This window comes from Magnolia sinica, chromosome 1 (genome assembly GCF_029962835.1).
Source record: "Magnolia sinica isolate HGM2019 chromosome 1, MsV1, whole genome shotgun sequence".
NCBI classification, from domain to species: domain Eukaryota; kingdom Viridiplantae; phylum Streptophyta; class Magnoliopsida; order Magnoliales; family Magnoliaceae; genus Magnolia; species Magnolia sinica.
Genome location: NC_080573.1, coordinates 13,680,551 through 13,741,897, shown reverse-complemented (window position 1 = coordinate 13,741,897; position 61,347 = coordinate 13,680,551). Strand labels below are relative to the sequence as shown.

At 39.0% G+C, this 61,347-nt stretch overlaps 2 protein-coding genes across 2 annotated transcripts; one reads left to right on the top strand and one right to left on the bottom strand.

The window, feature by feature from the left end:
* The first annotated feature begins 27,299 nt into the window (after positions 1 to 27,299).
* On the top strand, positions 27,300 to 28,527 carry LOC131244045 (uncharacterized). The gene is made up of 2 exons (XM_058243715.1): positions 27,300 to 27,383; positions 28,195 to 28,527. Exons 1-2 carry the CDS (start codon positions 27,300 to 27,302, stop codon positions 28,525 to 28,527), a joined length of 417 nt encoding a protein of 138 aa, XP_058099698.1.
* Positions 28,528 to 34,890: 6,363 nt separating this feature from the next.
* LOC131240480 (tryptamine hydroxycinnamoyltransferase 2-like) lies at positions 34,891 to 36,573 on the bottom strand. The gene has a single exon (XM_058238740.1). It carries the CDS (start codon positions 36,540 to 36,542, stop codon positions 35,232 to 35,234), a length of 1,311 nt encoding a protein of 436 aa, XP_058094723.1. The 5' UTR covers positions 36,543 to 36,573; the 3' UTR covers positions 34,891 to 35,231.
* Positions 36,574 to 61,347: the final 24,774 nt, after the last annotated feature.

The following is a 61,347-nucleotide window of genomic DNA, read 5'->3' as shown; positions in this document are numbered from 1 at the left end:
TTTAGATTTTATGAACTAGAGATTTTAAGAGAAGGGATTTCTCTAAATTAGAGTTAAGAGGAGAGAGAGAGAGAGAGAGAGAGAGAGAGAGAGAGAGAGAGAGGTGTCTCAAACCAAATTTGTATACATATAATTTTATGCCTCCATCTAAGAGAAATTCTAATTAGAAACGGACTATAAATCTTTTATGTTATGCTGGTAATGAAGTGTATCGAATTATTACACTCCTATTAAGAAAATTCATTCCGTGTCCTTCAATTAGGTATATCCAATGTGAGAATTTGGGGACTAATTTTTTGTGTTGACATTATACCAAATCACGAGTGGACTATAAACAATTCATTTAATCTCCAATCACTTGTCTTAAATTATGGATTTGATCATACTTAATTCGACGTGTTTAATTTTATGTGCATGTGTATAATCTTAATTATTCGATTGTGAGGCATACTTATCTATTTTTTAGATTTAATTAATTTTATCTTTGCAAACTTAATCAATCAAAACCCGTTAAAAAATATTAATATACTAATATTTAAATACTTTTCAAAACAGTTTACAATAAAATTCAATCATCCATTTAATCTAGCTCCTTAAATCATTCTTCTTTACACCACCTCTACCATACGATCATCTACAACCTTCCTCTTACCCATCTTTGTGACCCAATCTTGATATGGCCTCTAGAATGCATGCCAAAGTAGCATTATTTCTTGCATCCTTATTCATGCCTTGGTGGTAGACTCGCAAGAGTTTCAACATGAAGTCATGGGTTCGAGTACCTATTGTGGTGAAATCCCACTGTGGTGTGAGTGTATGGGTGTGTGTGAGGGGTGTGAGTGTGTGTTAAAAAAAGTAGCATTATCTCATCGCAACCTTATTATAGTGTAGAGTAATAAGAATACACGAGTCATCCACGAGATTGACATACTCATATAACGACCGGAATAGAACTGATCCATTGCTTGTAAATAATTAATTTCATAACATGTGTGGTTCAATTCATACATTGTGAATGATCAAGTATTTATTGTTTATGCAATAACCACGCGAGATCCGTTCACTTAATCAATTATCTATTTTTGTTGCAATATATAGACTTTACGACTTAACTCGATACAGACACCTTGGCTAAAGCCATAATAATGAGGACAAGAGTGCCATTAACTCTCTCAAACCTTTAATTATCTCATTTCATAGTAATTGTTATTAGTGCACTGATTTGTGCATCTTATTTGTTAGTCTTGTGAATCTGTGTGTCATTTAGTCAGTTGAGCCCTTGGAAGTTAAATACTGAAGACATAAGAGGACATGAGCATCAAAGAACAAAGAACAGGTAAATAAGGTTCTCTTGTAACCCTAACTCTTGAACCAAAATAATACTTAAACCTCTAGATTATCTCGACCTTATAGGTAAACCTTATTGATAATCCATTAGCCTTAAAAGCCTAATTAGAATATGATTAGTAAGGTTAAAAGAAGTACAAATTAAGCTGGTGTGAAAATATATGCCCCAAATAACAGACTTTTGAGTGATGCTCGATCTCATCGAGCAAACCTTGAGGGGTTTTTAATGGTATCAAAGATTCCCTCGATGGAATTGAGTAGGTAATTCGGATATGTCTAGTGAGTTTTGATCTTTTTATCTAAGTTTCTCAATGGCATCGAGGACCCATTGAAGGGTCTCCTCGATAACATCAAAGACTACTTGATGACATCGAGTAGAAGAGTGTAAACTGTCCAGTAACAATTCAGCTAGAAATCTAATTTTCTCAATGCCATCGAAGCCATGCTCGATGCCATCAACATAGCCATTATCTGTCCATTTTTTTACTTGTATCATTAGAAAAAATCATGGGATTGGGCATAGAAAATCACTATTAATGAGGCCATTCATGTTTTCACTTTTTAGTAGTGAAGTAATTTGCATCTTCCATAATAAAAATTTAGAAGACGATAGTTTGAGAGAAACATAGTTGCAAACACTGACTGACAAGGATATGAAATAATAATCCACCATTAATAGGTTTATAATGATCATGTCTTCTAATAGGTTGGGCAACATGAACTCATTAAAGGGATTCACTTAATGCAATAATGAGGCACAACTTCTACCAATGGATATCACTACCTTTTTTCGTTGCAGAATTAGGATGCGCTTCAAAGGACCATCTCATTCGATTGTTGGCTCTAGTACCATAAAAACTTCTGAGACTTCAAGACAAGTCTTGGATGTTGAATATCTAAACAGCTAGAGAGGAGAATAGTTTTCCTAAACTTTATATTGATAGAATCAAAAGAAAGTTTAAAATGAAAACATGTTCGCAATAGATGTTTCGTAATAGAATTCTATTATTTATAGTTGTAGAAGATGAGGAGTTGTCCTTCTCTCCAATATTGTAGGGGGATCGAAAAAATGATGTCATAATTAGATCGTTATCAAAGCGGCAATTCAATTTCCTCTTGTGATCTTTGATCATATCTTGACTCTTAACTAATTGGTCATTGATTGTTTTGACACTTGGTAACTTTTAGAGGAGAAAAGGTGGGAAAATATTTAAATTTTTACTCTTGCCATTTTTTAAAATTTTCTATTTTGGAAAGCCACTATTTTTTACCAATGTGGAATTTGAATTTTCAACTTTTCTAAGTCGTCATTTTGGCCTTATTTGGAATTTGTATAACTTTAATAGGATCTGGGTCGATTCAAATGGATTAGGGGGTGATTTGGACATATTTATAGGGACTCAGATAGGGATGTATAATTTAGGGTTTCCCTATGAAAATTGATCCTTTTTTTTAATTATTATTAAACATGATCGATTATCCTCTTACGAATGGGGTGTCAATATGTATGGACCTCAACTGTATCTTAATGTAAGCACCCAACCATACTCATATATGAGCCACTGCATTAACTCTATGAAGATGGCCAAAGCACATCACATCAAGAACTTAAAATTTACATGTCCTTAAGTTTAAAAATTATTCAAATCTAGTACATACTTAAGTAGTTCCAGATCGGACATGTTGTGTCATTGATCTAAAGACTCGAAGCGATCCACCAATATAAGTATCCAAATGGTCTAATAATAAGATCTCATATCCATGAACATTTACACTCCCATATAGGGTAAGGCAGAGCATTAACTCATCGTTGGCCTGATTGAAAGAATTTTAAAGAAATTTCCTCTCTTTCTTTGATACAAAAGTTGTTGATATGATCTCATCTAAATAGGCTAAGATAAATTGTGTTTACATAGATGGGGTCGGAGGGATATACATTCAAATTCAAAATAATCTCTCTATTATTATATTTACACAATCATTAAAGAGTTTTTTTTTTTTAGATAAGCCTCTTTAGGGCCATCCTTTCAAGATTCACATCTTTATATTATGATGGAGGAGACCTTCCACACCCACACGCAGCTACTCCTCTTACCGAGTATGACCACTTACTACCATATGCTGCTTAGTCCTACTTGAATGACGATGGTCATTCTAAGTATTACATGGCTCACAACTTGTCTTCTACTCTCATGTATCTAAGGGCTTATTTGGCCGCATGGATTAAGAGGGATTAGGAGGGATGGGATCGTCATATCCCATCCGTCCATCCCGTGCATTTGATTGGGCTGGCATATATCCCACGGGATTTAATATTTTTTTGGTCATTTGGTCTTGCTGCTGAGGGATTGTGAAATCCCTCTTGGATTTGCTATCATCCCTCACTGTGTCCTCGAGCCCATCCCATGGAGTTTTCTCCCATCCAGTCGTACGGAGTGACGGGATGAAAGATTTCAGGTGGATGTGAAGGCACTGGAGATGGCGGGAGCAAAAATTTCTGGCGTGAATAGATATGTCTACAAATACCTAGGCCATCGTGGTCATCTTCCTCCCTGTGAGTTTGAACTGACCCATTTCGGTGGAGGTACGCCTCCCTCTCCATCTGAATTGAAGCTTCCTTGTATACTTCTTTGCTAATCTCATTTGTACTTCGTCAATTGATTTCACTGTTGATGCTTTCCTGATGGGTTGATTGCTTCCTGCATGTTGGTCTAACTACCAATTTCTACTAGAAATTGAGAGTTTTGCTTCCTGCATGTTGTGATCCCATGTTATGGAAATTAAAATGTTATCCGGACTTTTACTTTGAGGGATTTCATTATTGATGCTTTCCTAATGGGGGTTTTGCTCCCTGCATGTTCGTCCGACTACGGATTGATGCTAGAAATTAGGGGTTTTGCTTCCTGCATGTTGTGATCCCTTGTTTTGAAAATTACTAGGGAATTTGAAGTTTTTATTTGAGGGATTTCACTATTGATGCTACCCTAATGGTGGTTTTACTTTCCGCATGTTGGTCCGACTAGGGATTTATGCTATAATTTGGGGGTTGTGCTCTCTGCATGTTGTGATTATCATGTTCCGTTCATTATAATGCCTGATAGAGTTTTTTTTTTTTTTTTTGGAGGTATTTTTGGGGGTTCGACTACGGATTGATGCCACAAACTCGGGGATTTTAATTTTGAGATGGGGCCCTGCTTGTTATGATTCTTGGGCCTTTTGATTTATTTTTGAAATGATTTTTAAGCTTCTAATGTGTGAGCAATTTGTTAGGCCATTAAATGCTTATGGCTTGTTACATTTCATTAGGTATAGAAATAAGTTACTATTTATCAATCAATTTACTTGTTCACTTATATATGACAGCTATTATCTCTCTTGTTTTTTCCTACAACATACCTCACTTAAGGTAAGCTAGCCTGACTTTGTCTTTAGTTGGCCCTCTATGATGTTTCCTTGGTTGATTGTATTGATGTAAAGATCTCCACCATGTGATGCCGCCAATTGACTTGAATGTGTAGGTCTGTGTAAACAAAGAGCCCCACCTAGATGAAGGGATCAGAGAATAACCCAAGCTATTGAAAAATCAGGTGGCCCTAATCACTTAAATATTAAGTTCTTTGATGGTTGTACATTGCTCCCTTTTGTGCTTCTGTAACACCTCGTACTTTTTTGTACTCGGGTGTTACCATGAGAACCTATCTTAGTATAAATGTAATCTCAATTTATGTGAACATTCACACACTCTGGCATAAATCTAACCGTTAATGGTGATCTTCATCCGTAGGCCAACCTATCCATCTTTTAAATTCTCAAGATGAGTCATCAAGCCATTCTAAAACTGCACCACGTGTCACGAATCTGATATCTTAAGTCACACCATCCACCATTTGTTGCATCCTTATTAACCTAGAGGGTGAATCACACTTAGAACGTACAAGCTGACTAATCAACCCTTAAACCACCATCAAGTTCCCTATAGAATTAACTAGGAATCCATATGGAACTTGAATATCAAATCTAGAGATGATTTGATAGTTAAATCAGTAAAAATCCATCCATCATCCGCCTTAGAAATGGTCGTGGATGATACATGACTAGACTATAAGAATTAACCCTTAAATCTAACCGTCGTCTTTCAAGACGGACCATTACATCACATAGAGGACCGCATTGAACCTCATGAGGCTTAATTCTAGGAACCTAATTGGGATAAAACGTCAGACAATATCCTATTAGGTTGATTGAGATGTGGAAAATTAGTTTCAAGACTTAAGTCACAAGATTCATCATTCCTTAGGCTTATTACCAATATTTGTGCGATCGATCCCTACAAATCACCTCAATAGATAGATTAGACTGTCCACTGTCAATATCAACTCCAAGGAGTACTAAAGGTCAGGTTTGGAATCCATCAGACCGTCAGATGGATGGAAATCGTAGTTTGAACCAATTAATAATAATAATAAGAAATATTGTGCGACCCATTTGGTAAAATAATATCAGTTTGAAATAAATAGTGGCCCTGGGTGGCTCAGTAGTTAGATGAATGATTTTGATGGTGGGATTGGACCACAGATTGCCGTTGAATCAACGATGATTAGCATTCAAAGGACAAATTTCAGTTGAGATGGCCCATCTAAGTCTTGGATCTGCCTCATTCTTTGAAATAAGCCTAATATGGGCTGAAAAAACAGATGAACGGAGTGGATCTATCAATACCATCTCTGTGGGCCCCAACTTGATGCGTGTGCATGCAAAGTGCGTACACTCGTTGTGCATTAGTTTGAGAGACCCGGTCAAACCGGGTCTGACCTGATAGAAATGGCAAAACGGCAGAGCCTTTCCCGCTAGCGTCTGGACAAACGGACAACGTCCGTTTGGGAGGATCGTTGCACATCATCGTATCCCATATACATGATCCAAACCATCCACATTAAAGAGGACCAAAAAACCTACAATTTTTGACCATTTTACCCCACGGATCGCACACGTGTGACCACAAACACCAGTACAAACCGAGTTCATGCGGCTGGATTTTTTCGAAAATGGAAAGATTCGTTTTCCCTCCTTTCCACGTTGGCAATCCACGTGCGATAGCTCTTGTAACATCCCGACCCTCCATTGAGAGCCATCCTAGCCCTCCGTGCTAGGGCTTTCGGGAAGTGTGGCTTGGACTTTCTCCTGCCGCTGCCGCGTGTTGGAAAACCAAAACCGTTAACAGGACGTTAACGACTGCTCATTTGGTGGCCCCCATGATGATCAGGGGACCTATACACGCTGTCCATTCGCCTTTGATCATCAGATAAGCCATCCAACGATGACCAACCATTAATGGTCGGGTCATCTTCTCCGTTGGCTGAAATAACCCACCACCATTAAGTGGGGCCCATTCACTAATCTAAGCCGATCACTCGGTGGATGAGGACATAATAAGAACATCTGTAGTGATAGATTACATCCATGCAGCCATGTTCGTGGTTGGTTAGCGACAGGCATATGCATTTGTTCGGTTAGAATCGCAAAGCTGCGACTAATCCCAGGGATTAGTGGTCGATCCTCCTAGACAACTGTAAGGCTATAAGTAGCCATTTTATGAATAAGGAAAGTTGCAAAACCCTAGAAGTCAGGAGCAAAAGAAAGAGAGTGCTCGACTCGGTCCGTGCCGCATAAGTCAACTCTCCGAGTCTGGTACGTGCGCCTGGCTATTTGGATCGAGCCCGCCGTGTTTTTCAGAAAAAAAAAATAAAAATAAAAAAATCAGAGAAGCGAAAGAAGGGAGGAGGAACGAGAGAGGAATAGAGAGGGAGAGTGAGGATGCCGCCTCCTTGCTGTCTGTGGCCGCACTAGGCCACTGCCCGAGCCTTGGCTCGAGCTTGGAGGGTCTGGACCCGTCCCGAGTCTCTGTTGTCCAGGAAGAAAAGGAAAGGAGAAAAAGGACGAGAAGGAGAGGGAGATAGAGAGTAAGAGAAAGAAAACGAGAGAGGGAGAAAGAACCCAACCAGGTCGAGGGCGAATCAGTCGCTGCCTGGTCCAGGTTGCTGGACAGTGCAGTGGAGTGAAGAAGAAGGAAGGAAAAGGAAGAAGACGAGAGGGAAAAAAAGAGAGAAGGAGAGTTAGAGCTTGAGTCGGGGTGTTGTTGGGTCAAGTAGACTCGACCCATCTAATTGTAGATCCAAGTTTAGGGTCAAGTTTGGACTGTCCAGACCCATTGTTGGACGTCCCTGCATTAAGAGAAAGGAGAAGAGAAAGGAAGGAGAAAGGAAGAAGGAAAAGGGAAGAAAAGAGAGAGAGAGAGAGAGAGAGAGAGAGAGAGAGAGAGAGAGAGAGAGAGAAGGTTGTTGTTCGGTCAAAACCAAGTCGACTCGGTTGAAACTTAGTCTGACTGGGTCGAGTCAGGCCTAGTCCATCCGAGTTCAGCAAGAAAGAAGGTAAAAGAGAGGAGAGAGAGAGAGTGGGCCCGATGAGTATACTCGATTGAAGCTCGCCCAACCCAAATGGGTTGATCTAGGTTGAGGTGAGTCAACTTATCTTCTTGTAATGATTAATCCTGGTTTAATGCAATTAAATATTTAGTCAATTTCTTAGTTGTAAGAATGTGAATGATATTGGTACAGATCATTTTCGTGGAGAAGGATAGATCATTTTGAGTCGGACTAGATCTAAGTTGACTTGGATTTTGGTAAGCGGGCACCACTTTATCTAGAATGTTCATTATAGCTAATTAGTCTTAGGATTTGAGATTACACATTTTTCAGATTTAAATTACGCTTTAGTTTACCAAGTTGTGCCAATTTGAATCTAACCTGGATGCACATTGGGAACCTTAATCATTTGGGTACATCCAAACCTATTATATTGTAACCATTGACATGTGATATTTTAGGTTAATCGAGTATTTTGGGTCCTTTGATGATCTCCAAGAAATAAATCTACGCTCTAAGGTGAGGACTCACCCTTTGAGCTTCCCACTTAAATTCATTAACCATAGATGATGCCTTAAACCTTTCCATTTAGTATCTCCTAAGTTACTTGATTTTGTTGCTTAACTTATTATGTGAATATGTGAATATGATAATGTGTTGCGCACCTGATTCCTGTGGTAGATAATGAACATATCTCTTTAATTATAATGTGCATAAATGATTTGATGATAACATGCTACCTTTTGTTGTATATGTATTAATTAACTATATGTTACCACTCATGCTTAAATGATGAAATGACTGTAACCTATCTTGGACTTACTATCTTGCAGTCCACATTTGCCTTACACGGCTTGGATCGCATGTTTGCCTTACACAGCTTGGACTGCATATTTGCCATTGTGGTTTTCATAGGTTATTGGTACCCTTTTGTGGCTTATTGGTTATATTTGCATATCTTGTTAATTTTCGGATCATTATGTGGAGGTCGTTATGATTTTCGGGTGGAGCTGAAGTTCGCTTATCGATTTTCTAGTCATCTTGCGAAGTTCATACGATTTTCGAATGATGCCGAAGTTCCTATATTGATTCTCTCTTCGTCTTGCGGTGTTCAGTCATATAATGATTTTTGGGTGGAGCTGAAGTACGCTTATCGATTTTCTAGCCACCTTACAGAGTTCACATACAATATGATTTTTGGGTGAAGTAGAGGTTTAAAGGTTGATTTTTAATTCACCTTATAGATTTCGCTTGTACCATGATTTTCGGGTGGAGCTGAAGTTCGTTTATCAATTTTCTAGCTATCTTACGGAGTTCACGTACAATGTGATTTTGGGTGCAATAGAAAGTCGTATGATTGATTATTTGATTATCTGGACATAGTCTCTTATATTGCAATTGCTATTATATTTTACTTATGATGAGATTCTATTGATTGGCTTAATTTTTTAGTATATGAGTACGATTATGAAATGTCATATTTAATATATCAAATTTCATGACTTGCAATTTATATTTGATTATGAATGATGAGTGCACAATCTTAGAGGGTGCTGCTCATTGCGATAGTCATTGACGTTATCAAAACCGTAACAGTTGATGCAGGTGTAAGGCGAGCAGATGTTGTACACTGGGTTGCTAGAGTAGATCGGGTAGCTGAGGAGCTAGATAGGGTCCCTGTAGCCCATATTGAGCTCCACCACTAGTTGATAGACTCCTGTTTTCGCTTATATGAACTTTGCCATTTGGGATTGTATAAGTCCTGTATGGGTGCTACATTTGAATTTTTGTTATGGTTAAAATGCTTTAATACAATCCATGGTTTACTCTATCTTCGTTGCTGTTAACTCTGAGTAATGATAAGCGGTTCAAATTTACACTGAATTTTATAGGCTAACACTTGGGTTTTTGGAGAATGAGTCATATACTCGGGTTCCAAAAACTGGGGCGTTACAGCTTCCCACCTTAGTTATGGATTATGGTTTTTCCAACAATCTCTCTCTCTCTCTATTTTATTATCTGCATGTAAATGTGGTCCTTCTGTTATTGGTCGATGCCTTCTTTTTTATTAAAACATAATGTTCTGCTTGCTATCATTAATCCATCTGCATATAGATGTGGTGCTCTATGCAGATGGATTATCTATAATTATGTAGGTATATACAAGTAAATGAACTGTTTGTCCATTCCTTTCCTCTTTTCTATATGGACTATTGATTTTTAATTTTATTTTTTTGGACTAGCCTTGAGAATCAGGTTTTAGGTATTATTATTTATTATTTTGATCGCTCTTTTATTTGCATTGTGATTAGATATGTCCATGTTGTTTTGTTTCTTTTTTGCATTGGAAAGCAAGTTATGTAGTTAGAAATCCTGGGTTTCTTTGTTAAACACTTAAGTTAACTCTCTTTATACGGTTTTAGAAGCCTATTTGTAGGCCATATGTATGAAACAATGAGATGCTTATCTGTTTGAAGAGAAAATGCTTTATTTTTGAGTTCTCGAATGTGGGCTTGTTCTTTAGTGACTCTTTTAAACCCTAGTGGCAACACTCTCCTAACCTCCACATTTATCAATTATGCTTCACATTCCTCTATTTGTTTTGGTTGTTTCCTGTTGCAATCCTCATACTCTGGGTTTAGTGTATTGGGAAGTTATAGTACTCAAGAGTTCCTATATTCTGTTGTTAGAGGAATTCTACACTAAGTCTGAAACTCTTTCCTTGCGAATTCATTAATGAAGTTCAGTTTTCATATTGATTTTCTGCCAGGATGTAAGCTTTTATCTATGTTGTTATTCATGGAGTTACCCATGCTATTATCCATGCTGTTATCCATGGAGTTATCCATGCTGTACACGATGTTGTTATCCATACTGTTGTCCTTGCTATTATCCATGTTGCTATGAATGGAGTTATCCATGGTGTTATCATGCATATTGCTACACCGTTACACTATGGTGCATCAAGGGCCTGATTAGAATGGCCCATTGAACTGCTTTTTTCTTGTGTCCATGCTGTGAATGGAATTGCTGCTGTACATCTTGCTCATGTCCAAGGAATGGTATTGCTGCTATATAATCTTTAGTTGCCGATTGAGTGCTGTTGCAGCTGTGCACTTTTCATCCACAGGGAAGGTATTGTTGTTGTACAGTATGCTCATTTATATTTACATCCAGTGTTATCGGTATCTCTGATATGTGAATAAAAATAATATCGGAGATAATTTGAACATTGATGAGTGCTAGGCAGTAGGCACTGCTGTTGTTGACACTTTTCTGTGCGTGCCATTAATGGTTGCTTAAATCATAGCTAGGACTCACAACTAAGCATTGTAGCTTTTCTTCCGTGGGTAAATGGAACTTGATGCATTTTTTTTTTCCTTCTTTGTGTGTGTGCGCTACTGAACTTCATATTACTTATTTATCTTGTTCTGTATAACTAGTTTTCTTTTTTCTCTCTCTCTAACACTTGCCATTCAATCTAGCAGCATAATTTTTCTTAGCAATACATGGGTTGTTCTCAATCCCTATCTCCAATTCTCATCTTCAGCAAGCAACCAAGATATTTTGATTCTGCTAGTTTGCTAAGATGGAGAAAGAAAATCTTAATTATCCTCAATACCACCAACGAATTCCTGATGTGATGTTTTCTTGATTTGGCTCGCTGAGAATCCTCTTCACTCCACTTTAACCTTTTTCTTTCAAAGAAGCAAACCCCTAGTGAGCTTGCAGAATCATCTTGTGTACATTAACATGATAAAAAAGTCCTTGGAGACTTATCTATTATTTTGATTCCAACTACCAACATGCATATTTAGACCGTGGAGGGAAAATTTGAGTCCATCACTGTGGTTCTATTTACCAGTGTTCCATTGTTCAGCTAGGCTGGGAAAGCTTTAGAAAAAACCAATTTATGATGACCTAATATTAGACAATATCATTTGTGATTTGTTTTATTTTTATTGCTAAGTATTTCTGTTAAAATGTCATACATAATACAATTCTGGTCACATGGCTTTTTGGTGATACAATATGATCTCTATCAGTATTGCTTTCCTTGCTTCTCATCTCTTTTCCTGTTTATTGCTCTTTTCTTCTTTTGTTTTTCTAATAAATTGCCTAACCATTCAAAAATATCCATGGTTATTGCCTCATTCACAGATTGTTTTTTTTGAAAGACCACAATCATTTTATTAAAAGGAGAATGAGAAATCCTTACAAAAAGCTGGATAATACTCCCTAAAGCAATAAACAAAATGCTATAGTACATGCGTAAAGGCCTTTAAACTTAGGGCCCATGCTATGAGTCCAATCTTGGTCTCCTAAACACCTCATCTGGAAGCATATGTTGATTCTTGAAGCATCTATCATTCTGCTCTGCCCAATCGACTTGGCAATAATCGATAGCCTCTAAAGGATCTTCTCTGCTCACCGAAACTTGGCAATAAGCATGTGTTGTTTTGTCTTAACATTGACTTTACTAGAATTCTATTATTTACATAGTATTTGGTGATTTATTGTCCCTAGAATGTTTTATTCAACTTCTGCATCTTTTATCGCATAAGTTTCACTGAAAGGAAATGTAACTTCTATCTACAACTGAAGCTTCTACTTTGTTAATGCAATCCCTTCAAATTTTTATCCATTTGACTCAAATACTTAGGATGTCCTTTTCTTGAGTTTTTGAAATGTTGAGCGACCCATTTTTTAAACTTTAGATCTACTAGTTGTTTAGTATTGTGCATTGTCAATTGGGCATTTGGGCAAGAAAGCAAATATGTATGGATTTTATTTTCTAAAACATGATTATCCTATCATTTCCATGATTATCCTATTGTCTTTTATTTTCTACCCTCATTGGATATTGAGTAGTAAACAGAATTGCTAGCGTCTGGTGATTCTTTTGTGATATAGGGTGTTTTATATATCATGACCTACACATGTTTGTTGTTAGAAAAAATAATTCTGTTATATTTACATGTCATTGTAATCGGTTTCTTCCTAATTTTCTGTTATATTTCTACAAGTTTAGGTTAAGGGATTTAGTACTCTGTTTTTCAGAAATTCATCGTACACGGCCTATTTTCATCTGAAATTCAGGTATGTAACGCATGATAAGATCCGCTTTTCATTGGTAGATTTAACATATGCAGCAATTGCATGATTGTCTACATTATCTGAACGTCAATGAAATTAAGAGAGAGATATTGCATGAGAATCATGAGAATCACTTTCCGTACCCAAACACAATGTCTGGAATCATGAGAATCACTCTCATAATATTAAAACAGCTAATAGACAAATAGACAAAATTTCTTTCAAATAGAATTACTTCTACGAATCTCTCGGAGCCATACAACCCATTATGAGAAAATTTGGAACCCATTAAGATTAAAATAAAGATCCAATCACTTTACTTGTTGTCATTTCATTGACATAGTAACCTGTCTGGGCAGGGCTGTGTGGGCCCACCATGATGTAAGCGTTTCATCCGATCGTTGGATACACGTGTAGGTGCATAGTTTGATTTGGAATGGATAATGATGAGGAAGAAGAGATGGAACGGGCTGTTGTCATGCAAGCGATAATAGCTTGCATAGCAGCAGTACGGGAATACTGTCGCATATACATGTTTAGACAACTAGCACGACACGGAGATGATGAGCGGGCGAGGTTTATCAACTCTATCATTCAGACGACAGACGAGGATTGTGTAATTCAACTCAGGATGAGTTGAAATGTTTTCTTTGAGTTGTGTACTAAACTTCGCGAGAAGATACATCTACGCGATACTCGTAATGTGAGTTTAGAAGAACAAGCGGTTATGTTCCTCCACACCGTGGGCCACAATGTTTACAATCGGGTCATAGGGCACAGATTTATTCGATCAGGTAAAACCGTTAGCCGCCACTTTAACCGTGTATTAGATGTCATTATATCATTATACCCGGAGTTCGTTAAACAGCCAGGATCAGAAACACCCTCCGAGATCCAAACAAATATCGGTTGGGCTCCATACTTTCAAGTATCATTTTCATTGATAGCCAATATATATCTACATTGTTATTCCCATACCCTTACTAACAAGTCCGTCCCTAAAAGAAATTTGATGAAATGCATTTAGGATTGTGTCGGTGCAATTGACGAGACACACATACCTGCTCAGGTCCAAGCAACGGATCATGCGAGCTTCCGCAATCGGAAATGATTCCTCTCACAAAATGTACTCGCGGCATGTTCATTTGACATAAATTTTCTATACATATTAGCCGGTTGGGAGGGTTCAGCTTCGGATGCGAGGGCGCTACACAATGCTTTGACCCGAACAGATGATCCATTACATGTCCCACATGGTACTAATTAGATTTTCAAAGATTACCCATCTATTTAATACTTGTAAAATCTTCGAGTGTCCATTTAATGGAACATTGATTCAACTGTGTAGGGAAATATTATATTGTTAGCATTGGATACGCGCATTCACCAGATTTTTTGGCTCCATACTGGGGCGTGCGATGCCACTTATAGGAGTATCGAACCGGGAGAGCGCTTACGAATATGAAGGAGCTGTTTAATTACCAACATGCACAATTGCGCAATGCAATCGAGCGTTGTTTTGGTGTAATGAAAGACAGATTTTTCATATTGAAGACGGCCATTCAGTATGAGTTACACACACAAGTGAAAATTGTTATAGCGTGTTGTGTTACACAATTTCATACGAACCGGACATGAGTCTCGTCAAGACCTATATGACACTGACATATCTTTTGATAAAGGGGAGAGTAACCCAACACCACATGAGGTATCAATGAATGACGAGAGACAATGGTTGTTGTGCGTTACTCAGCGAGAAAAGGATGCTTGAATTCGAGTGCAGGATGATATTGCTTTTCGAATGTGGGCAGATGCGCACTAGAACAGTAGGAGTAGATAGTTAAATTAATTTTATTTATGATTTACAATTTTCCATGCGAATTGGACAATACTTAGGTGCTCGTAATATTAATTACTTGACTATGAAATTATGGTTTTCCCAAAAGTATGAAATATATTTCTGATCAGGAATGTTCAATTTCTCACGAAAATGGTTGACATTAGATGAATTTTATATGTACTTGACATGTGTTGCATGCGTAGGTGACATGATAGACTTCTGGTCTAATGATACTTCGACACCGACGCAATCACCGGTTAGGACACCTGTGGTGCCACTCTATGTTCGCCACGTGAGAAGACCGTCAAGTCCCTCACTGAGCCTGTCTCGAGCGCTAAAATCAAATGGACTAGAGAAATGGATCAAGTTCTTTTCGACACGCTGCTAGAACAGGTTACTTTGGGATGTAAGGCGGATAATGGTTTCAAGAGGGAAGCCTACCAAGTAACGGCTGAAGAGGTCGCGAAGCATACAGACATAGCTGTCAACTAGCAGAATGTGCAGAACCGACTGAAGTATTACAAGCGCGAATATAATGCCGTGAAGGACATGCTGTCGGCAAGTGGGTTTGGATGGAATAATGAGCGCATGATGATCACGGCCCCTGATGAGGTCTGGGAGGAATACTTTGGGTATGATTTATAAAAGTTTTTCTTACAAAACACATTCACAAACCCTTAAATCACATGTACTTTTTTTCTAATTTACAATTATATTTTACGACTGCAGTCTCACCCGCGTGCTGAAAGACTCCGCGGGAAAAGAATCGATAGAATGGATGACCTTGCGGTTATTGTCGTATCCGATCAGGCCACGGAATGATATGTGTAAGGAAGTACGAGTATGGACACATCATCTCCTCGGATTCAACGAGACTCAATGAGGCTTGGAGAGACCAGGAAGATGATCTTGATGATACCATTGACCTCTCAGAGGACCACATAACGAACTCGTCAGGCGGACATTTTTCGTTAGAGACTCCATTGATGGAAAGACGCGTATCCCGTGACACTCCTACTCGAACTTCTGATTCTGATGGTAGTCGAGGTGCGACCGCATCAAAGAAACGTATGTGGCCTCCTCATCCTTGCGATGTACTCGGCATTTCTCTTAAGACTGTTGCAGAGGCTATGCGTGATTTTGGCCTAGGCAAAGAGGTTAATCGTACAAGTAAGGTGCTTGATGTTATGAAAGAGGTGTAACGGTTGACCAACTCAGAGTTTATCGAAATTAGTCAGCTGTTGAGTAGGGACGAGAAGCTGACATCGTTTTTTGTTAGTCTCCGACTTGAGAGGTGCGTTGAGTGGTTGAAGAAAACACTCCACGATAACTTTGGTGATGTAGGGGTTGGGTCGGTCTGACAGGGAGTGGTCTGTCGTTCTTTTGATCTTTTTTTTTTGTGGGAATGTAATAACTTTTTCTATTCATTGATGATGTTTTATTTATTTATTTATTTTTTTTATAACTTTTTTGTATTGATACAATTGGTATATAGTATATACTAATTTAAATGGTGTGGAAATACTTTACTTTTATGGTTTAATATATTTAATATATGTGGTTCCACATGCTGATTGTGTGCACAACTTTATAGATAGAGCCACACACATCGTTTGGACAAAGGGTACGTACTAAAAAAATTTGAAATTCAGATCCTTTGATTGTATTTTTATTTGTCGTAGGACAATTTTGCATAATTTGTAAGCGCGATCCTATTCCTAGACACGAATCTCATGCTAATAATGGACATATCAATGCAGATGGCAAAAGAGAAGTACTACGTTGTGCTCGTGGGCCGTTAACCAAGCATTTATCTGACGTGGGACGATGCTAGGTTGGAGGTCGAGGGATTCAGTGGAGGGAGACACTGGGCATTCAAGAATTGGGGGGAAGCTGTTTCCTGCTGGGAGAGTTACTTTGGTGGGACCAGTGCACAGTAGATGCCTGCCACAAAATCTCATGCGGTTCATGTCACCGCATATTCAGACGAGGTTGACATCCATCATTCGTCAACTTCGTCTATCCAACAGACGACCTGGGCCATGGTTTATAGGCCTACAATGACTGATGATCCTGCCCCATCATTTGGGGAGAGATTCTGTGCACTTCTGGTTGTCATCGTCATTCTTTTCTTTGCACTCCTTATTGTTTTTAAATTCTAGCTGTTGAGGTTGTGTAACTGAATGAATATTATTTTTTTGATCTATGATTGTATGGTTTTGTTGATTTGAGGACGATCAGAGACTGACAATTACCTTCCACACCTGTATATTATCGACTGACTGACATTGTCGATAATTTTGTCTCAAACCATTGTCAATTGGTATGACCCATTGGATATGTGGACCTGATACATTGATGATGGGGGTTTTTGTTTATGTGGACGGAATCATTTGGTGTGGTCTACTAAATATTTGGACACCACATGTTTTTTGCCGGACATTCCGAACCAATTTGGATTCGGCACTTAGATTGGATGGTCCAGATTAGGCAATCTTGACATTGTGTGCGGAACTTCAGCTGAATCAGACCATTGGTTTTTTTCTGGACATCTCGACGGTTTGGACTATAAATCTCTTTTGGACCATACCACACGAAAGCAATAGTGATTGGATATCCACCGTTGAAATCCTCCTACGACCCACTGTACTGTTGATTACATGTAAGTGACCCAGCTGAAGGGAAAAAAACAAAGATCAGCTTGATCCACTTTTGAAATCCTCCTACGACCCAGCTAAAGGGAAACACATATTTCATGATGGGGCCCACAGTGCACCGACCAACGCCATTGGCTGGAAGCAGGGGGAATAGACAAAATCGGCGCAAATCCTATGATGTCTTCTTACATCCAAACGGGTGGATGTACTGAAAACTGAGGGATTCATGCAATTCCATGCCTAACCAAACGAGCCGGGCGTCTGTGATCCCGGGATATGGCAGACGCCCCACGGGATATATGTGAAGTCCCAAACAGGAGCTCGGTTCGTGTCCTGGGATTAGTCCATCCCATGAAATTTCCAACAATCCACTGAAGTCATGATAATTACCTTAATTTTGATCCCATCCCTCCTAATTCAGTGGGATTCGCCCGGCCAAACAGGCCCTAAGGACATCAAAGACCCCTTCTCATTGGCTTTTCCAGGCACAAAACTAACCGGTGTTACTAGCTATCACCTGGACGTGGATTGGCTAGCGGTCGGTGTTCTGTGGACCCACCTTGAAGTATGTCTTTTATCCACGCAGCAGTCCATCCATTTTTCCATATCATTTTAGGGTTTAATGCAAAAAAAAAAAATGAAGATCTAAATCTCAGGTGGACCACACCACAGGAAAACAGTAGTGATTGAATTTCCACCATTAAAGACCTCCTAGAGCCCACTGTAATATTCATTTGACATCCAACTGATTGATTTGGCCATAATACTTGGATGAAGGGATAAAAACAAACATTAGCTTGATCCAAAACTTTTGTGCCCCAAAGAAGTTTTTAACGGCTGTCATTCTATCACCTACAGTATCACACCTGAAGCCTTAACATATTCCACTCCATAAAAATTTTAGAAATAATTATTGTAATTTCTTCTTAGAGAAGAATTGTTTCTCAGCTAATATCATGATCACATGCTTGTCATAAATGATCCGGACCATCCATTTTGTTTGCCCATGGTTCATATGGGTAGGATCATAGGATCAAAGTGATATAGAGAGGAGCGGTAGAAAAAAGGTGGGGGCCCACGAGAATGAATAGTCTAGGTCCATGAATTACATGTTCTTTTATGACACGGACCTTTTTTTATTTTTTTGGACATTGAAGGATGCTAAATATCAGAGTAATTCTTGCTAGGTATGAGGAATTAGAGGTCCGTTCGTAAGATCAACAGTCAAGATCCATAGTACGATGTTTTTGTCATAAATGATCTGAATTGTAATTTTTTTATTTTTATTTTTCCACTTTTTTGGCATTGAATGGATGACTAAGACTCGTCAATCCAAGTGGTTTTTGGGAGTAGTAATGATATCACTAGTGGGGCCCACGAGCTGAATGGTCCAAAACTAAGGAATTAATTGTTCATAAATGATCTATGACCATTTGCTAGGCTGCTGAGCATATGGCTAGGATAATAAGATTAAAATAATTCTTGGGAAGCATAGGTGCGGCCCAGAAGATGGATGGTCTAGGTCCATGATTTAGACGGTCATTTATGACAGGCTATTTTTTTAATGGCTAATATCCGCGTGTCAAAGTTTTTATGGAGAGTAGAGAAGGCAGCTTGGCTGCGACCCGAACCGTAGGATTCCGCCTCGATATGTGCACTACATATCCACGCTGTCTACCTGTTTTTTCAGCTTATTTTAGGCCAAGGCCCCAAAATGGAAACAGATATAAACTTCAAGTGGACCACAACACAGAAAACAGTGGTTATTTACCGTTAAATATCTTTTGTGGGCCACAAAAGTTTTGTATCAAAATCGTATTTGTTTTTTTTCCTTTCATCTAGGTTTGTAAAACCTTATCAACAGGTTGGATGGTCAATAAACATTACGATGGACGCTACCAAGTTTTCAATGGTTGGTGTTCAATGACCACTGTTTCATGTGTGTGGTCCGGAAGAAATTTGTATTTGTTTCATTTTTGGACCATATCCTAAAATAACCTGAGAACAAAGGGACGGCATGGATATACAATGAATTCATTGCTGTGGGCCCTACGGTCAGGGTCTCACCTACAACGCAGGTTCCGGGTCGCAGCCAAGTCGGGCTGGGGAATGACAGGTGGCTCATGAGGTCAACAGTCAAGATAATGATGAGATGTTTACGTCATGAAGTGAGCCGGATTTCCTGGAAAGCCTTCCGCAGGAAGTTTCTACGCTGGAAACTGAGGTGGGGCCCACTGTGATGTTTGTAAGCAGTCCACTCCGTCCATCCGTTTTTTTAGCTCATTGGAGGAGAGTAGACGAAAAGTGAGCAGGATCCAAGACAAAATGGATCATACTTAAGGAAAGATTAGCTAGGAAAATTCCTACCGTTAAAACCTCCCTGGTTAGATAGCGATGTTTACATGCAATCCATACCGTTAATAACGTCATTCCTACTGGGATGAACTGGAAAAATAAAATATTAAACTGATTCAAAAATTCTGTGGCCTAACGAATATTTCAACGGTGGACGTTCAATTATCACGTTTTCGGACCACTTGAGCATTGAATACGGTTCATTTTTGTTATTATGTTCTAAAATGAACTTAAAAAACGGATGGACGGGTAGGATTTCTCACAAACATCACAGTGGGTCCCACCTGCGTTCCCTGCGTAAGGCTTTGGCAGGAAATCCGCGTCCGTCATGAAGTAGAGGTCTGCTTACGACGCTTTCTGCACTGGTACTTAGAATTGTACACGTGGCATACGTTAGATTTACTCACCCCAGCTAAATTGTGGAAGTCATTGTCCGTAGATCACGGGCCCAAAATCACATTACTCGAACAATCCTAACCTCTGCTTCGTGGTCACTAGTGGATATTTTGATATTAACCGTCCAATAAATGTCCACCAATCCGGTAATTAGCTGATTTTTGTTCCTAAAACATCTGGACTGGGACACATAATTTGGACGGTTTAATTTGAATTTAAATTTCGATTTTTTCCAGCACGCGATTATTCATGTAAATTATAAGTGCATGCGTATCATTCAACATATCTGCCAGAGTATAAGGTTTTTTTTTCGTTTCCGTTAGACTGAGATTTTCCCTTTTGTTCGTTTTTCAAGGAAGGCTGCGTTCTTTGACCTGTTCCTCACGGCACTGACTTTTACCAGCGGCCAAGACAGGAGTTCAGAAAATGACATCCACCGTTGAAACATTCCCACGGCCCACATGGGGAAGGGAAAACACAGTATCAGCTTGATCAAGAACTTCTGTGGCCTCAGTAAGTTTTTAATGGTAGACGTTCAATTCCTGCTGCTATTTTTGTGTGGTCTATAGGAGCTTTGGATCTGCTTCATTTTTGGGCCCATGCCTTCAAATGATATTATGAAATGGATGGACGGTGTGGATATAACACATACATTAGGGTGGGGCCTATAGAACCTGGTGACGTCAGCACACCAGTGTGTGACCAACCACGCAGTCTTACGAGGATGGAAGAAGATTGCCCACCACGAAGTATGTCTCTGAGGTATGTATCTTATTGATGCCGTCCATCACTTTCATCAGCTTATTGTAAGGCATGAGACTAAAATTGAAGTATATCCAAAATTCAAATGAACCACACCATATGAAAAGATGTGAATTGAATACAATCATTGAAAACTTCAGGGGCTGGATTTGGTTAGTGTGACACACACCACCAACTTCATAGGTGTGTTGATGTCGCAAAGTTATGTGACCCCACCTTATGAAGCCTAGAAAGGTTTCAAGGACGTCATTATCCCCGTTATTTTCTGTAGTGTGGCAAACTTGTGCTTTGAATATGATTTAATTTTTAGCTCACGTTTAAAATAATATTTAAAAAATGGATAAATGGTGTGGACGAGACATGTTCGTACACAACATGGATTAATTGGATCATTGTTTCTGGGCCGGTTGAGTTTTCTTATTAGTAAGCAATCCGCTTCCAACCATCATATTACTAGTGGGGCCCACAAGACAAATGGTCCAAATCCATATTCAAGGAATTGTTCATAAATGATCTAAGGCCATTTATTTTCTAGTGGATGGTCTAGGTCCATGAATTAGATGGTCTTTTACAATAGGCTGTCTATTATTATTATTATTATTATTATTATTATGTATTTTTGGCCGTTAAATGACAACATGCCAAAGTAATTCTTGTGAGGAATAAGGGTGTACACGAACTGTGCTAGCTCGGTTAGCTCGCTTGACTCAACTCGAAAAAGCTCGATTCGACTCAATTCGAAGCTGAGTTCGAGCCAAGTCGAGCTGATTTTTTAAGCTCGAAAATGAGTTCGAACTGAATTCGAGCTGACCCCAGCTCGACTTGACTCGGATCGAACCCAACTTGAATCGAACTCGGAAAGAACCAGTTCGATGACCCGATTACTTTGATATTGATGTTACTCACCAAGTGTTTGATGAAATGACTCAACTAAGTGTAGTTGGTGGCAGGGAAGGTATGTATATGAAATAAATATAATTTTTTTTTCCTAATATTTATGTTGCTTAGAAGGTGTTTGATAAAATACTGGTAAACCACCACTACTGTTTTACATATAGTGAGATTTTAAAGGTGCAGTTCGTGTGTTTGTGAAAATGTTGCACAAGCGAACTCGGTTCGAACTGGCCCGAGCTGCTAACCGAACCGAGCCAAGTTGGCTAGTCAGGCTCAAGGACCGAGCTGAGCCGAGTTCGAGCTGGGGTCAGCTAGTGGCCGAGTCGAGTCGACTCGGTTCAACTCGATGTACACCCCTAGGAATAAGGATAATGGAGCTTAATTGATAATATATATATATATATATATATAAAAGGAAATGCTCACCTGTGCACCAGTTCGCACAGAACTGGTGTGAACTTTTTTGAGAACCCATCATATGTGACGTGGATCTAAAATCTCAATCGTTTATGGCAGCACCTTGTGAAACCTCCAAGCCCAAGTTTTATTTTGATCTAAAACTTTGATGGGCCATGAAAAATGAAAACAGTTTCCTCCCTTGATTTGCATTTCTCTTTGCTATGGCCCACCAGAATTTTAGATTAGGGTGAAAATTTGTCACAATGGGTTTCATAGGATTCTGCATCATATGGACCGTTTAGATTAGACACCCATGATATGTGTGCAAAGGTGAGCACGTGCGTAGGTGAGCATGACTCTCTCTCTCTCTCTCTCTCTCTCTCTCTCTCTATATATATATATATATATATATATATATATATATAGATATATATAGGGAAATGGTACTATATGGTTGAGCGTATGAAACCCTAACATACGGTCGAGTCGTGTCCTGTTTTCCCTCATTGGATGATAAATTTGAAAAATATATTGTATGCATGCCAGCTACACAAACAAATTAAGGTAAAACCGACGGAACCAACATTACCCATGTACGATTTATTGGGAAAGTTCTCGAGTCAGTGTGATATCCACACCGCTTGTTATTTTAGAGATATTATTTTAAATCATGAAATCAAAAATTAGGCAGATGCAACTCTCAAATGAATCACACCACAGAGGGTAGTAGGACAATGATGACCACTATTGAAAACTTCCTAGGACGCGCCATGATATTTATTTGTTATCCAACTTGTTTATACTGTCACACAGACCTGGATGAAAGGACAGAACAAATACCAGCTTGATCCAAAACTTTTGTGCCCCTAAGAAGTTTTCAATATTTTCAATGGTAGACACTCAATCTCCATTGTTTTCTGTATTGTGGTCCACTTGAGATTTGAATCTGCCTTATGTTTGGGCTAATGCCATAAAATAATCTCACCAAATGAAAGGATAGTGTGAATATAACACTTACATCATGGTTGAGCCACGATGGCAACACAACAACACAGAGGTCATTGCACGTGGCAGGCATAGATTTCCTCAAAAGCCTTTGGCCCTGAGTTCCTTTGTTGGGAAGTAAGTGGGACCACCATGATGTTTGTGATAAATCCACCTTATCCATCCTTTTTGCAACCTTGCTTTAGTTTCTGTAACAAAAAATGAGCCGAATCCAAGTCTCCAGTGGGCCATACAATAGGAAACAACGGGATTGAACAGTCACGGTTGAAATATTCATATGTCCACAAAAAAATTGTATCAGGCTCAGTTCTTTGTGTTTTTAGTTCATCCCAATGGAAATGACGTCATAAACAGTTTGGATGTCATGTAAACATCAAGTTCAAACCCAGGAAGGTTTCAACGGCAGGTACTTTTCCCCAGGTTTTCCCTCTCGTGTGGTCCACTTGAGTGTTGGATCAGGATCAATTTTGTTTTTATGTCTTGGAACGAGCTCATAAAATTGGATGAATGGGTGGATTTCTTACAAGCATCACGATGGCCCCACCTAAGTTCACAAGAACTTCCTGCCCTTTCGCGGGAAATTCACGCCCTGGCACACGATGTTTTCTGCTTCGACACGGTAGGAGCATATTATATGCAACCCCAGCCTCACCATTGAGAGTGCGGCCCTAGTTGTTAGGCCAACTTAATCCATTTATTTTATATCCATGATGTTCATTTGTTTTTCATGATCATTTTATGGCATGAGTCCAGAAATGAAGAAGACTTAAATCTTAGATGGACTATATTATCAGAAATAGTGGTGATTGAATGCCTACCATTAAAATTTCCTAAGGTCCATAGTAATGTCCATTGTAATGTTTTGTTTCCATCAAACCCGTTGATATGGTCAACCAGACATGGATGAAGGGAAAATGTAAAGATAAGATTAATCCAAAACTTTTGTTGCCATAAAAAGCTTTTAATAGTCATTCATTACTGTTTCTAGTGGTGTCGTCCACCTGACATTTGAATCTGCATAAGTTTTAGGATTACGTCCTAAGAATATATAATAAAAAGGATGGAGGGAATAGATATATAAAAAAATAATCAAAGTAGGCTCCACACAGCAAGTGTAACAAAGGTGTTACCCGACAACACCTAATCCGATCCCCTACTTTCTATAAGCGGCTTGCGCGGTGTGCAACGCACCACTGACTTAGTTACTGCGACGACGTCACCAATTTTGTGGGCTCCACCATAATGTATGTGCTATATCCACACAGTCCATTTATTTGGCGAGGTCAATTTAGATCATGAGCTTGAAAATTATGAAGATCTAAAGCTCAAGTGGATCTCAGCACAGAAAGCAGTGGGGCACCGTGACACCCACCTTTAAAACCTTCCTAAGGCCTACCATGATGTTTATTTGCAATCCTACCTGTCTATAGGGTCATCCAAAAGTAGATGAAGAGAAAAAAACAAATATCAACGTGATTCGAAACTTCTATAGGCCTAGCAGTTTTCAATGATAAGCATTCAATCCCCAATGCTTCTTGTGATGTGGTTCGCTCGAATATTCGATCTGCCTCATTTTCATGAATGTGCCTTAAAATAAACTTGGCAAATGGATGGACGGTCTGGATATAACACATTCATCATGGTGGGTCTAGTGGCAACACACCACTAAGGTTGCACCATGTAATCCAATGCTTGATCTCTTTCCTCGCGGACGAGTAAAATGCTCCACCGGTTTCGCCAGTTTCCTTTTCATTAGAAGCTGTTATCTAGGTAGTATATTTTTCAAATTTATCATCCAACGATGGAAAACGGGACACGGCTCGACCGTATGTTAGGGTTTCATACGCTCGACCGTATAGTACCATTTCCACACACACACACACACACACACACACACATATATATATATCAAGATCTATAATAATATACTTTTGTCATAAATGATCTAAATTGTCCACTTTTTCATTGAATGGATGACTAGACTCGTTCTTGAGAGTAACAAGGATATCATTAGTTGGGCCCACAAGATGAATGGTTCAAATCATGTTCAAGAAATTGTTCATAAATGATCTAAGACTATTCATTTTTTAGGCTATGATCATATGGCTAGGATCATGAGATTAAAACGATTCGTGAGAAACATACGTGGGGCCCACAAGATTGAAGGTTAGATCCACGAACAGGCTATATTTGTCTACATGATCTGGACCGTTCATTTCATAGGCCACTGGTGACTCTGGAATGGAATGGGTAACTACAAGTGGGACGAACGACATGGACAGTCCATATCCATGATCGATCCTTTTGTTTTTTGTCATAGATGTATTGGCGCATCCATTTTGCCGTCCATTACTAGTGGCTGGCATCGTTTTCCTTATGAAACCGTGGTGTGTTGATGTCGCCGAGTTTTGTGGGCCCACAATAATGTATATGTCATATCCACATCCTCTATCTACTTTATTGCATATCATTTTAAGACATGGGAGGCATATCCAAACCTTAAGTTAGACCACATCACATAAGAGCCAATACAATAATAATCACCATTGAAACCTTCCTATGACCCAACATGATATTTATTTACCATCCAACCTATTCATAAGGTCGCTTACACCTGGATGAAGGTAAAAAACAAATATCAGAGATTCAAAACTTCTATGGCTAGATAATTTTTCAATAGTAGGCATTCAATCCCCACTGCGTTGTTTAGTGTGGTTCACTTGAGCTTTGGATCTGCCTCAATTTTAAGTTATGCTCTAAAATTCTCTCAAGATGGATGGACGGTGTGGATATAACACATACATCATTGCAGGGCCCACAGAACTTTGTGACATTTACACACCATTGAGGTGGTGGTGGTGGTATGTGGCTCACATGCAATCAGCTTCCATGCAAAGTCAGCGGTGGGGCCATGTGTGCAGTGAGGTCTACATGTTGGATGGCTTGGATATTTTCCCTGTGTGCCAGGGTGACATATGTAGTGGGCATGTGCATTAGCTGATTTCTACACATGGGCGCCAGGACATGGCTGGGACCATTGTTTTTTTACTCGACCTCATGGGGTTGATACAGTCAGGTGGATTCATTATGCCAAACCGGATCGGGTGGATAGCCTACCATTCAATGGTCACATTAAAAAGGATCATCTTGACCCGTGATTTACCAAGTGTAACATCAACTATTGAAAATCTTCTTTGCACCGTCTGAATTGGTTAGAATCATTCATCCTTAGTTAATTTTGGACTTTTATGTCAAGTTTTGAAATTTGAGTAACTGAATATGAATAGGGTTATTTAAAGCTCGAATTCCAAGCACGTTATGTAAATTATTATTTTATTATTGTATATGGACGGGCCATGCACCTAAAGTCATTCACACCCGAAGTTTTTTTTTTGTTTTTTTTTTTTTAATTACTTTTAAATTCAAATCTAAATAAATGAATGTACCCTCCTCAACTTAAACTACTGCGCTTGAGATTTGTTGGCAGTCTGGTTTGTTTTCTTTTACATGTAATATGCATGAGTGTGCCAAAATTGATAAAGTGGCTTGATCCAAATAGGTCAACTTCGACCTAAGGAATGAAATAAGCAGGTATATCTAATATGAACATATATGACCAAATTTTAATAAGATCGATTGCTTACTCAACCATTTGTATAAATTTATAATGATCAGGTGATAATCGGAGGGTAGGGTTCTTCCTCCGAAGATGAGATGCTTTGTGCCTTCAATAAGAAAAGACTTTCAAAATATCGGTGCAATTAAATAAAAGAAAAAACTCATAATCGATCATTATGAGCAATAATAAAAATATATATCTTTAAAGAACTGCGTGGTATTAGATAGAGAACAAATCCAGTGTATAAGTATAGATTTTGATTACAACTAAATATTATAGCTAAAAATGACCGCTCTCGCCAAGCTGGAATCCTGTTTCTCAGAATTTTTCTAGGGCTAGGTGGACAGTAGAAGGAAGTTCCTATGGATTGCCTGGAACTCTATTATAAGGCCGCCTGAGGAGGGTGGTCTGGGCATTAGGAAGCTACAGGAAGTGTTGGATGCAATGAGAATGACGACGGCCTGGGCAGTAAAATTTGGGGATTCTAATGGCCTTTAGGTCTAGCCATGCATTCCAAAGATGGCTCGGAGATTGCCTCCGTGCATGCAGATCCTTCATCTTCTGCTATGGGGTCTCCTCTGTGGATCAAGGTTAGACGAATGATACCCAGGTTAGATAATATTGTTCAGTGGAATGTGGGCGCTGGCGAGAGAAACCTGTGGTCAGATAATTGGACCAGTTTGGGTCCCCTTCTGCAGCAAACGATCAGGCCAGTCCCAACCGATCTTCTGTCGATGGCAATAAGAGATTTCTTGGGCCCAATGGGGCCGCTGCCTCCTTCCTTCGTCCTCTCCTTCTTGTCTCAAGATGCGCTGGATTTCATTTTCTAGGGAGGTTTTTTCACCTCTGCTGAAACCGATGCCTGCTTTTGGCCTCTTGAGTCGTTAGGCTCTTTCTCCCTAAAGTCAGCATGGGCGGATTGCAGGACATCCTGCCCTACTAGGAGCTGGTCGGAGTGGGTGTGGAATGGTAATCTCCCACCGAAAATTTCCCTCTTTTTGTGGAAGGTTCTGCAACATGCAGTGGCTATGGATGAGAGAGTTCAGGCGAAAGTAATTTGCTTGGCGTCAAGGTGTTTGTGTTGTAGCGAAGGCAATATCCAGGGGCCAAGCTCAGAATCCATTCAACATCTTTTCCTCTATGGTAAGCTTGCTAGTCAGATTTGGGCCCACGTTGGCGGGCTACTTGGGATCTCCTTTTTACATAATCAGTCGGTGGTGGAAAGGGTTAGCCAATGGTGGATAGTCACTGCTAATGGGAGAGTTCCGTACATCCACCATCCGCAAATCAATCCCTGGTCTGATTTTTTGAGAAATTTGGTGAGCAAGAAATGCTATCAGACATGATAATCAACAGGTGCATTTTGTGGCCTGCCTCGCCCATATCTAGTTTTGGTTGAAGGATCTGTCCGATTCAGAGAGAAAGTCCAAGACAGGATCTTATGGGAGGTCCCAAATCTGGGAGAGCTTGGGCTTGCCTGCCCCTCCGTATAGCAATACTCGTGTGGAAATCATTCATTGGGTTAGGCCTCCCAGCAACTGGGTTAAGCTTAACATCGACGGCTCCGCCAGAAACAACCCAGGGATGTCAAGTGGAGGAGGCCTGGTGAGAAATGATAAGGGGATGTTCCTTTTCGGTTTCTTTACTGGCTATGGGAAGGGATCCAATAACAATGCGGAGATGAGAGTAGCTTATGACGGGTTCATGTTGTCTCTCAACAGAGGTTTCCGGTAGATTGTGCTTGAATCGGATTCGAAGCTGGTTATCGATCTTCTTGTTGGCAGATCCTCTCCCTTGTGACAAGGGAGACCTTGGGTCTCTAGGATTCAGGATATCATGACTAGAGGTAACATCTCCCTCAATTTCATCCACCGTGAAGGTAACAACCCGGCTAATGGATTAACTCGCTGGGGAAGCGAGGTGCAAGAGTCTGGAGTTATTGATTGTTTTGCTAATCTCCCCACGTCCATTAGGGGGTTGCTCTTCCTTGATCGGGTGAGTCTAGGTGCAGTGAGAGAAGTAACTGAGTCTGCATAGGTTTATTGTTGTATAGCGGTAAACAGAATGTCCTGTCCATGTCTCATAATAGGTGGGGCCCACTCTTTTTGCTGGGCCCACCCGAAGGGTTGTAATTTTGTGAAGTAATGAAAAAAAAACACCGATTTCTCCAAAAAAAAACCTAAAAAAGAAATCTAGTTAGATACAAGTTTGCCTATGGAAAGATGAACTGATATTAGGCAATAAAAACAAAGCCTAAATCAACCTTAATAATGTTAATGGCTTTGAAAAAATAAGGATTTAATTTTACGAATAAAAATAATAAAATCTAACCTTTAACCTTGGTTCCTTGGCAACGATGGCTAAAAGCTAACTTTGGCCTTGGTTCCCTAGCAACTTTGGCTAAAAGTTAACTTTAGACTTAATTCCTTCACAACTATATCGCTTTTACTGAAAACATTCTTTTTTTATTTTTTTATTATACGCTCGAGCGACTTTGGACTTGTTTGTTATAATGGAATTTAAGGCCTTTAGCCGAATTTTGTTTAAGTCATCGAGTTTAATTAGCATAGCCTTTGTGAACTCGGCTCGGGTTAAGTTAGACTGATAGGCTACCCGTACTGATGACACAATCACTTCAAATGGTAATATAGTATCATGTCCATACATGAGTCTAAATGGACTCATCTTTATGCTTGTCCAAAATAAGTTGTGATATGTTCAAAGAGCTTCTAACAATTTAATATGTCATTGTCTAAGATTCTCATCAATAATTTTGTGTAAAATATTCTTGATGACATTGTTACTAGCCTCAGCGTGGTCGTTGGCCTGAGCAAAGTAAGGTGATGAATGCATCAACCTAATTTTATATTGATCAACCATTGCCTTGACCTGCTTAAATGAAAATACTACTCATTGGTCCATAGTAATTGATTCAGTAATTTCAAACCAATGAATTATATGAGTATTGATAAATTCAATAATTTTTTAATAATTTATTCCCAACATAAGTTTTGCTTCTACCCATTTAGTTAAGTAATCGGTTATCAACTTCAGATTTGCCCCATTACTTTTTAACTCAATGCCCTAAAATAATCCAGCATAAATGATGGACTGCATAAATAAAACATAGACATGATGGTGGGCTCCACAAAGTTGGGTCACCAGGGTCATGCAGATATGTGACCGGGTTGGCAATCGGCATCTGAGGGGCATTTACTTCGTAAATCAGGTCCATCCATATACGTTAGATCCTGATACGAAGATCTTCCTAATTGACAACTTAGGTGTGCCACATTGTTTGGGCTTGACACTAACAACTCAGGTGGGCCAGTCCAAGGAACAGTGCGAAGTGGACCCCAACCATAAGTTTGTGTTTGGTGCCAAGCATGCATGCTGTTCATATTCGGTGAATCTTACCGGATCAAAGGCAATCCAAAATTCATCCTAATCCAAAAACTATCCTATTTGGAATGCCAGATTAAATGATATGGAATTGCATTAGATGGAATGAATACCATTATTATACATTGATTGCATGTTTGAAGATGCTATGGTATTTTGACCATCCAATCCTACCTTTGGGATCAAATTACTTACATTTGGTGGACAATTAACCAAATTTCACTACTAATGCCAGTCACCCGTATGGATATACAACTTAGTTGCATATGGATGGACCATGCGGATAAAACACATATGAAAATGTGGGGCCCACATATGTAGTAGATTTTGAAATCCACCTGAAATCCCATAACATATATGGATGGGACGGAATGATATGATATCTAGATTAATTCAATCCTTTCTATTGCTTCCAAATGTGGATGAGTATCACTTTTCATACGAACCGTAAATATGAGGCAAACCTGATGGACAGGATAGATGTCACGTGCAATACTCTCTCTCTCTCTCTCTCTCTCTCTCTCTCTCTCTCTCTCTCTCTCTCTCTCTATATATATATATATATATATATATATATATATAGTCATGCTCCCCTGCGCACCTACGCAAGTGCGCACCTTTGCACACATGTCATGGGTGTCTAATCTGAACGGTCCATGTGATGCGGAATTCTATGAAACCCTATGTGACAAATTTTCACACTGATCTAAAATTCTGTTGGGCCATAGCAAAGAGCAATGCAAATCAAGGGAGGAAAATGTTTTCATTTTTCAAGGGCCATCAAAGTTTTAGATCAAAGTAAAACTTGGGCCCGGGGGTTTAACGAGGTGTTGCTTCACATGAACGGTTCAGATTTTGGATCCACATCACGTAGGATGGGTTCTCAAAAAAGTTCGCACGTAGTACGTACGAACTGGTTTGCAGGTGAGCGTTTCCGCGCGCGCGCGTGTGTGTGTGTATCTGTGTGCGCGCGCGCATGGGGTCACTAGATTAAAGTGGATTGGATTCAGGTTGGAATAATCACATGTATTTGAATTGGGTTAGATTGGGTTGGGTCGGGTTTGGCTGACCATAGAGGGTTCTATGTTGGGCACCTCATGTTGGAATATAGGTGGGGTTGTTGGGTCCTCTTGAGGTCAGGCAACCCAGCCGAGATTCACCCCTACGGTTCAAGCCCTTTGGCCAGGCCTGTGCAAAAACTCAAGGGTCTGTTTGGGCAGTGGGATTAGAAGGGATTAGGTGGGATGGGATTCAGAAAACAGAATTATTACCTGTGGCAGGGATTGTCCCCTGTTGCCATGGGATAAAATTAATGTCATGCTTTCTTGATAATATGACGGTGGATTGAATGGATATGCCCACTATCACTTGAAGTTACTTAGAATAACATACATGTGTTATATCTAAACCGTTCATTTGTTTTGTAACCTCATTTTATGGCATGGGCCTAAAATGAGATAGAACCAAAACTTATGTGGCCCCAAAGAAGTTTTCAACGGTAAATATTCAATTCCCATTGCTTTCTATGGTGGGGTCCACTTGAGCTTTAGATTTACCTGATTTTTTGGCCCATGCTCTAAAATAATCTCGATAAATGGGTGGACGGTGTGGATATAGCCCACACATCATGGTGGGACCTACACAACTTTCCAAACATTGAGTGAAATTGGCACAAAACCCAATGCAATTCCATTTAATGTAATTCCGAGCTTTTACATTCTTCCCAAACGTGGAGTGGAATTGGCACGGGACCAGATGAATCCCATCCCGCCTAATCCTTTCTAATCCCACTGCGCCCAGACAGACCCCGAGGGATTAGATATAAATGGGCTAAGTCTACTTATGATTATAGACCTAGTTACGGTGGCAAGTAGTCTTCAGGTACGGCCAATGATTTAAGCGGCACAGTCCAGGCCCAACTATGCCATGGGCCCTAAGGCTGGAAATGTCACAGGCGCGGGCTTTGTAAAATGAAAATTTTCAACAGGGCCGGCCAGACCTATTTACAAGCCTATGGGCCTCTATTCTCAGCCCAAACTCTCCTGAAAATGAGCTGGACTTTCACTGGGATTGTTCATGTCGCTTGCTAAAGCGGACTGATCTGCTTTCATCACATACAAGCAGCGCCCAAGCTCAAATGGGATGGGTGGGCTAGGCCCTGGCCTGTATTGATGATTAAGATCCAAGGCCTGAGTTTAACACAGTAGGTCCATGCCCAAGTTCGTGCCGAACGCATCGGCCCAGAGTAGCCTGTCTGGACCGAAAATTGATAAAATCCCTATTTCTTACTTGAATGTATCTATCTATTAATCAACTGGGCCACACATTTTAGAGATCTAATATGGAACGAATTGTCTACATTCAAGATGAATAGGTTGCATAACCTAAGATTGAAATGACCTATTTGCAGGATATAGTAAATGTAGATATAAAGTCGGGTCCCAGTCTGGTTAGAAATTTGAGCAGGCCATGCATGCAAGGCAAAAGCCTGACCGGGCTAAGCTGGTGGGTCCAGGCCTGGTCCCCACCCATTGCCACTCTTACCGATCATCCATACCATCCATAGGATCGGCACGGGCTACAACATCCGTTGTATACAGTTGGTATAAGACCGGAGCTCTGTGGCCCCACCATGTTGTCTGAGTGGAACACGGATTAGGTGCAACCCGGGTCCACCCAGGTGGATGTTTCCCTGACCATAGGGCCTACCTCGATGTATGTGTTGTATATCCATGCCGTCCATCAGTTTTTCCAGATCATTTTTAGGGCATGGTCCAAAAAAAGAAGCAAATACGATCTCAGGTGGGCCACATAGTAGGGATTGAATTCCCACGATTAGAAACCTCTGGTGGCCCACAAAAGTTTTAGATAGATGCTATTTGTGTTTTCCCTTCATCCTGGTCGGTGTGTCCTAATCAACAGGTTGGATGGAAAATAACCATTATGGTGGACCCTCAGAAGTTTTTAATGAGGCATTCAATAACCACCGTTTCCTATGGTGTGGTCCGCCTGAGATTATTATCTACTTCATTTTTGGGACCATGCCCTAAAATGAGCTGAAAAAACTGATGGACGGCACGGATATACAACATATACATCGAGGTAAGGCCCACATTCAGGGCCGCACCCATCTGCTGGATCCAATCCGAGTGGGAAACCCGGTCACCAGGGATATCCCTTATGATCCCAACTTCTGTGGGGTCCATCATGATGTAGATGTTTTATCCACGCCGTCCATCCATTTTTCCAGGATCCAAAGATCAAGTGGACCACACCAAGGGGAAGTATGGTGTGGCTCACTTAAGCTTTGGATCTGCCTTATTTTTAGGTTCGTGCCTAAAAATGATCCATAAAAAATGATGGATGGCACGAATAAAACACATACATCATGGTGGGCCCACAAAGTCGGGTGACTAGGGACATGCAGATCGGTGACCTGTAAGTTAGATCCTCATGCAAAGATCCTCTGATTGACAACTCAGGTGTGCTAAACTGTTAGGTCCTGACACTGACATACACCTGACTAACAACTCAGGTGGGCCACACCAGGGAGCAGTGCAAAGGGGACGAAGATGCAGTCCAGAAACCTTGATTTTAGGTTGGTCTTGGCAAGTGTGGATGAGACACCTTTTACATGTATGGTGATTAGGAGGAGGCAAACCTATTGGACGGAATGGATGTCACCTGTAAAATACAGTGGGTCCCACAGAGCTTGGGTGTTTTACATGCTATGAAATAGCCGTTGGTGTAGAGGATTTTGCTTCCCATGTTGTGTTTTTATAATAAAGAATACATTTAAAAAATAAAAAAATTATTTTAGAAAGCAAATATATTTATTATATATATTTATTTATGTTTTTAAATATTCATTAGATTAATGGTGAAAGGAGGAATTTTTTATTCTAGAACCGTGATATGGATGTAGACACATGTGGCTCTTTAAGTTTATCGTATGTCGAAGGTAATTTGTTATTTTTCTTCCTGTATATATATAGGGCTTGTTTGTTTTCTACTTCACTGTCATAAACATCTAGAAATATGAATTAATTATTTCCCACCAAAATTCCAACACCATTCTCAAGGTAGAGTTGCGCTATCATTTTTAATGCTCAAATCAACGTGGAATGCAAATTTCATATAAGGCACGTTGTGATGCATATATCTTATCCATGTTGTTCATCCAGCTCTGCTAGCTCATTTCAAGGCATGAGCCCAAAAATGAAGCGGATTAACAAGTCAAGGGAACCACATGACAGGAAATTGTGGGATTTGAAGGCTGACTCTTAAAAACTTTTTGAGGGCCTGTAAGTCTTGGATCAATCTAACATTTGTATTTTGGCGTTATCCATTTCCCCCTGACTTCTATGAACAAGTTAGATGACAAATAAGCCTTAAAAAGGAAAGAAAAAAAAATCATTTCGAAGGTAAAAGTTTTAGTTCCACCGTTTCTTTGGGTATGGGCTACTTTGTTTTACATCTACCTCATTTTTAAGCCCACATGCTAAAATGTTGCAGTAAACCGCTTGAATATCTCACCTACATCATGGTGGGTCCACAAATTTGAATCAATTCTTTTTCAACTGATTTTTTAGATGAAAATACTCTTAAAAATCAGACATGCTTAGAGATTAAGAATGACTTAATTATTGGAATCTACGAAAAAGAAAAACTTATCTATCTTGAAATATTAACTATTCTAATAAAGATTTAATGTCACAAATCAAATTTTATTCATCTCATGAACACATCAAACAGAAAGAAAATCAGCTATCAGTACAATACTCTGCTCGCACTTGCCAAGGTGACACATATGTGTGAGATCTAAGCCGTTCATCATGCGGGCGGTACCTTTTTCTGCACATGGATGGCAAAAGTAATAAGCCAAGGCTTCATATTTAATGTACGCGTGTGCTGCATCAATGAGCGGACTGGCCGAGCTTTTGAACAGGCATACCTACATGGTGGCGACTGGCTGTCTCATGAGCGGTTTGGATCTCACACTCGTGTAAAACATTGGCACTAGTAACCGCCCCTAGCTAATCCAGACAATGGCAAATCTGTTTGAAATGGTCCACGTGATGAGGCAAAAGAGCCATGAAGACATCGATCCCGCCCTTCTCTTTGCATGAAGGTATGAATATCAGCAATCCCTCTACAGGCAAGTTAGGTGGTAGAAAAGCACATGGCCCACCTCCACCAAAATCAAGATCATGGAACTGAAATCTCAGCCAACTATCCACTTCCAGATCCGGACACAACGAGTTACCACTGCAAGGAGCAGCTGCAGCCATCTCCTCCCTTCCTTCTCCTCTCTTCCAAACCTCACCAAAATCGATAAAAGACTTGAAATATGCATCGTTGATCCGAGCTACTGCATCATGGATCACCTTCGCAGCAGATGCGTGGGTCCCACTCAACAACTCCCCCACTCTCAATTTTGGGTAGGCCCATAACACCAAGTTACCAAAATACTGCATCGGGACCGTCGGCTTAATACGAGCTCGGCCATTCACAGCCACCCTCACTTGAGTCAGCTCATCATCCTGCAGTCCACGTGCCAACGTGATCTTCTTCCACAGGTGGGCCATGAGACACTCGAAAGTGCTGTATTGATGGCCTGGATTAACATGTGTCTTGAGCCTGGCTATGAATTCACCAGAGAAATGGACAACCAAATTCTCTATGTATGATAAACAGACCGAGTTGGAAGTGGGGGACACGGCCAGAGTAGTATTTTCTCTAAATTCCACAGCCTGGTGATTGAAATCGCACCTTGGTGGATTCCTTGGGACTGAAATGGCTGCTCGATCATGATAAGGAAGTGGGTCCACATCAAGGCCACAGACTAATTTAGCCCATGCAAGGAAGAAAGAGCTCATAGATTGTCCATCAGCTACACGATGATGGGCTGTTAGGCCGATCACAAGACCGCCACACGAGAAACGGTTAAGTTGGATTTGTAGCAACTCATCAACACCATCAAATGTCGGATGCAATTTCCTAAGATCGGTCGATGGGTCGAGTGGGAATCGTTCGATCAGTGTCATCTCTATCTGGGTCTCGATCAAACGGATCCCTGCATTGTTAAGAACAAAACAAGGGTGGTGTTGTTCATCTATCGATAGTCTCCCAGCAAGGTGTGGAAAGTAGGTTAGAGCTTTAGCGAGGCCTGCTTTCATCTCATCGTTTGTTGGCATGGGCGGTCTGAAAGCATAGATGATTGGGACGTGAAGATTGAAGGCGGCTTTGTCGAAGATGGTGAGGGGGATGTGGGTATTGTGGAGGGGATTGAACGGTGGAGATGGAGAAGGTTTCAAGGTGGTGGTGCTGAGTATTTCTACAGCCATTGCAGTAAAGCTTCACAAAGAGAGGATTCTTTGTTTTCTTTACTGAGGTGAAGATGAGCTATTCTACCATGGGTTTTATACAGGGACTTTGGCCGTACTAACCTCATAGTTTGGGAAATTACCTAGAAAGCTACAGCACTCCATATATCCCAAGAGTTACCTTCTGACAACTTTTGAATATTGTTTTGGACTAAAATGCCTCTGTCTTTGGTTCAGAAGTAGTACAGCCCTGGAGTGAATAAGAAGTTATCTTCTTTTTCAAAAGCTGAGAAAGTGAAGGATTGGCTACTCCCCCTACCACCAGCCAATGGCGGGTGCTCGGTTGTTTGTGGGCCCCACCACCATATATGTGTTTCATCCATGCCATCCATCCTTCTTGCCATATCATTTTATAGCTAGGGCCCAAATATCAATTCGATCCAGTGCTCGTGTGGCCCAGATAATAAAAAATAATAGTAATTGTTAAAATTTTTCAGGCTCACTGTGATGTTTGTTAGAAGTGTACACTGCCAATGTCAGGATTTTTTGGGCCCACGGCGAGCTGGCTGATAAGGTGGATGGATCGGATCACCCCATTGTAGGCCTTAAGCTATGATACCAATGGTTTGGTAAAAGAGGAAGTCAACACATGGATACCATGATTCATGCAACATGACAACCACGACCCATATAACATGACAACTACGACCCATGCAAACAACAACTCATATGGGCCCCACATTGATGTATGTGTATAATCTATGCCGCCCATCCTTTTTGTCGTGTCATTTTAGGGGCAGGGCCCAAATATCAGCCTAATTCGGTGCTCGTGTGGGCCACAAAATAGAAAATAATGGTGACTATAGAAACTTTTCAAGCTCACTGTAATGCTTGTTAGAAGTGGATACTATCCAAGTCAGAACTTTTTGGGCCCACAGCGAGCTAGCCGACAAGGTGGATGAATCGGATCATCCATTGTGGGCCTTAAGCTATGATACCAATGGTTTAATAGAAAAAAAAGTGAATATGTTGCAAACTACGAACCATGCAACATGACAACCACAGCCCATATAACATGGCAACTATGACCCATGCAAACCACGACCCAAATAGGCCTACATTAATGTATGTGAATAATCCCTGCCACCCATCCTTTTAAGTTGTTGTGTTATTTTAAGGGTAGGGTCAAATATTAACCACGACCCTTTGTGGATGAAAACCACGATCTATTGTGCATGTGAACCATGACCCTTCGAATGGATCGTGGTTGTCATGTAGCAAGGGTCGAAGTTGTCATAATATATGGGTCGTGGTTGTGAAGTTATATAGGTCGTGGTTGTCATGGGTCGCAGTTGCCGAATTATATGGGTCGTGGTTGTCATGGGTCGCAGTTGCCAAATTATATGGGTTGTGGTTGTCATGTTATATGGGTCGTGATTGTGATGGGTCGTAGTTGTCATATTATATGGGTCGTGGTTGTCATGTTATATAGGTCGTAGTTGTCATCCGAGTCGTAATTATCATGTTAGATGGGTCGTGGTTGTCAAGTTATGTGAGTCGTGGTTGATATAGGTCGTGGTTGTCATGTTATATGGGTTGTAATTATCATATTATATGGGTCGAGATTGATATAGGTCATGGTTGTCATGTTATATGTGTCAAGGTTACTATGTGACGTGTGCAGTTTGGGGTTGTAACCAAATAAGGGTCGATGTTGTGATATTATAAGGATCGTGGGTCATGTCTTGACATTTTAAGGTCAATTATAACATTTATTTATCATCCATAATGAGCTGGCCAACAAGGTGGATGGATCAGAACACCCCATTGTGGGCCTTAAGCTATGGTACTAATGGTTTGGTAGAAAAGGAAGTGAACATGTTGAAAACCACGATCAATTCAACATATTAACCACGACCCATGTAACGTGGCAACTACAACCCATGTAAACCACAACCCAAATGGGCCCACATTGATGTATGTGTATAATCTATGCTGCCCATCCTTTTTGCCATGTCATTTTAGGGGTAGGGCACAAATATGAGCCTGATTCGGCACTCATGTGGGCCACAAAAAAAAAAATATTGGTGACTGTTGAAACTTTCCAGGCTCACTGTGATGATTATTAGAAGTGGACCTTGCCCAACTTAGGACTTTTTGGGCCCATGATGAGCTGGCCGACAAGGTGGATGGATCAAATTACCTTATTGTGGGCCACAAGCTACGGTACCAATGGTTTCATAGAAGAGGAAGTGAATACGTTGCAAACCACATGACAATGATCCATGCAACATGACAACTACTGCAACCCATGCAAACCATGACCCAAATGGGCCCACATTGATGTATGCGTATAATCTATGCCGTCCATCCTTTTTGCCGTGTCGTTTTAGTGCTAGGGCCTAAATATCAGTTTGATCCGATGCACGCATTGGGTGACAAAATAGAAAATATTAGTGACTGTTGAAACTTTCCAAGCTTACTGTGATGCTTGTTAGAAGTGGACACTACCCATTTCAGGACTTTTTAGGCCCACGACAAGCTGGCTGACAAGGTGTATAGATCAGATCTCCCCATTTTGGGACCATTTGGGTTGTGGTTTACATGGGTCGTTGCTGTCATGTTGTATGATCGTGGTTGTCATGTTGCATGGATTGTGGTTTGCAATGTGTTCACTTCTTCTTATACTAAACCATTGGTACTATAGCTTATGGCCCACAATGGGGTGATCTGATCCATCCACCTTGTCGGCCAACTATTCATGAGCCCCAAAAGTTCTGACTTGGGTTTTGTCCACTTCTAACAAACATCATAGTGATCCTGAAAAGTTTCAACAGTCACTAATATTTTCTATTTTATGGCCCACATGAACGCTGGATCAGGTTGATATTTGTGCCCAACCCCTAAAATGACATGACAAAAAGGATGGGCAGCATAGATTATACACATATCAATGTGGGCCCATTTGGGTCATAGTTTGCATGGGTCATAGTTGTCATGTTGCATGGATCATGGTTGTCATGTTGCATGGATCATGGTTTGCAATGTGTTTACTTCCTCTTCAAAGAAACCATTGGTACCGTAGCTTGTGGCCCACATGGGCTAATATGATCCATCCACCTTGTCGACCAGTTCGCCATGGGTCCAAAAAGTCCTGAGTTGGGCAAGGTCCACATCTAATAAACATCACAGTGAGCTTGGAAAGGTTTTGAGAATCATCGATATTTTCTATTTTGTAGCCCACACAAGCACTAGAACAGGCCGATATTTGTGCCCTGCCCCTAAAATGACACAGCAAAAAGGATGGGCGGCATAAATTATACACATACATCAATGTGGGCCCATTTGGGTCGTGGTTTGCATGGGACATAGTTGTCATGTGCATGCATCGTGGTTGTCATGTATCGTGGTTTGCAACGTGCTCACTTCTTCTTTCACAAAACCATTGGTACCATAGCTTGTAGCCCACAATGGGGTAATTTGATCCATCCACCTTGTTGGCTAGCATTTTTTATTTTTTACACACACACACGCACCACTACACACTCACGCCGTAGTGGGATTTCACCACCTATGGGTACTTGAACCCTCAACCAGGCATTGAAACTCCTGAGAGTCTACCACCTTGTTGGCCAGCTTGCCATAGGCCCCAAAAGTCATGAGTTGGGCAGGATCCACGTCTAACAAACATCACAGTGAGCCTGGAAAGTTTCAATAATCACCAATATTTTCTATTTTGTGGCCCACATGAGTGTTGGATCAGGCTGATATTTGTGCCCTACCCCTGAAATGATACGACAAAAAGGATGGGCGGCATAAATTATACACATACATCAATGTGGGCCCATTTGGGTCGTAGTTGTAATGTTGCATGGATCGTGGTCGTCATGTTGCATGGATCGTGGTTTGCAACATGTTTACTTCCTCTTCTACGAAACCATTGGTATCGTAGCTTGTGGCCCACAATGGGGTAATCTGATCCATCCACCTTCTCGGCAAGCTCACCATGGGCCCAAAAAGTCCTGAAATGGGCAATGTCTAATTCTAACAAGCATCATGGTAAGCCTAGAAAGTTTCAACAATCACCAATATTTTCTATTTTGTGGCCCACACGAGCACTGGATCAGGCTAATATTTGTAACCTACTCTTAAAATGACACCGCAAAAAGGATGGGTGGCATAGATTATACACATACATCAATGTGGGCCTATTTAGGTCGTTGTTTGCATGGGACGTAATTGTCATCTGCATGGATTGTCGTTGTCATGTTGCATGGATCTTGGTTTGCAACGTGTTCACTTCCTTTTCTACCAAACCATTGGTACCGTAGCTTGTGGCTCACAATGGGGTAATCTGATCCATCCACCTTATCGGCCAGCTTGCCGTGGGCCCAAAAAGTCCTGATTTGGGCTGTCTCCACTTCTAACAAACATTATAGTGATCCTGGTAAGTTTCAACAGTCACCAATATTTTCTATTTTATGGCCCACACGAGCACCAGATCAGGCTGATATTTGTGCCCTACCCCTAAAATGACATGGCAAAAAGGATGGGCGGCATAGATTATACACATACATCAATGTGGGCCCATTTGGGTCGTGGTTTGCATGAGTCATAGTTGTCATGTTGCATGAATCGTGGTTGTCATGTTGCATGGACCGTGGTTTGCAACGTGTTTACTTCCTCTTCTACGAAACCATTGGTACCGTAGCTTGTGGCCCACAATGGGGTGATTTAATCCATCCACCTTCTCGGCCAGCTCGCCATGGGCTCATAAAGTCCTGAAATGGGCAGTGTCCACTTCTAACAAGCATCACGGTGAACCTAGAAAGTTTCAACCGTCACCATTATTTTCTATTTTGTGGCCCATATGAGCACCGGATCAGGCTGATATTTGGGCCCTAGCCCTAAAATGACACGGCAAAAAGGTTGGGAGGCATAGATTATACACATACATCAATGTGAGCCCATTTTGGTCGTGGTTTGCATGGGTCGTAGTTATGTTATATGGGTCGTGGTTGTCATGTTGAATGGACCATGGTTTTTAACGTGTTCATTTTCTTTTCTACCAAACCATTGATACCATAGCTTAAGGCCCACAATTGGGTGATCCGATCCATTCACCTTGTTGGCCATCTCACCATAGGCCCAAAATGTCCTGACATGGGCAGTGTCTACTTCTAACAAACATCACAGTGAACCTAAAAAGTTTCAACAATCACCATTATTTTCTAATATGTGGGCCACACGAGCACTGGTTGGAGCTGATATTTGGGCTCTAGCCTTAAAGTGACACGACAAAAAGGATGGGCGGCATGGATTATACACATACATCAATGTGGGCCCATTTGGGTCATAATTTGCATGGGTCATAGTTGTCATGTTGCATGGATCGTGGTTGTCATGATGCATGTGGTTGGCAATGTGTTCACCTCTTCTTCTACTAAACCATTGGTACCATATATTATGGCCTACAATGGGGCGATCTGATCCATCCACCTTGTCGGCCAGCTTGCTGTGGGCCCAAAGAGTCCTGACTTGGCCAGTGTCCACTTCTAACAAACATCACGATGAGCGTGGAGAGTTTCAAAACCATGACCTATATCATCTGCCAACCACGACCCATGTAACATGCCAACCACAACCCATGTAACATGATAACCACAACATCCCAACTGTGATTAGGTCATACAGACACAGATGAAGGAAAAATGTAAAGATCAGCTTGGTCCAAAACTTTTATGGCCCCTAAAAAGTTTTTAATGGTCTACGATGCTCATTCAACACTGTTTCCTGTAATGTGGTCCACTTGAGATTAGGATATACATCATTTTTGGACTCATACCATAAATTGATCTGCAAAAATATATGGACGGCATGGATGAAACACATACATGGTGGTATGGCCCACAGACCACCGAGTACCAGCTATTGGTTAGTGGCAGGGGGAGTAGTCAATCCATCACTTTCTCGGGGTTGAAATAGAAGGTAACTTTTGTTTCACTCCAGACCGTACAACTTCTGAACCAAGGACAATGGCGTTTTCGTTTGAAAAAATATCCAAAAATTGTTGGAAGGCCACTCTTGGGATATTTGGAATGTCGTAGCTCCTAAGGTAATTGGACCAAACTTCCAGGTCAGTACGATCATATTCCCTTTATACAGATAGATACAGAGAAGAAGAGTCTTTTCTCCACGTCAGCTCCCTTGCTTTTTGTATTTGTTGGCTTTTTCAAAGTGGTGGGCCAGCCTTTGTTTTTGGGCCTTTGTCTCTATCATCCCACCCGACGATGCGTAATGTCTGGTGATAGTTTTCCACCACTCTTTTTTAGGTCGGATCCACTGGAAACGTATTGGATACTTCCCTGCTACTAGCCATTTGCTCTGTGGACCTTAACATGATGTATGTGTCTCATCCATGCCGTCCATCTATTTTTTCAGATAATTTTATGGTATGAACCCAAAAATGAGATAGATAAAAATCTCAAGTGGGCCACACCGGATTGATTGAACTCTCACCATTAAAAACTTCTTGGGGCTACAAAAGTTTTGAATCAAGCGGATATTTGTTTTGTTTTTTGTTTTTGGTTTTTTCTTTTTGCCTTCATCCAAATCTGTATGACCTGATCTACAGGTTGGGTGTCAAATAAACATTAAAATAGGCCCTAGGAGGTTTTTAATGGTAGACGTTCAATGACTACTGTTTTCCCATAGTGTGGTCCACCTTAGATTTTGATCTGCCTCATTTATGGCATAAATCATTAAAATGATGTGTAAAAATGGATTGACGGTGTGGATAAAGCACATAGATCATGGTGTCATGGTGGAGCCCGTGTAGCACTGACCACTGGCCACCTGGCTAGTGGCAGCTAGCGTCACTAGCAAAACCAGCAACGCTATGTTTGGGGCCCACCGTGATGTTTTAATGACATGCTATCCGTCCATCACGTAAACCCCTCGTGCTCTCCTTGGCGCCCCAAAATCAGGCCGTTTCCAAAACTCAATTGAGCTACAGCATGTAAAATCATCCTTGAAACTTCTAAAATCACGTGGTTGTGGCCCACCAGAGTTTTGGAATGGGCTGGTTTTTAACTTGTCCATTCATCCTGGTGGGGCGCATCTTCTTAATGGATTGGATGGAATACACAAAACACGATTGGCCTCCCACGCAATCTATAAGGTTTTTACGGTGGTATTCCCATCCCAACCGTTTCCTGAGGTGTGGCCCACTTCAATTTTACATCCACCTGATTTTTTGCATCAAGGAGAACACTAGGGTGCTGGACATGATGGACAGATTAGATGTCATGTACACATCATGGGTAAGCTTAACCTGTAAAGCTTTCTAAGTGGATCCAGCCTCTTTGAAATGGTCATGATGGGTCATGGCCGTACATGTGCCACTCATGCACGTCAATCCAAACCGTCACGTCGCGGGTCCCACTGAGGATGGATCATAGCTTGGAGTTCACGTGATGATCCTTCGACGCTAATCTTTTGATTTAACCGGTTGGATTTGACACCACCACGTGGATGGTTGGGATTGTTTGATAAGTGGGATTTTTGTCTATGGTGGGCCGTCCACAAAGAATCCTACGACTTGGACGATCTGGATTTGCCATACCTGTACATGTGTACGGTGGATGAGTCACCACGGTTTTAAAAATGTGATTGTTACACGCAGAAATGGGCTAGAATCCTGACACGTGGAAGTAAATGGACTGCGGTTCTATATACAACCCTACAAACTACAGTTGCCGAACTACCACCTTTGTCGAAAGTGAAATGATAAGATACAGCGGCTGTATCGGAAGTTATGATACAACCATTTTATCCTACCAAAATGTCATACGTGTAGAAAATTTAATCCGTGAAAAATGTGGGCCACACCATTTTGATCAATAATAATGGAAATTAGGCAGATCAACTCATTAGGTAGAGTACAACAGTACACTGTTTAATACAATTGTCTGTCATTTATTTTCATTTTGTAACCCATTTTGTGATTACATTATCCTTATTTTCATTAAAAATGATCTTCATAGTTTTTAGCATCCGTTGCACGGTTTGGATTTTCCATATACATGAAATATTTCCAGAAAAATATGGATGTACTATAACTTATTATACATCTGCTGTATCTGATCTTTCTATCTGTTTATGCCGCCGGACGGAAATTCCCTACCCTGTCACAATAGACAGAAAGTTCGCGCTTGAAGAATTATCGGATCCTAGTCGGATTATCAGTTCCCAAAATGGGGCCATGGTTTGATAATCCAGAGCATTCATCTGTTGTGGTCCCACATGTATCGACCACACCCCCAAGAGTTTCCCAGATTGGGGGATCCTAGCCATCAATGTTGGTACTTTTTTTAGTCTGTACTCAATTGAATTTCGTTTATTAATTATCTATTTATGTCCACAAATAGAAAGGTTATGATTGTCCCGTGGAGAAGTTCTTTTCTTTTTTTTTTTGGTTATGGTCCATGTGCAACAGGCCAATAGACCAATGGTCTGGATTACCTAATCATGGCCCCCATTTGTCATAGTTAATATACCCGAGTTGAGGATTTGGCGGGGTAATTCCTCAGGGTTTACATGGTGTGGAACTTCCACTGCTGGTTTTTGCCGTCCATATTCCTGGCAACAGGCTGGATGGGCCACCACGTGATACTTGTAATGAATAAATTATTAAAATTATTAAATAATTTCGTACACAAGAGTTATCATGCTCTTTTACAACTCACAATAGAAGCAAATCATTCCATTTGTGAAAACCCTTGTAATGTATGGCTATATAATTTCCAAATAGAAATGACCACATTGTAGGGATTGAATACCCACCCTTAAAAACTTGTGCGGTCCCACCTTGATGTATCTGTTTACCTATACCGTCTATCCCTTTTCTCGTATCATTTTAAGGAATGAGTATAAAAATGAGGCAGATCCAGTGCTCAAGCTCAAGCGGACCACACCAAATAATAAGCTTGGTTGCATTTATAAGCAAGTTGCATTAAATGCAAGAGTAATTTATGGCGTGTTCCACTTGAGTGTTGGATCTGCCTGAATTTTGTACTCACATATAGGGGTGTGCACGAGCTGAGCTAGCTTGGTTAGCTCGACTCCACTCGAAAATGCTCGATTCGCCTCCGTTAGAAGCTAAGCTGGAGCCGTGTTGAGCTGATTTTTTGAGCTTGAAAATGAGTTTGAGCCAAGTTTGAGCAGGCCCCAGCTCGACTCGACTCAACTCAGATTGAATCCAGCTTGAATCGAACTCGGATCGAACTAGTTTGGTGACTTGGTTACTTTGTCATTGATGTTGCTCACCAACTATTTAATAAAATGACTCAACCATATGTGGTTGGTGGCAAGGAAGGTTTGGCTAATGGCAAAGAAGGTTTGGCCATTGGTAAGCAAAGTATGTACATTAAACAAATACCTTTTTTCTCTTTATTTTTTTATTTTTATCTTTATGTTACTTAGAAAGTGTTTGATAAAACACATATAAAACCATTACCTCTATTTTACAAACAGTGGAATTGTGAAGTTGCAGTTCAGATGTTCATGGAAATGCCTCAATGACGAACTTGGCTCAATCTTAGCTCGAACTCGACTCAAGCTGGGCCAAGTTGTTGACCGAACCGAGCCAAGCTAGCCAGTCAGGCTCAAGGACCGAGCCGAGCCGAGTACAAGCTGAGGTCAGCTAGTGTTCGAGCCGAGTTGATCTAAGGCTAGCTCGACTTGGTTCGACTCGATGTACACCCCTACTCATATATACATTAAAATGATCTTACAAAAGAGATGGACGACATAGATAAATAGATACATCATGGTGGGCCCTACCACAAAATTGCATGTTCATGGCTAGAGACAGCCGGTAGGATGCAATCCGCGTCCTAAAAACTTCTTGAGAGCCATAAATAGTCTTGGATCAAGGTAGACTTGTTTTCCTTGTATATAATACAGGCTATCTACATTATCAACATGATTCATGATTGAAGCATTTTCAAGATCATGCCCTAAAATGAGCAAGAAAGACATTACATATATTCAGGTGAGCCCCACAGTCAGGTAATGTACTACCTAAGTAAGACTTACTCACTTCCTAATGAGTTAACCAAACAACTTTCAAACATGCTTCACATTGAGATTATCTTTAAGAGTGATATGTGGTCCAATCAAATTCGACCATACTTCTAGTAATTCAGTCACCAGGCAATACTTCTACTATATAATGTACAATTATAGAATGCTAAGCCTACCATGCTATCCTACATGTGGCCCAAAATGCTAAGCCTGATGATTGGAATTCACCGGGCCTAAGTAGGGCCATTCATCACTGGCGTAGACCTGGACCATCCCAAACACCAGACCCTAAACCTTAGGCCAAGTTCCATGGCCAGCTGCTCCCACGTCACTTCCAAAGTTGGATTGCTTATAGTTTATTGAGTAAAATTTGTGGGGCCCACTGTAATTTATGTGGCGCAAAATGCTAGGCCCAAAATGCTAAACCATCACAGTTAAAATACCCACTGTAAAATTCTTTTCCTTTGATAGCAAGGAAGGCGAGCCATAATCTTAATATTTCTCGGGAGTAGTTGTATTGCTAGTGGGGCCTACTGTAATTTATGTGTATTATCCACACTATTCATCCATTTTATCAACTCATTTTAAGACTAAAGCTGAAAATTAAAGCATACTCAAAGCTCAAGTGGTCCACATTAGCAGGAAATCATGTGAATTGAATGAGTACCATTGAAAATTCACTGAGGCCTAAAATTTTTTAGATCAAGCTAATATCTATGTTTTCACCACTACGCCAAAATTATAAAAAAAGGACGGTCCAAAACCATCTTAAATGACCAAAAAGGACGGTCATGGACCGTCGCAAGGGCCGTCAAATTTTGACGTGTCGTATTACTTAAAGAACAGTCGAAAACCGTCATTTTTATTGATGAAAAAAGGACAGTCATGGCCCGTCCTAAAAAAGGACGGTCGTGAACCGTCCTTTTTTAAAGACGGTCTTGGACCGTATCTTATGAGCCTTTAAAGGACGGCCATCGATCGTCCTTTAAAAGGACGGTCATGGACCGTCCTTAAAAAAGACCGTCGTAGACCGTCTCTGATAAGCCTTCAAAGGATGGCCATAGACTGTCCTTTAAAAGGACGGTTATGGACCGTCCTTAAAAAGGACTGTCATGGACCGTCTCTTATAGGCCTTCAAAGGACGGCCATAGACTGTCCTTTAAAAGGACGGTCATGGACCGTCCTTAAAAAGGACTGTCATGGACCGTCTCTTATATACCTTCAAAGGACAGCCATAAACCGTCCTTTATAAGAGGGTCAATATATATATTTCATCGTATTCTTCCTGATATATACCTGTTATATAATAATATTTCATCATATTCACATTCACATCCATCTAAACAACCCAAACTACGTAAATCCAACATAAACAACATTCATCCAAATATAAACTACATCCATCCAAACACAAGCAATCTTATCCACATTACATTCATCCACACATAAATACATATAAGTTTAACATCATAAATAAAAAGAAAAAAAGAAAAAAAAAATCAGCAACAATTTTCTTTGTCTTTCACCTGAAAAAAATATATTAAACTAACAAAACATTATAATTCAGAATCACGAAGAATTGCATAAACTTCTTCCAAAAAAGCGGGCACTTTTTAAAAATAAAACTGATCATTAAAATAGGTTTAGGTTTAGGTTTTAGGTTTTAGGTTTAAGTTTATGTTTAGGATTAGGTTTTAGGTTATAGGTTATAAGTTTAGGTTATAGGTTATAGGTTATAGGTTAAGGTTTAGGTTATAGGTTTTGGTTTAGGTTTAGGTTAAGGTTTAGGCTTAGGTTATAGGTTTAAGTTAAGGTTTAGGTTTTAGTTATAGGTTATAGTATATAGGTTATAGCTTTAGGGAATTGAGAATAGGTTAAGGTTAAGGTTTAGGTTTAGGAAATCGGGTCCGAGTTCGGGATCAGGTTTAGGTTTAGGTTATCAAGTTTAGGTTTAAGTTTAGGTTAAGGAGTTGAGATTAGGATTAGGTGTAGGTGTAGGTTCAAGGATTTGAGAATACATTTCGATTTTAGGTTTAGGTTTAGGTTTTAGGCTTATGTTTAGGTTATAGGTTTAGGTTATAAGTGCAGGTAATAGGTTTAGGTTTATGTTAGGTTATAGGTTAAGGTTTAGGTTTAGGAAATCGGGTTCGGGTTCAGGATCAGGTTTAGGTTTAGGTTTTCAAGTTTAGGTTTAAGTTTAGGTTAGGGAGTTGAGATTAGGATTAGGTATAGGTTTAGGTTTAGGGATTTGAGAATACATTTCGATTTTATGTTTAGGTTTAGGTTTTAGGCTTATGTTTAGGTTATAGGTTTAGGTTAGAGGTTTAGGTTTAGGTTAGATTATAGGTTAAGGTTTAGGTTTAGGAAATCGGGTTCGAGTTCGGGATCGGGTTTAGGTTTGGGTTTTCAAGTTTAGGTTTAGGTTTAGGTTAAGGAGTTGAGATTAGGATTAGGTATAGGTTTAGGTTTAAGGATTTGAGAATACATTCCGGTTTTAGGTTTAGGTTTAGGTTATAGGTTATAGGTTTAGGTTTAAGTTTAGGTTAAGCTTTAGGTTTAGGTCATAAGCTATAGGTTTAAGGAATTGAGAATATGTTAATGTTTAGGTTTAGGAAATTGGGTACGGGTTCAGGATCGGGTTTAGGTTTGGGTTTTCAAGTTTAGGTTTAGGTTTAGGTTAAGGAGTTGAGATTAGGATTAGGTGTAGGTTTAGGTTTAGGGATTTGAGAATACATTTAGGTTTAGGTTTAGCTTATAAGTTATTGGTTTAAGCTAAAGTTTAAGTTTAGGTTTAGGTTATAAGCTATAGGTTTAGGGAATTGAGAATATGTTAAGGTTTAGGTTTAGGAAATCGGGTTCGGGTTCGGGATCGGGTTTATGTTTGGATTTTCAAGTTTAGGTTTAGGTTTAGGTTAGGGAGTTGAGATTAGGATTAGGTGTAGGTTTAAGTTTAGGGATTTGAGAATATATTAGGTTTTAGGTTTAGATTTAGGTTATATGTTATATGTTATAGGTTTAGGTTTAGGTTATAAGCTATAAGTTTAGGGAATTGAGAATAGGTTAAGGTTTAGGTTTAGGAAATTGGGTTCGGGTTCGAGATCGGGTTTAGGTTTAAGTTTTCAAGTTTAGGTTTAGGTTAGGGAGTTGAGATTAGGATTAGGTGTAGGTTTAGGTTTAGGGATTTGAGAATACATTTAGGTTTTAGGTTTAGGTTTAGGTTATAGGTTATAGGTTATAGGTTTAGGTTTAGGTTTAGGTTAAGGTTATAGGTTATAGGTTATAGGCTTAGGTTTAGGTTTAGGTTAAGGTTATAGGTTATAGGTTTAAGTTTAGGTTTAGGTTATAAGCTATAGGTTTAAGGAATTGAGAATAGGTTAAGGTTTAGGATTAGGAAATCGGGTTCGGGTTCGGGATCGGGTTTTGGTTTGGGTTTTCAAGTTTAAGTTTAGGTTTAGGTTAGGGAGTTGATATTAGGATTAGGTGTTGGTTTAGGTTTAGGGATTTGAGAATACATTTAGGTTTAGGTTTAAGAAATCGGGTTCGGGTTTGGGATCGGGTTTAGGTTTGGGTTTTCAAGTTTAGGTTTAGGTTTAGGTTAGGGAGTTGAGATTAGGATTATGTGTAGGTTTAGGTTTAGGGATTTGAGAATACATTTAAGTTTTAGGTTTATATTTAAGTTATATGTTATACGTTTAAGTTTAAGTTTAGGTTTAGGTTTAGGTTAAAGTATATGTTTAGGTTTCGGTTTAGGTTATAAGCAATAGGTTTGGGGAATTGAGAATAGGTTAAGGTTTAGGTTTAAGAAATCAGGTTCGGGTTCGGGATTGGGTTTAGGTTTAGGTTAGGGAGTTGAGATTAGGATTAGGTGTAAGTTTAGGTTTAGGGATTTGAGAATACATTTAAGTTTTAGGTTTAGGTTACAGGTTTAGGTTTAGGTTTAGGTTTAGGTTCAGGTTATAAGCTATAGGTTTAGGGAATTGAGAATAGGTTAAGGTATAGGTTTAGGAAATTAGGTTGGGGATCGGGATCGGGTTTAGGTTTTGGTTTTCAAGTTTAGGTTTAGGTTTAGGTTAGGGAGTTAAGATTAGGATTAGGTGTAGGTTTAGGTTTAGGGATTTGAGAATACATTTAGGTTTTAGGTTTAGGTTTAGGTTATAGGTTATAGGTTTAGGTTTAGGTTTAGGTTTAGGTTTAGGTTAAGGTTTAGGTTTAGGCTTAGGTTTAGGTTATAAGATATAGGTTCAGGAATTGAGAAAAGGTTAAGGTTTAAGTTTGGGAAATCGGGTTCGGGTTCGGGATCGGGTTTAGGTTTGGGTTTTCAAGTTTAAGTTTAGGTTTAGGTTAGGGAGTTGAGATTAGGATTAGGTGTAGGTTTAGGTTTAAAGATTTGAGAATACATTTAGGTTTTAGGTTTAGGTTTAGGTTATAGGTTACAGGTTTAGGTTTAGGTTTAGGTTAAAGTTATAGGTTATAGGTTTAGGTTTAGGTTTAGGTTTAGGTTAATGTTATAAGATATAGGTTTAAGGAATTGAGAATAGGTTAATGTTTAGGTTTAGAAAATCGGGTTCGGGTTCGGGATCGGGTTTAGGTTTGGGTCTTCAAGTTTAGGTTTAGGTTTAGGTTAGGGTGTTGAGATTAGGATTAGGTGTAGGTTTAGTTTTAAGGATTTGAGAATACACTTAGGTTTTAGGTTTAGGTTTAGGTTATAGATTTAGGTATAGGTTAGGTTATAGGTTAAGGTTTCGGGAATTAAGAATAGGTTAAGGTTTATGTTTAGGAAATCGAGTTCGGGTTCAGGGATTAGGATTAGGTGTAGGTTTAGTTTTAGGGATTTGAGAATACATTTAGGTTTTAGGTTTATGTTTAGGTTATAGGTTATAGGTTTAGGTTTAGGTTTAGGTATAGGTTTAGGTTTCGGTTTAGGTTATAAGCTATAGGTTTAGGGAATTGAGAACAGGTTAAGGTTTAGGTTTAGGAAATTGGGTTTGAGTTCGGGATCGGGTTTAGGTTTTGGTTTTCAAGTTTAGGTTTAGGTTTAGGTTAGGGAGTTGAGATTAGGATTAGGTGTAGGTTTAGGTTTAGGGATTTGAGAATACATTTAGGTTTTAGGTTTAGGTTTAGGTTATAGGTTACAGGTTTAGGTTTATGTTTAGGTCAAGGTTATAGGTTATAGGTTTAGGTTTAGGTTTAGGTATAGGTTTAGGTTTCGGTTTAGGTTATAAGCTATAGGTTTAGAGAATTGAGAATAGGTTAAGGTTTCGGTTTAGGAAATCGGGTTTGGGTTCGGGATTGGATTTAGGTTTGGGTTTTCAAGTTTAGGTTTAGGTTTAGGTTAGGGAGTTGAGATTAAGATTAGGTGTAGGTTTAAGTTTAGAGATTTGAGAATACATTTAGATTTTAGGTTTAGTTTTAGGTTATAGGTTACAGGTTTAAGTTTAGGTTTAGGTTTAGGTTATAGGTTTAGGTTTAGGTTTAGGTTTAGGTTATGGTTTAGGTTTAGGTTTAGGTTATAAGATATAGTTTTAGGGAATTGAGAATAGGTTAATGTTTAGGTTTAGGAAATCGGGATCGGGTTCGGGATCGGGTTTAGGTTTAGGTTAAGGACTTGAGATTAGGATTAGATGTAGGTTTAGGTCTAAGGATTTCAGAATACACTTAGGTTATAGGTTTAGGTTTAGGTTATAGATTTAGGTTTAGGTTAGGTTATAGGTTAAGGTTTAGGGAATTGAGAATAGGATGAGGTTTAGGTTTAGGAAATCGGGTTCGGGTTCAGGATCAAGTTTAGGTTTGGGTTTTCAAGTTTAGGTTTAGGTTTAGGTTAGGGAGTTGAGATTAGGATTAGGTGTAGGTTGAGGTTTAGGTTTAGGAAATCGGGTTCGGGTTCAGGATCAGGTTTAGGTTTGGGTTTTCAAGTTTAGGTTTAGGTTTAGGTTAGGGAGTTGAGATTAGGATTAGGTGTAGGTTTAGATTTAGGGATTTGAGAATACATTTAGGTTTTAGGTTTAGGTTTAGGTTATAGGTTACAGGTTTAGGTTTAGGTTTAGGTCAAGGTTATAGGTTATAGGTTTAGGTTTAGGTTTAGGTATAGGTTTAGGTTTCGGTTTAGGTTATAAGCTATAGGTTTAGGGAATTGAGAATAGGTTAAGGTTTAGGTTTAGGAAATCGGGTTTGGGTTCGGGATTGGGTTTAGGTTTGGGTTTACAAGTTTAGGTTTAGGTTTAGGTTAGGGAGTTGAGATTAGGATTAGGTGTAAGTTTAGGTTTAGGGATTTGAGAATACATTTAGGTTTTAGGTTTAGGTTTAGGTTATAGGTTACAGGTTTAAGTTTAGGTTTAGGTTAAGGTTATAGGTTTAGGTTTAGGTTTTAAGATATAGGTTTAGGGAATTGAGAATAGGTTAATGTTTAGGTTTAGGAAATCGAGATCGGGTTCGGGATGGGGTTTAGGTTTAGGTTAAGGAGTTGAGATTAGGATTAGGTGCAGGTTTAGGTCTAAGGATTTGAGAATACACTTAGATTATAAGTTTAGGTTTAGGTTATAGATTTAGGTTTAGGTTAGGTTATAGGTTAAGGTTTAGGGAGTTGAGAATAGGTTGAGGTTTAGGTTTAGGAAATCGGGTTCGAGTTCAGGATCAGGTTTAGGTTTGGGTTTTCAAGTTTACGTTTAGGTTTAGGTTAGGGAGTTGAGATTAGGATTAGGTGTAGGTTTAGGTTTAGGAATTTGAGAATACATTTAGGTTTTAGGTTTATGTTTAGGTTTAAGTTATAGGTTTAGGTTAAGGTTTCGGTGTAGGTTTAGGATATGCTTAATAATTTAGTAATTTTGTTTTTCACAAATAAATTTAACATTTTTTTTTCAAAATGTATATTTTTTTTTACTCTTTTAACTAAATATCATTTTCATTATAAATAAATTTAACATTTTTTTTACAAAATTTAGTTTTTTTTTAAATATATATATTTTTACAATTTGTCAATTTTTTCACAATTTTGTTTAATTTTTTAAATTTTCTTTTTCAAAATATTATTTTTTAATCTCACTTTTGTTATCTAACTTTTCAATTTTTCTTGTCAAAATACAAAATTTAATTTTCTTTTTAAAAATATATATTTTTTTACAATTTGTCAATTTTTTTCACAATTTTATTTAATATTTTAAATTTTCTTTTTCAAAATATCATTTTTTAAATCTCACTTTTGTTATATAACTTTTTAATTTTTCTTATCAAAATACAAAATCTAGTTTTCCTTTTTAAAAAATATATATTTTTTTACAATTTGTCAATTTTTTCACAATTTTGTTTAATTTTTTAAATTTTCTTTTTCAAAATATCATTTTTTAATTCTCACTTTTGTTATATAACTTTAAATTTTTCTTGTAAAAATACAAAATCTAGTTTTCTTTTTTAAAAAATATATTTTTTTTTACAATTTATCAATTTTTTCACAATTTTGTTTAATTTTTTAATTTTCTTTTTCAAAATACCATTTTTTTTATCAAAATTTTTTTTCAAAATTATCAACATTATTCAAAGTTCTTAATTTTTTTTTTTCAAAATCTAGATTTTTATAAAATTACAGTTTTTTTTTCAAAATTTAAAACTTTCTTAAACATTCTTAATTATTTTTCTAAGCTTCTCAACTATTTTTTTTCGAAATTCATAATTTTTTTAAGCTTCTTAAAATTTGACCTGAGCATTAGAGACGGTCTTTAACAGGGCTATAAGACGGTTTAGGACCGTCTCTGATAGAGACAGTCTCCAATAGAGACGGTTTAGGACAGTCTCTAGTAGAGACGGTCTTTGCCAAGGCTATAAGACGGCTAAGAACCTTTTCTAATAGAGACGGTCTTTGACAGTCTTAGATTACAAGTAAAAAACAGCCAATGACTGTCTCAGATGGCCGCATATAAGACGGTCAAGGACCATCTCTAATGCGGACGGCCAATGACCATCTCAGATGACCCATATAAGACGGTCAACGACCGTCTTAAATGATTTGTGGATGTTCAAATTTTTAAGACAATATTAAGGACGGTCAGGGGCCGTCTAAAATTTTAGAGATGGTTTACAGCCGTCTCTAAAGCGTTTTTAAACCAAGCAATTTTAGAGATGGTCTAGAACCGTCTCTAAATCTGTCATTTTTTTCCATTTTTCACGTAGTGAGGGTTTTCCACGTAAAAATCTCGTGTGATGTGGTTTGTACTTTGATTTATTTCATTGCTTTATTATCCCATAATTTTGGTTTGTTTTGGGAGGCTAGATCCTAAGGTTTTGTGCAAGGCCCCCAATAGAGTGCACCAAATTTTCTTTTCGAACGAAAAAAAATTAATTAGAAAAATCATACTTACATGGCCCATTAAATTAGAGTCTGGATTATGATAACCGTTGTTTCGTTTTCTACTAATGATCTCTAATAATAAGACCCCAAAGCTAAAAGCATCTGATTTCACTGAGAAAAGCCCATCGATGGCGTACTCCGGCGACATGTAACCAATGTTTTACAATTGTCAAATGTGAGAATTCAATTCAACGGATGGGATTTTCCGACAATGATAAGTCTTCATTTTATGGCCATTCAGGAAGAGGAGATTGAAGAAGTGAATGGTGGCAGATAGGCCAAAATGGCCCACATGTGAGAGATCTAAGCCAATCATCAATGGGGCTGTCCAAGAGCTATGGCTGTGAATGGGCCCAGCCTGATTGGTTTCAGCCCAGATTTTTAGCTATTTGGGCCAAGCCAATCTGGAGGGCTATATTCAACATACATGTTTTGGTCCACCTGATAAGTGTACCAGGCTAGCCTCTGGGCTATGGCATGGTCACAATGTGGCCCATGAGATAAATGGCTTGGATCAGACGCTCGCAAATTGGCCTCTCCAATCTTTCTTCCCATTGATAAAATCTTGCAATGCCTTGTAAATTAATGTGCCTGTAGTACTTACTATGTGCCAACCACTCTATTTGTATTGCCTTGGGTCTAATTTCCACTGAAAATTCTGGCCATGCCGAAATCTGAAATTTTGGGGTTCATTTCGTCATCGAGAAGAATATTGGTAGCTTTCAAATCTCTGTGAATAATTCTCAACCTAGAATCGTGATGAAGATAAAGAACTCCTCGAGCAATCCCAATGATAATATCAAAGCGCTTCCTCCAATCTAACAATGCCACTTTTGTCCCATATGTCATGTGATTAATGTTCCCACATTATATTTTTCTAGATATTCATAAAATTTACAGACATGCATACAAACATGCATATGGGAAATGATAATGTATCTACCTTCACAAGATGAAAGTGGAAGCGAAAATGCCAACAACAACAACAACAATAATAATAAAGAATAGAAATATCTTGAATGCTTAACCATAATCATCTTTTTTTTTTTTTGTTAGCTTGTTAGTACACCCACTGCCAGTTAGCCACCCCCACCAGGGAATCGATACCAAGACCTCGTATTTATTGCACGGAAGTATACATGAAAATGAAGAAAAGTTCATTAGAAAAATGTTGATTCTCAACTGCAAGGGAAGAGAATAGTAATATACACTATGGGTTTTTTAAATTTGGTGAATTATGGTTTTTAGAAGTTTTTTTTTTTCTAGATCCAAGGTTTGAGAGAAAGAGAGTAGATAGAGAGAACTTTCAAACTAAAACTCTATACTTATATATTTATAGACATCTATTTTAGAGAAATCTCAATTAGAGATTGACTTCAATGTCTCTTTATTATCGTGGTAATGATGGGTCACGAATTACTACACCTTCCAATAACTCAATAATTATATCCTTCAATCAGGTAAACGACCTATGTATACTATAATCATCCGCAGGAGAATGACATCGCACTAAATTCACAAGTCGATCAGAAATTATTCATCCCAATCTTTAACCACTGGTCCTATACTATAGATTTGATCACACTTAATCAACCATGCTTAACTCCATATGTGCACCTGCATAAATTCTAATATTCTGATGTAGATGCACATCTATCTCTTTTTGGAGATCGAATAGATTTTATATTGACAAACTTATGAAATGATTTACTATTCCAGATATAAATTTAAAGGCTTCGGAGACTTCACTAACCTTCCCATGATGTGTGAAATGAAAGCAAACACATACATGTGTTTTATTATGATGGGAATTATAACCAACTTTCACCACAATTGCCTAATTTAATGGTATCTAATTTATCAATGGTCTATACACAAATGTATGTATGTATGTATGTATGTATGTGTGATGTAAGATTATCTGATGGGCATACCATCACCATCCCAAAAAATCAAGGCCCTAAAAAGGAAAGGCATGGCAAGCAGTGATGCTCATGTGGATCCCACATGCACAAGCTGCTATATGGTAAAGGTGTATCATGAATGAAGAGTCCTCATTTTTACTGAATCTTTTTAGTCATGTATGCATGTAAGTACATACTTATAAGCATATATGTGATACCAATAAAACATGCCTATATGAAAAAAAAAAAAAAAAAAAGAAAAGAAAGAAAAGAACATAACATACCGAAGATGAAAGTGTCCAGGCTTTTGTTTTGCATATATTCATATATCAACATCTTTTCTTCTCCTTGAATGCAACAACCAAGTATTTTAACCAGATTCCTATGTTGCAGCTGTTGTATAAGTACCACCTCATTTTTGAATTCTTCTACTCGTCCTGAATTTCTTGACAATCTTTTCACTGCTATTTGCTGACCATTCATTAGCTTCCCCTGCAATTGGCACCCCAAAATAATTCCACTTTTAGTTGTAACATAAAATTCTCCTTGTCACCATTTGGTGGATGGAAATTACAACGTGGGGCCATGTTCGTTGATCTATGATCACCAAACCGCTAGATAGGATGGGTCAGCCGTTGATTATTTGTTGCACCCAAGTCAGGCTGTTTGAATGACCACATGTATCATGGATTTGACTCAACCAGGTCCTAGTCAACTGGGACAAGTCATCAATCCATTGTCCACTTGGCTAGCCTGATTTTTGTCCAAGGTTATCCACATGGTGCGGCCCACCCGATGGACAGCTTGGATCTCGCTCATGTGTGCAACATAGGCATGTATGTATATAATTTATACATGTTTAAATATATGCGCATAACATTTTTATTTTTTTTCAAGAAAATGTGGCTTCCTTTTTTGCCACGATTTCATTACTTTCAGAACTTTACATCCTTTTGGGTGGTTCCCAACAAAATAGAGAGGCCTCACCTAACGTGTGACTAGAATTGAAACTAGGACAAGATACAAAAGGGACGAAGAAAGCGAGAAAAGAGAGAATAACAGACAAAAGAGGCCAGAGATCTAAGAGCCATGCCGAACAGCCCCAATGCCTACTGTTACGCAGCACGCCAACAACGCAGTGAGCCTAGATCCAATCTCAAGCCTCACCCACAAGCGATAAACAATAAGAAATATAAACTAGAAATAGATTAAAGCATTTAAAGCAAACCACAAGACAAGATATAGGTGGAAAAATCCCAAACTAGGGTAAAAAACCACGGATGCAAACTTCTATTATGAGGAATGAAGATTACAAAGCAATGTACTAACCTCTCCCTTGGAAGCACATAGAAAACCCTTTGCCTACACCTTAGAATAATTTTTCCTTGCATTTTCTCTATATGAAAAACCTTAAGAACCCCTGTTTATACTTTTGGAAACTCCCATTTCTTCATCCCAGTTGCGGAAGGACTTGCGACACGAAATCCGCGCAAAATCATGGAACGAATCTGCATAACCTCGACTGGTCGTGCAGCCTGCACGACTGGTTGAGAGGGCCCCACGACCAGTTGTGAATGGGCCATGTAAGGGCCGTGAATAATTTAATAATATTAATAAATATATATATATATATATATATATTTATTATCTTATCTTTGTTATTATTTATTTATTTTAAATTTACCTTATCTGCTATCCTATCTAAATCTTTAACTCGTTTAGTTTAAATATACCTCTAAACACTCCTCGCATCTCTTAAAATAAAAAGAGTTCTAGTCAAACTAAAATATTAACAAAAAGGCTACCTGCGACAACAGAGAAAGGGAGAAAGAAAACTTTGGAGTGCTTACATCGGGTATGTATATCGTCCTCATTCTAGTATTTTTATATATCTAATATAAATTGATTCGGTGAATGCAATGAACGGTGTGGATTGATCACACGTTCATTGTATTGGATTATGGGTGGAGGCCCTTTAAAGGTGAGGTGAACCTAAAATTATGTAATTGTAGTTGGTGTGCATCTGATCAAATTAAATTTGGTCTGTACGGATCAAAATATACAAAGGCCCTAATATTCAGATCAATCTAACCATCAGATGGGCCACATTAGTTAGACCTAGAAGGAATCTTGGATATTTTGCGCAAGTGTTGCTATCACTTGGCGTAGAAGGTCAAGATGGGCCATTGGTGAATGTGTGGTTAGATCCACACCACTCCTCAAATGCATAGAGGTAAAACATGACAAGACCTCAAGAATCTGAATGATCTGACCATCCGATGGACCACTCTGAACAAGTAATTATCATTCAATTTTAAAATCTTATAAAGGAAAAAAAATAGAATATAGATTTGAATTATTTAATTATTTTGGATCTAGCCACCTAGGATGTTAATCAAAGGTGGGCCCCACCATGTAATACAAATAAATGAATAATAATACCGTTGATATAATTGATAGGACCCCGACATTCAAATCAACCTAATTACATTGCAGAGTCAATACTACCAAACTCAGGTGAGTGACCCAACTTGTCTCATAATTTATTAAAATTAAAATAAATTATTGTGATTGTTTGATTTATTTACTGGTTTGAATATTTTGATATGATAATTGTATGATAAATTTATATGTGAATATTTTAATTGAGACAACTATGCTAAATATGAAAAAAATACGCATTTACTTTTCATCCCTCATTCATTGCATTGCATAATGCATGGTCGATCCTAGGGGCCCTCCCTAGAAGAAATGTCGATCCTGGTAGAGCGTTACCAAATGCGGGCTATGCCGAAGCCTACCGAAAGGTGGAAGCCTACCCAACGGGTGGATGCGGGTTGACGACTCCAACCCAAGCAGATGGACGATCACCCCATCTGATGCATTCATACCCCATTTTACATTCATATCTTTATACATGTATTTTTGTATTATTTTAATTATTATGATTATGAACCATGTTGGATTATATCACTAAGCCTGGCCAGCTTATATTTTTTTATTGATGAAAAAACCATACAGAGGAGCCATTAGCAGATGACGTGGCGTAAGAACCGGAAGGATCTACTGTACCTGAACACGACCCACCTGAAACATGGCCATACTTATCTGAGGATGAAGTGGCTGCATTAGAAATTTTTTGATTATATGTTTTATTTTGTTAGCACAGCTTAATTAACAAATAATGCATACTAGTATTTATTTTGAGACTTTAAGGAATTATTTAGCTTTATTTCTTTGGATCAATATTAGCATGGAATAAATATCATTATAGTATAATGGTATAATAAATGAATAATTTTAAGGTTTATTTTATTTTAAGGATTATCAAGATTTATAAATGCTTAGTTGATTGGTGTTATGTATTATGCATGTGTGGTTGAGATTATGGTGGACTTTATATTGAATGTAAATATCACATGCGATTAAACTGATTAAAGAATTAAGTTAGTATATACTTTGTGTATAAGTTACGAACCAAAACGCGGGTCTGAGGGTGCACACTCTGTACCCGGATTTTGGGGCATGACAGTTTGATATCAGAGAAAAAAAAAATAATAATAATAATTTAATACCGCAAGTGACCTGTAGGGTATGAACCCCATACATGCATAATGTAAAGGTCCTTGGAATTAGAAACCTACAACTTCCCATTATAATGCTTTTATATAATTTATAATTCATTTATTATTATATGAAGTGAAAATTTAACTTATTTATATAATTATATTCATTGGAGACGTAAATCTGGACCTTTGAACAAATTTTAAAGTAATTTAAGTTGTAATGTACTGCTGGACAGCAATGGACAGCAGAAATCACTTATCGTTTAAAAAATGTAACTAAATAAATACAACTTCGATTAAGCTGATTCAAAAGCCTAATCGTAGATATAGAAGTCTAAATTCAATAAAAAATAATTGAATAATTTAAATATGACAAATACTATACTGATTTTAGGAATTAGTACAGACTGGTTAAAAATCATCTAAATCTGAACAAGTCTGATTGCAGCAATTTTTGAAAATTTTGTAGTTGTTTGATTGAGCTGAAATTTTGTGAAAATGTTTTATATTCATGTAAAAACTTTCAGAAAAATTTTGAGATATATTTGAAATTTTTAACCATATAAACCAATGATTGGAATAGTAGCCACGGATAGTGGACTGGTTTGTTTATAATGTAGCACTACTAACTTGATGATTTGTAGAATTTTTCTTTGTTAATAATGCTGAGGTATTTCTATAATAATTAATATGAATTAGAGAATCTATAAAGTCTACTGAATTATTAATAATTTATCTTATAGGAGTTATGGCCCCTAAGAAGACACGTAGTATTTGTGATTTAATACCATCCGTAAGCGCACCTCTCCCAGATACTCTCTTACCAAATCCTCCTATTCCCGAAGAATCTAGAACAGCTCCTGATGAGCAAGACGAGAATGAAGTCAATGAAGCAGGGCAAGCTCCTCCATCGCCTCCTCCTCCAGTTAACA

What these genes read in the sequence shown, in the direction of transcription:
- LOC131240480 (XM_058238740.1), bottom strand. Translation starts at nt 36,542, where the DNA reads ATGGCTGTAGAAATACTCAGCACCACCACCTTGAAACCTTCTCCATCT.
- LOC131244045 (XM_058243715.1), top strand. Translation starts at nt 27,300, where the DNA reads ATGCATTCCAAAGATGGCTCGGAGATTGCCTCCGTGCATGCAGATCCT. An exon ending in GGTCTCCTCTGTGGATCAAG is followed by an intron (nt 27,384 to 28,194) that starts GTTAGACGAATG and finishes TTTTGGTTGAAG; the next exon opens with GATCTGTCCGATTCAGAGAG.